This window comes from Elaeis guineensis, chromosome 8 (assembly GCF_000442705.2).
Source record: "Elaeis guineensis isolate ETL-2024a chromosome 8, EG11, whole genome shotgun sequence".
NCBI lineage: Eukaryota > Viridiplantae > Streptophyta > Magnoliopsida > Arecales > Arecaceae > Elaeis > Elaeis guineensis.
In genome coordinates this window covers 77,997,052-78,069,140 of record NC_026000.2, presented here as the reverse complement: position 1 = coordinate 78,069,140, position 72,089 = coordinate 77,997,052, and the positions used below count along the sequence as shown (strand labels likewise).

Genomic DNA, 72,089 nt, shown 5'->3' with positions numbered 1-72,089 from the left:
CGTCCGGACTCCTATGGGAACCGGACTTCATCCCTGACTTCTACTGCAAGTGAACTTCGTCCGGACTCCTACGGGAGCTGGACTTTATCCCCGATTTTGAATCGCAGATGGCCCTCGCCTATAGTACTAACGCTTAAGGCACCTCTATCCATCAGGTGCCTCAACCGAGCTTCGACCGACAGGCTTGAACTCTCTGACAGGCCACAGTAATGGCCACGACTCTGCTCCACCTCCTGTAACAGATTCTGCGCGGCTCTATCACTTTCTGGTTGGCCGCAATAATGGCCACGATTCTGCTCCACCTCCTGCAACGGATTCTGCGTGGCTCCACCACTCCCTGACGAGTCGCGACAACGGATGCCGCTCCATTCTCTGCAACTGACTCCACGTGACGAGCCATGGTGACAGCCACGACTCCACCCTATAACTCTTCATGATAAATTCCTCCTGGCCCTATGCGGCCCACTGCCAGACGGTTACAAACATCGCTATCAGTCTGTTGCTCCCTCCGCCTATAAAAGGGAGACCCCAGATACGTTATTCTCTAAGCTCTATTTTCTATCCCAAAACTTTGCTAAAATTTTTGTTTGAGCACTCCATTCTTGTTGAGGCAGAGAACTGACTTGAGCATCGGAGGATCTTGCCGGAGCAACCCCACCTCCGGTTTAGACTTCTTTTGTAGGTCCCGACGGCGACCGCGACTCCCTCGACTCCAGCTTCTCCGACGTAGGCGGATTTTTGCACCAACAGTTAGTATACTGGAGGGCTTGATGTAGTCCTAAGTAGACCAGAGGAATCGGTTGGAGATATGGCTCTTAAAAAATCAAGCAATGGTCGTTGAGACTCGAAAATGATCGTTGCAGCATGGATCACATTTGATATGAGGTTGAGGGAAGGTGGTCGTGCTCGGACCTTCAAGCCAATATGGGATCCGATTTGAAACAATATAGATGAAGAAGTCCTCTTGTCAAAGAGTATATAATGGGAGATCCTTTGATACCAAAGTCAAATAAACTCTCAGGAAATATTGGAGATACTGTGAGAGTGGTTGACTAGTGAGAGGTTGAGGGCACTTAAAAGACTTAGGAGTTAAGACTTAAGGCTTAAGACTTTAGACGTACCTAGAGAGTGTTGGGAAATGTGTCCCAAAAAGCCAATCGTCAAGCTATTGACGGTTGAGCAACCAAGTATTGTAATTGATTTGTTAATAAATAAAATATATTTGGCATTTTCATCATAAGCTTTCATCTTCTAATGAACTCCGTTGTTATGATGAAGTCTTTAGGACTATTTAAGTTCGATAAAGAGAGGATTTATCGATTAGTCCTTAAAACTGTTCACGACCAAATGATAGGCTGTTAATAAGGACGACAGCTTCTATCGAGCATAGGTCGTTGTAGGCCATATGGGTTGGTTGTCCTCTTAACCAAGGAGTGTGGAGACACTGGTATGGCATACAGGTGAGATGTAAGAGTACATCGTCATTGAACGTGACCAACTCCAGAGCATTCTGCTGTCGAGAATGTCTCTGATGGGATATAGGTATAAGTGTCCCTTAGACTTGAGATCGCCTCAGTGACTTGCAAGCAACTCACTGTGCTTTGATACTGGACTAACTGAATTTCTAATTCAGGGACGGAAGGCTTCTGGGCACAGTCAAGTACTTGCGAAGTCAGAGTGTGATCGAGATGGGATTGACCACTCCAAGAGTTAGAGAAGAATGAGTCGCTGTATTTCAATTTAGCAAAACCTTGGCCAGGGTAATCCATCAGATGGATTTGATATTTTGAAATACAATGTGGACAACCTGATCAGAGTTGAAAGTTAAACTCTGGGGTGTCCTATGATCATTTTGGTCAAGGAGATGAACTATATAAAAACTATATCCGCATGGGTTCTAAGGATGTTATTCTACACATTCGACCTATCCGATCGTCGGGTACCTTTGCTAGATGGTCACTTCGATTGGTATAAGAATTTATTCCTATGCTACCGGCTTAGGTTCGGACCTATGAGGTCACACACATTAGAGTTCATGATCCGATCAGATGGTTGATCAACGATTAAGAATCGTTCTAGGGTTAGATAATCAATACGATTGATATTTAACCCAGTGCAAGTGTTGCAGGAGGATCGATTAGCAATTCGATTGCTAATTGGCTTAATTTGATTAAGCTAATGGGCTGAGATTAAGTCTAATTAAATATGATTTAATTAGATTTAGTTTGGATTTGATTGGATCAAGTCCAATTGGTTTATTGGATAAGCCAAGTGCAAGGAAAAACTAGTCCTAATTCAACTAGGACTTGGGTCAATCTAATTTCTAATTTGATTAGAAAATTAAATCAGATTTAAATCTAATTTAATCTGATTAAATTAGGTTCTTAATTGGGTTAAGACCTATTTTAATTGGGTTGATCTAATTTTAATTTGATTTGGTTTGGGAAACCAAATTAAAACAAGTCATAAGACAGAATCCTAGTAGGACTAGGATTCCACCTTGCGCTACATAAACCTTCTCCACGCCCTCTCTCTTATTCAACGCCAATCTCCACTTATTTTGTGCGACAAAAGCCCTCTTCCAGATCTCTCCCACATTCACAAAAGGTCTCTTCTCTTCTTTCTTACATAGAAGGTGGTTTGGATCAAATCTAAAAGGAATAAGTTTGGATTTCGAATTCTATGAGATAGAGTTTTAGAAATCCAAAACTCTTTCAATTTTGCACCGAATTTATCCAAATTTTTTTTAGAATTTTTGTGGATTTTAGAGTATACATTATGCACCCTTTTCTTATGATCCATGCATGAAAATATGGAGGAGGTGCTCAAGAGTTGGGCATCCCTTAACTTGCCATGTTTGGATAAGCCTTGACAGGTGTTTGACCTAGACAAGGACTCTATCATATCTCTCTATATAGGATGAGTTTCTTCGTGAAATTCAAGAGGAAGATAGATATTTGAGAGACCTTTCTACCATCCAAAAATCAAAGAGAAATACTTTTGGGTCGTGGAGATATAAAAGACGCAAGTTTGGGCATTTAGAGAGAAAAACGTGAAGAAGAAGAGGGTCTTCTTCTAGAGTTTTTGTTTTCATATCTTTCCTCCCTCCATCTTGAGTTTCCTGAGAGTGTCTCAGATCTGAAACTCCTTCTTCTATTTTTCATCTTTGGAAGAGTCCAAATCAAGAAGAAGGAGGCACCTGATCAACCATCAAAGAAGGATCAGCGCAGTACTAGCATACTGTGCTGATTTCCTGAAGCAGGACTTCTGATCGAGATTCGTGGGCTCGTGTGGACGACTCCTAGAGGCCGGACGCGTGTGCGGCTTGCAACATCATCCTTAAGCCCGGATCAGCGAGGTTAGAGCGTCTAACTTGCAAGGTAATAGATCTGATCTATTATTTAATACATACATTAGATGTAGCTAGTATAGAAACATGTTGATATGATCAACATGTAGTTCATACTATATTCATATATATTTTAATTTTTGATTTAATGCTATGTAATAATCATGTAATAGGATCTTAGATCTAGGGATTTTCTGATCTTAAAAAATAAATTTTGATTTATTTTAGTCTTCCGCTGTATGATCTTGAAAAAGTTTCAAGATCTAACCCTGAAACCCTAGATCTGGTTCCTTCAGAGAGTCCTCCAAGAATGATTTTGTATAGACGAAGGTTAGTTCCCATCATTGTGGAATCTTGTGATGTGCTAATTGGTCATTTTGAATAATCGATCGTATCTCTTGAAAATATCGCACAGGTGATTCTTCTGTTCTGATCCATATCTTGTGTATCTTGCCTCCATGGTTTTGAAATCATTTGTCATTGTGGTCAAGCTATTGTTAAATGGTGGGGAAAAATTTGGATATCTCCGTGCTGTTGAGAAATGTGTCCCAAAAAGTCAATCGTCAAGCTGTTGACGGTTGAGCAACCAAGTATTGTAATTGATTTGTTAATAAATAAAATATATTTGGCATCTTCATCATAAGCTTTCATCTTCTAATGAACTCCGTTATTATGATGAAGTTCTTAGGACTATTTAAGTTCGATAAAGAGAGGATTTATCGATTAGTCCTTAAAACTGTTCACGATCAAATGATAAGCTGTTAATAAGGACGACAGCTTCTATCGAGCATAGGTCGCTGTAGGCCATATGGGTTGGTTGTCCTCTTAACCAAAGAGTGTGGAGACACTGGTATGGTATACAGGTGAGATGTAAGGGTACATCATCATTGAACGTGACCAACTCTAGAGTATTCTGCTGTCGAGAATGTCTCTGATGGGATATAGGTATAAGTGTCCCTTAGACCTGAGATCGCCTCAGTGACTTGCAAGCAACTCACTATGCTTTGGTACTGGACTAACTGAATTTCTAATTCAGGGACGGAAGGCTTCTGGGCACAGTCAAGTACTTGCGAAGTCAGAGTGTGATCGAGATGGGATTGACCACTCCAAGAGTTGGAGAAGAATGAGTCGCTGTATTTCAATTTAGCAAAACCTTGGCCAGGGTAATCCATCAGATGGATTTGATATTTTGAAATACAATGCGGACAACCTGATCAGAGTTGATAGTTGAACTCTGGGGTGTCCTATGATCATTTTGGTCAAGGGGATGAATTATATGAAAACTATATCTGCATGGGTTCTAAGGATGTTGTTCTACACATTCGACCTATCCGGTCGTCGGATACCATTGCTAGATGGTCACTTCGATTGGTACAAAAATTTATTTCTGTGCTACCGACTTAAGTTCAGACCTATGAGGTCACACACATTAGAGTTCATGATCCGATCGGATGGTTGATTAATGATTAAGAATCATTCTAGGGTTAAATGATCAATACGATTGACATTTAACCCAGTGCAAGTATTGCAGGAGGATCGATTAGCAATTCGATTGCTAATTGGCTTAATTTGATTAAGCCAATGGGCTGAGATTAAGTTTAATTAAATATGATTTAATTAGATTTAGTTTGAGCTTGATTGGATCAAGTCCAATTGATTTATTGGATAAGCCAAGTGCAAAGAAAAACTAGTCCTAGTTCAACTAGGACTTGGGTCAATCTAATTTCTAATTTGATTAGAAGATTAAATCAGATTTAAATATAATTTAATCTGATTAAATTAGGTTCTTAATTGGGTTAAGACCTATTTTAATTCGGTTGATCTAATTTTAGTTTGATTTGGTTTGGAAAACCAAATTAAAATAAGTCATAAGATAGAATCCTAGTAAGACTAGGATTCCACCTTGCGCCACATAAGCCTTCCCCACGCCCTCTCTCTTATTCAACGTCAATCTCCACTTATTTTGTGTGAAAAAAGCCCTCTCCCAGGTCTCTCCCACGTTCACAAAAGGTTTCCTCTCTTCTTTCTTACATGGAAGGTGGTTTGGATCAAATCAAAAAGGAATAACTTTGGATTTCGAATTCTATGAGATAGAGTTTTAGAAATCCAAAACTCTTTCAATTTTGCACCGAATTTATCCAAATTTTTCTTGAAATTTTCATGGATTTTAGGGTACACATTGTGCACCCTTTGCTGGTGATCCATGTATAAAAATATGGAGGAGGTGCTCAAGAGTTGGGCGCCCCTTAACTTGCCATGTTTGGATAAGCCTTGACTAGGTATTTGACCTAGACAAGGAATCTATCATATCTCTCTGTATAAAATGAGTTTCTTCATAAAATTTTTAAAAAAGATAGAGATTTGAGAGACCTTTGTGCCATCCAAAAATTAGAGAGAAAGTCCTTTGGGTCGTGGAGATATAAAAGATGCAAGTTAGGGTGTCTAGAGAGAAAAACGTGAAGAAGAAGAGGATCTTCTTCTAGGGTTTTTTGTTTTCATATCTTTCCTCCCTCTATCTTGAGTTTCCTGAGAGTGTCTCAGATCTAAAACTCCTCTTTTTACTTTCCATCTTTGGAAGAGTCCAAATCAAGAAGAAGAAGGCACCTGATCAACCATCAAAGAAGGATCAGCGCAGTACTAGCATACTGTGCTGATTTCCTGAAGCAAGACTTCTGATCGAGATTCGTGGGCTCGTGTGGATGACTCCTAGAGGCCGAACACGTGTGCGGCTTGCAACATCATCTTTAAGCTCGGATCAGCGAGGCTAGAGCATCTAACTTGCAAGGTAATAGATCTGATCTATTGTTTAATACATACATTAGATGTGGTATAGAAACATGTTGATATGATCAACATGTAGTTCATGCTATATTAATATATTTTAATTTCTGATTTAATACTATGTAATAATTATGTAATAGAATCTTAGATCTAGAAATTCTCTGATTTTAGAAAATAAATTTTGATTTATTTTAGTCTTTCGCTGTATGATCTTGAAAAAGTTTCAAGATCTAACCCTGAAACCCTAGATCTGGTTCCTACAATTGGTATCAGAGCCCAGATTCTTTATTACATGATTATTTATACATGCTTAGATTATTTTTTAGATTAGATCTAATTTATAATTTAATTATTAAATCTAAAATTAAAATTTTAGATCAATCACAAACTGCAAGGTTGTCCTGCTGTAAGGTTTACCCCTTACAGTGCAAAGGTTATCCTAGTTTGTGTAGATCTATCTTTAATCATAAATTTGTTAGATATGATTTAGATTAAATTTATGATTTATTAGATTTAAAAGAAGTTTAAATCTAAAATAAAATCTCTTTGTTAATAATTTTTGTGCAAAGAAATTGTTTAAAGTTGAAATTGTTTCAATTACATGAACCTGTTTAGATTAGATCTAAAGTAGTTTCATATTTATTTCACTTGTATCTTGATTATGAATCAAACATGCAATATGGTTGGTAGAATCATATTATAAAATTATTTTACAAATATGAAATTATTTTTTGAAAAGTCAAACCCAACCTTCAGCCCAAAACTTAATTAAGAATTAAGAAGTTATTTGATTAGGTTCTAGGATTATGAATTGAAGAACCTAAGACACAAATCATAACACATTGGGTTAATGGGTTAGTGAGAATTAGGTCCATTAATTGGGTTAGACCTATGGTTAGATTAAAGATGGACTTAATTAGAGAATTGACTAAATCTAATTAATTGTTGTCTTAGATTAGGTCAAGGATTCTCTAGATCAATTACAATAGTTGTAGTTGGTCAAGTCCATATCTTTAACGAGAACCAAATGGACTTGATTCTTGGCTAAGCGGTCTAGCACGAACTGTTAGGTTGATCTAATTGAAACTAATTAAACCAGTTGGTGTCTAAGATAAACCAGACCGGTGGTTTTTAATTGGGAGCCCGCTTACCTGGCTATTTCTGATGGTGTCTAAGGCAAGCTTTGGCAGACCCTCCCACTAATCGAACTTACCTGGCCTCTTGGTGAAATTATATTTTGATCGGATCACTTGACTATTCGAGCTGACCCATGTCAGCTAGGTAAATCAGTGTGACTGATTTAGGTGCTCCTAGACCAGCCCTTTTAATGGTCTCCCTTAAGCTGACTTGGTGAAGTCAGTGGGAGGATCATGATAAGCTGGTTCATCTGACCTCATCCTCTATATTATTTAAATCCTCTAAAATTATTAGGTCCTTAAAATGACAAAGTTATAGAGATAACTGAGTCATAGCCTCCCATTAAGGTGTTTGATAATGAGTCCATTAACTCAATAATCATTGCAGACCCAAAGGCCTGGTGCTTGTTGACTAATGGAATTATCACTCATCATATGACGACTTGGAAGTGTCTCTCTAATGGTGGTGAGGTGAGCCAACCAAAGTTGGGCTTAATCATTCGTTGGTTAGATACACCAAGTATGATCATGTTAATGGTTGGACCTAACCGGATCCTTACAGTAGAGGCCAAAGCCTACTGATTAGGTTTCTGGGGCAAAATTAAAATTACTAAAAATTATTTAGAGAAATAATTGGTTATGAACCTACCCTTAGATGTACATGGGTTGACCAACCAAAGTTGAGCTTGTGTGCAATCTAAGTGGATTCTAGTACCCGCTAAGGAATTAGGGTAATTCCTCGAGTTGGAGGTAGAGGCTACCAATTCGAATAAAATAGTGGGAGAAATCTTTTGATTAAAGTCCAAATTTTTAGATTTAATGAATCAATTACTAATTAGGTTATGGTTCTCTTTTGTACAAATATGGCCACTCCCTATCGCTCTGATCATTGTTGGACAATGATAAGTTGGTGGGACCCAACTTCGGTAGCTGGTACCGAAAGTTGAAGATAGTCCTGGAGCATGAATGGATCCTATATGTGATAATGGATCCTGCACCTGAGGAGCCAGCTGCCAATGCACGTGGAACAGTGAGAGACACTTACCAGAAGTGGCTCAGTGACCGGACCACGGTGCGCTGTATCATGCTGGCTACCATGAGCGATGAGTTCAGTCGTAGATTCGAGACGGCTCAGTCAAAGGACATGCTTCAAGTGTTGGAGGATGCCTTTGGCACACCCGATGACGTGGAGAGGTACAAGACTAGTTGTGCCATCTTCAACGCCAAAATGCAGGATGGTGCCTCTGTCACTGATCATGTATTATACATGATCGAGCTGATGGAACGATTGAGCAAGCTCGACTTTTTCTTGCATGAGCAGCTTGGGAAAGATGCAATACTGAACTCGCTGCCCAAGTCTAATCTCCCATTCCTCACTCATTATAGAATGATAAAGCCTGAAGTAAACTACCACGGGTTACTGGGGTTGCTTCAGAACTTTGAGAAGGATCACCAACTTCACAAGGAGTCGGTGAACTTAGTGGGAGGTTCGTCTTCTGATTCTCGACCTTTTGAGAAAGGGAAGAAGAACAAAAAGAAGAAAGTGAAGAAGGTTGCAAGTTCAGGCTGGGACATCAGTGCAGAGCCAGACCAAAAAGATCAAGCCCGATAAGAGTCTATTCAATTGGCAAGCACCCTAGATTAGATAGTATGTCAGATATCTACTTATGACATTGGAGGCTAGGTCATATAAACAAGAACAGAATAAACAGGTTGACTCAAGAGGGAATCCTCGAAGTTAGTGATTATGAATCACTTCCAACCTGTGAGTCCTGTCTTCTTGGTAAAATGACCAAGTCACCTTTTACTGGAAAAGGTGAGAGAGCTACTAAGCTCTTGGGCCTAGTACATACTGATGTATGCGGGCCCATGAGCACCAGTGCTAGAGGTTGATATTTCTACTTCATAACTTTCACGGATGACCTATCCCGATATGGATATGTTTATCTGATGAAACATAAGTCGGATTCATTTGAAATGTTCAAATGATTCCGAAGTGAAGTAGAAAAACAAACTGGGAAGAGTATTAAAACTCTTCGATCTGATCGAGGAGGAGAATACCTTTCTAGTGAATTTCTCACATATCTAGGAGAGAATGGGATTCTCTCCCAATGGACTCCTCCAGGAACACCACAGCATAATGGTGTGTCTGAAAGGAGGAATCGGACTCGGTTAGACATGGTCCGATCCATGATGGATTTTGCTAGCTTGCCGATATCCTTCTGGGGATATGCACTCGAATCGGTCTGTTATCTGTTAAATAGGGTTCCAAGTAAGTCTGTAATTAAGACTCCATATGAGATATGGACAGGGCGTAAGTCAGTACTTTCACACCTTAGGGTCTGGGGGTGCCCGACCTATGTCAAACGATTAATCACAGACAAACTTGGACCTAGGTCTGACAAATGCTCATTCATAGGATACCCCAAAGAGACAAAAGGATATTTTTTCTACCATGCTGATGAACAAAAGGTGTTCGTCAGTCTTAAGATAATCTTTTTAGAAAAGAAGTTCCTTGGTGAAGGAACCGTTGCCTCTAAGGTTGAACTTGATGAAGTTCAACAGGTAGAAGGACCGACACCAATAGCTGAACCTGAGTCGGATATGATTAGATCAGATCCGGAGCCCAATATACTTGCACCATTAAGGCGATCCGGTAGAGTACCGCGTCAGCCGGACAGATACTATGGTTTCTTGATCCGAGACGGTGATCCCATCGAACTTGATGAGAATAATGAGGATCCGATCACCTATATGGATGTAATGCAGAGACCTGATTCTGAAAAATGGCTTGAAGCCATGAAATCCGAAATGGAGTCCATGAAGGTCAACGATGTATGGACATTGGTTGATCCACCTGAAGGGGTTAAACCCATTGGGTGTAAATGGATCTTCAAAAGGAAGAGGGGCGCAGATGGAAAGGTGGAGACCTATAAAGCCCGTCTGGTCGTCAAGGGGTATCGTCAACGTTATGGTATTGACTATGACGAGACATTTTCTCCTGTGGCAATGCTCAAATCCATTCAGATAATGCTTGCAATAGCTGCCCATCTGGATTATGAGATCTGACAGATGGATGTAAAGACAGCTTTCCTGAATGGAGAGCTGACTGAAGAGGTGTATATGATACAACCTGAGGGGTTTACATCCACAGATGAGTCCAAGGTGTGCAAGCTTCAGAGATCTATTTATGGATTGAAGCAAGCTTCTCGGAGTTGGAACATGCATTTTGATAAGGTGATCAAAACGTATGGCTTCATTAAGAATGGAGAAGAGCCTTGCATCTATAAATGGGCAAATGGTCCAGTTGTGGTATTCCTTATCTTGTACGTGGATGATATTCTCTTAATCGGGAATGACATCCCTGCACTACAGGGAATAAAAGTTTTGTTGTCATCACAGTTCTCCATGAAGGACTTTGGTGAAGCATCCTACATCCTAGGGATGAAGATCTATAAGGATAGATCCAAAAGGATGCTTGGGTTATCCCAGTCCATGTACATAGACACTGTGCTGAAGAGGTTCAGCATGGAGAATTTCAAGAAGGGCTATCTACCGATAGGCCATGGAATTTCTTTCTCTAAGAAGGATTGTCCGACAACTCCTGAAGAGAGAGAGCGTATGAGTAGAGTCCCATATGTTTCAGCCGTGGGATCTATCATGTACGCCATTACATGTACAAGATCAGATGTGGCATACTCACTAGGAGTAGTGAGTAGATACCAATCTGATCCTGGAGAAAATCCCTGAAAAGTGGTTAAAGCCATCCTTAAGTATTTGAGAAATACTAGGACCAATGGTTGGTTTATGGCGAGTCAAATCTGAAACTTGTGGGGTTCACAGACTCCAGCTTCCAATCTGACCATGATGACAGCAGGAGCGTGTCGGGTTATATCTTTACTCTGAATGGTGGAGCCATCTGCTGGAAGAGTTCCAAACAGCATACTGTGGCAGACTCTGTTTGTGAAGCAGAGTACATCGCAGCATCGGATACCGCGAAGGAAGCTGTGTGGCTGAGAAAATTTATCAACGAGCTCAGAGTAGCACCCTCCCTCGATGGTCCAGTCTTGCTCTACTGCGACAGCACTGGTGCCATAGCTCAGATGAAGGAACCCAAAGCACATCAGCGGATGAAGCACATCTTGCACCGCTTCCACCTGGTCCGAGAGATCATGGATCGAGGTGACGTCAACCTTCAGAAGATCAATAGAAAGGAGAACCTAGCCAACCACAAGTCGAAGATGGGTATTAGATACTGTGCCGAGTGGCTTTAGGACAAGTGGAAGTTGTTGAGAAATGTGTCCCAAAAAGTCAATCGTCAAGCTGTTGACGGTTGAGCAACCAAGTATTGTAATTGATTTGTTAATAAATAAAATATATTTGGCATCTTCATCATAAGCTTTCATCTTCTAATGAACTCCGTTGTTATGATGAAGTCCTTAGGACTATTTAAGTTCGATAAAGAGAGGATTTATCGATTAGTCCTTAAAACTGTTCACGACCAAATGATAAGCTGTTAATAAGGACGACAGCTTCTATCGAGCATAGGTCGCTGTAGGCCATATGGGTAGGTTGTCCTCTTAACCAAAGAGTGTGGAGACACTGGTATGGCATACAGGTGAGATGTAAGGGTACATCATCATTGAACGTGACCAACTCTAGAGTATTCTGCTGTTGAGAATGTCTCTGATGGGATATAGGTATAAGTGTCCCTTAGACCTGAGATTGCCTCAGTGACTTGCAAGCAACTCACTGTGCTTTGGTACTGGACTAACTGAATTTCTAATTCAGGGACGAAAGGCTTCTGGGCACAGTCAAGTACTTGCAAAGTCAGAGTGTAATCGAGATGGGATTGACCACTCCAAGAGTTGGAGAAGAATGAGTCGCTGTATTTCAATTTAGCAAAACTTTGGCCAGGATAATCCATCAGATGGATTTGATATTTTGAAATACAATGCGAACAACCTGATCAGAGTTGACAGTTGAACTCTGAGGTGTCCTATGATCATTTTGGTCAAGGAGATGAATTATATGAAAACTATATCCGCATGGGTTCTAAGGATGTTGTTCTACACATTCGACCTATTTGGTCGTCGGGTACCATTGCTAGATGGTCACTTCGATTGGTACAAAAATTTATTTCTGTGCTACCGACTTAGGTTCGGACCTATGAGGTCACACACATTAGAGTTCATGATCCGATCGGATGGTTGATCAATGATTAAGAATCGTTCTAGGGTTAAATGATCAATACGATTGACATTTAACCCAGTGCAAGTATTGCAGGAGGATCGATTAGCAATTCGATTGTTAATTGGCTTAATTTGATTAAGCCAATGGGCTGAAATTAAGTCTAATTAAATATGATTTAATTAAATTTAGTTTGGATTTGATTGGATCAAGTCCAATTGGTTTATTGGATAAGCCAAGTGCAAGGAAAAACTAGTCCTAGTTCAACTAGGACTTGGGTCAATCTAATTTCTAATTTGATTAGAAGATTAAATCAGATTTAAATCTAATTTAATCTGATTAAATTAGGTTCTTAATTGGGTTAAGACCTATTTTAATTAGGTTGATCTAATTTTGGTTTGATTTGATTTGGGAAATCAAATTAAAACAAGTCATAAGATAGAATCCTAGTAAGACTAGGATTCCACCTTGCGCCACATAAGCCTTCCCCACGCCCTCTCTCTTATTCAACGTCAATCTCCACTTATTTTGTGTGACAAAAGCCCTCTCCCAGGTCTCTCCCACGTTCACAAAAGGTTTCCTCTCTTCTTTCTTACATGGAAGGTGGTTTGGATCAAATCAAAAAGGAATAAGTTTGGATTTCGAATTCTATGAGATAGAGTTTTAGAAATCCAAAACTCTTTCAATTTTGCGCCGAATTTATCCAAATTTTTTTTGGAATTTTCATGGCTTTTAGGGTACACATTGTGCATCCTTTGCTGGTGATCCATGCACGAAAATATGGAGGAGGTGCTCAAGAGTTGGACGCCCCTTAACTTGCCATGTTTGGATAAGCCTTGACTAGGTATTTGACCTAGACAAGGACTCTATCATATCTCTCTGTATAAAATGAGTTTCTTCATGAAATTTTTGGAGAAGACAGAGATTTGAGAGACCTTTGTGCCATCCAAAAATCAGAGAGAAAGACCTTTGGGTCGTGGAGATATAAAAGACGCAAGTTAGGGTATCTAGAGAGAAAAACGTGAAGAAGAAGAGGGTCTTCTTCTAGGATTTTTTGTTTTCATATCTTTCCTCCCTCCATCTTGAGTTTTCTGAGAGTGTCTCAGATCTGAAACTCCTCCTTTTACTTTTCATCTTTAGAAGAGTCCAAATCAAGAAGAAGGAGGCACCTGATCAACCATCAAAGAAGGATCAGCGCAGTACTAGCATACTGTGCTGATTTCCTGAAGCAGGACTTCTGATCGAGATTCGTGAGCTCGTGTGGACGACTCTTAGAGGTCGGACGCGTGTGCGACTTGCAACATCATCCTTAAGCCCGGATCAGCGAGGTTAGAGCGTCTAACTTGTAAGGTAATAGATCTGATCTATTGTTTAATACATACATTAGATGTGGTACAGAAACATGTTGATATGATCAACATGTAGTTCATGCTATATTTATATATTTTAATTTTTGATTTAATGCTATGTAATAATCATGTAATAGAATCTTAGATCTAGGAATTCTCTGGTTTTAAAAAATAAATTTTGATTTATTTTAGTCTTCCGCTGTATGATCTTGAAAAAGTTTCAAGATCTAACCCTGAAACCCTAGATCTGGTTCCTACATATGCATCTTTGAGTAAGCCACTTGGTAGGTGCTAATTTGATAAGACAAAGGCTTCATAAGCAGCTTTGATTGGTTGGTTTACCATATCGGCTGCATTCGGTTCCAATGCATGTCGGAACGGAAGTAATCAGAATGAGGATGCAGAAGGACTTGATCTTGTGATAATTTTTTCATCAATGGGTCTTTTACTTAAACATATATTTTTCATGGTTTCACTTGTTTTATGAGGCATACCAACTCGCGGATTGGCTGACTCTTAAATGGACATTGCCTGTCTTGGGCACTTCTTGGCAATTGTCACAGATTTGTTGTTCAGTTGATATGATTTATACTCAAACCTCTGCCAAGAAGTGCAAACAAGCGGAACACCAAGTTTCTCTGGCATTTACTACAATACTTCGATGAAAATTTAATTAATTCAAATCATAGCCGTCCATCCTTGTTGTATTCTTTTATGGTTTCCTTTTTTTTTTTTTCTTTTTTGCTTTTGCTTCCACGTGAAATGATAAACACTGATTTACTAAAAAAAACAAAAAGAGAGAGAGAGAGAGAGAGACTGATCCAAGTGCATGCATCTCTGTTCGGAGGAGACCACCCGAATGAGAGCGTATCTGGGAAAAAAATTAGAGCTCATCCACTGACCATTAAAACATTTCATTAAAAAATTAATTAGAAAGATGCTCCCAAGGTTCTTAGCTATGCGTCAGCTAACCAAATGCTTCGCCGCTCCATTCGCTCACAACCTCAATAGTAAAAGACCTCCATGTCAGCAAAGTCACGTCCAAAGTCCTTTCTCGAAGTCCATCAATCTCTTCCTCTTTCTTCAGAAAAGAATTAAGATGGTGAAAAAAAAAGAGAAAAAAAAAAAGGAGAAAAAAAAGCGTGTGATCCGGAATCAGAACAGGTGCCAGAGAAGCTGCTGTCTCTTGCACCTTCAAAAGTGAAGAAGGGGTAAAGTATAACAAACAGCATCATCCCTCACCCAAAAAGCCTCCCAACATTATTTACTCCTTCTTCTTATTGTTATTATTTTATGATTTATTATCTCATTTATTTATATTTATTTTAGTCACCCCAATCCCCTCTCTCTGTGATAGCTTTGTCTGGAAGTTTGTACGAGCCTTGTGGTTACAGGCAGGAGCTGGTTTGTGGTCCCTTCCGCCCCCTCTCGTGCCATTCTTGCTTGTTCTCCTCTCTCTTTCTCTCATCTCTGAATTCTTTCTGAATGGCTGCAACGGCTCTAAAGGAGCAGCTGAATGGATTGGTGAACTCCATGTTCGCAGAGGTACTCGAATCCCTAGGTGCATCCGGGTTTCTTTCATTTGGAATCATTTATTACTATTTAGGGTTTTAGTTCCTGATTTCTTGTACGAAAAACTATATTTTTATTCTGTTTCTGTTTTGATTCCGCATGATTTTGTAATCTGCTTTTGGGATCTCCAGGAAGTTTGTTTCTGCTGATTCATTATTGATCTTTTAGTGTTTTTGGCCTATTGGATGACCAAAATCTACATAGTTGACTTTAATTTGATTGAAAACTTCGTTTTTCCTTATATCGTTCCTTTATATTCACATGCCATTATTTCAAAAATCTCGTTTTTAATTCTATAAATCAAGATTTTGGTTGTGTTTTTATCTACTAGTACTTGATTTTAGTGGACTAGGGTGTGACGATTTGTATGAGATGAGAGGTTACGATGATTATCTGACCTTTAGCTATTGTTTTTTCTTGTTTCAGGGATTGTTGGATGAACAGTTCCAGCAGCTTCAGATGCTACAAGATGGGAGCAACCCTGGCTTCGTGGCAGAGGTGGTCACCTTGTTCTGTGAGGATTCAGAGAGGATACTTGCGGACCTGACGAAATTAATGTATTCTCCACATGTTTGTTGTGTCTGGTTCGGTGCAGATTTGACCTAATTTTGCTGATTTGCTGAAATGGTGCCGTGTGCTTGTTGTTCAGGGATCAAGCTGTTGTTGATTACTCAAAAGTGGATGCTTACGTTCACCAACTCAAAGGAAGCAGCTCTAGGTTATTGTCCTTTTGCTTTTTGTTACTTTCGTATTTTTTTTTTGGTAGTTTGACTTTCATATTTCAATATGTTCTTGTGGCTGCGTGCATGGCAGAACTGACATAATATCTACCTTGCTGTATGCTAATGATTCTTTTGAGACAATCATTTGTCCACTTTTGGTGTGCAATAACCCTTTTCCTTCTGTTGTTGCTCTGTGTAGAATTCTTGAAGAAGAATTGGCTGTCAGTTATGATGATTTTGCATTGATCATATATCACAAAATGAATTAAAGAAGGCATAAAATTGCTCTTCAGTTTGACGTTTCATATCCATTTCTGAGCATCTTTTAGTTTTATTGATTGCTGAAATCACCACATTGTTGTCACTTAGATGGATAACCTTGAAAATTTATTTAGCTCAGGACCCATTTGGTACTGCTTTTGTTTTTTTGTTTTATTTTCAAAGATCCGAGAAGAAAATTGGAATAGACTACCAAACATAAGCAACAACAGTACCAAGGCCATTAAATAGTATATTTTTATTGCTTTAAAGTTCTCAATTTTGTTTTGTAGTCTTTGTGGTGTTGTCTTGACTAGTGTTTCACATTTTGAGTTTTTCAATTTTTGGTGTGATTGGGCCAGGGAACACAATCTCTCTCTCTCTCTCTCTCTCAGGTGGAAGGAGGCAAAATGGTGCTGCCTTAGTAGTAGGCATCTTCTCTTCAAGTTGCTGCATCTACTTCAGAATCTCCACGAAAACTAATTCTGCACCACTTCACTATAAAAGAATTTTGAGATACTTACTTCCCTGCACCCATGCTTAAATTTGCTGTTGCACTGCACCAGCACCCGCTTCTGGTCGCTAAGGGTGCCAAGTGACAAAGGAAGTGCTGAACTCTTGTTGCTTCAAGCTTGTAGGAGGCCACATGAAGGTGGTCTCAAGGGCTTTCCCATTATATAGTAAGATGTAGAAGAAGTGTAAAAATTTTCATGTGAAAGTTACTAGAGTCCTGCATGTATGGTTCACATGATGTGAAAGGGAGTGGAGTTCCTGGTGTGGAACATAACATTGTAAGAGAAAAAGAATTGGTGGGTCATGATAGGCTGGATACCATGGCCGAGTCTTCCAAAGGAAGTCTGGCTTTGCATAGAAGAGTCCAGCATTGTGGGCCCATACCTGACAATTTGAGAAGATAACAAAAAGATTAAAAAAAAGCCAAGAGTGGAGAGCCTCATGCTCCAAGATAAGTGCTAGACTCTAGGGCTTTCCTTTTTTTATATAGACATCTATCACTTTGGCAATTTGGGTACGATTGTGGTTAAGTATGCATATACCCCAATCAGGACTTTCTGATCAGCATCCACTGAATTTTGTTTTGTAAGGTTGTGACAAGCACATGCAAATGTTGAAACAATATTTTGTTCATGTCCAAATAATGCTATAAAACATTTACTCAATTCAATTAGCCTAAAAACATGCTGGTTCAACACCTTCTAAAATACATTGTCAAATATCAGCACTTATATATCATGATAATCTTCCAAGTACTTAGTGCGTATAAATCATAGATACCTCCCTCTGAGTTCTGATTTTGTGTTCCTTCTGTATCAAGAACTTTGTCTGTATGTATCTAAGTGGGTTCCCTGTTTCTCAGTGTGGGCACTCAGAATGTGAAACTGGCCTGCATTCAGTTCCGACAATTCTGTGAAGAGAATAACCAAGAAGGGTCAGTATTAGCATTCATATTCTGAACTGTGTATGTAGCATTTATTTTAATTTTAAACTCAACTTAATGGATATTTTTGTTCCAAAATTGCAATTTCGATACTTTGCCGCTGTCTGCATCATCTTTTAAACTCCCACTACAGCGTAAAATCACTATGTACAAAATCTGCAAATTAGTCTTTTTCTTTGCTGATGCTTAGTTGGTAGATTCTGTGTTCAATTTCTCTGAAATTTTTTCAAATGATGTATTAGTTTAGAATGGCTCCATGCATCTTCTACATGAATATATTTTCTCAAAATTTTTCTAGCATTGCTTACTTTTTCAAAATTTCTTCAGCATGGTATGTATGAGAGCTTTATTAAAGTCAGGCATTAGAGAGCTTAGGTCTGTTGCTATTGACCTCCCTGGAGAGCAACAGTGTTGTACCCAAACTTTGCTATAAAAGAACAATATACGATATCACACAAGTAAAAATTCTGATCAGATCTTACCCACATCACTACTGGATGTGCAGAAGTACCAGTAAGAACCAGCCAGCCATTTTTCAAAATGTGGCCCAATGAAAAAGAAAAAAATCCTATCCACCCTTAGATGCACTGTCCACCTGAAGTCAACCTGAGCCAAAGTGATTGATTGCTATAGTCATGCATCATAAACTTCTTTTCTCAAAAAAATAAAAGTCATGTAGTGTAGATGGATATGTTGATGGGACCAAATTTGTGCTGAGGATATCTTTCTTTAAAGACTTCTTATGTCAAGCGTCATAGGAGAGGTAGCAGTGGGACTTGGACCTGGAACCTTCTGATACACAAGGTTGAGGAAACTTAACCTATAGGTTGCTGGAAAATTCAGTTCAAATGTGAATCCATAATGAACTCTCAAGTGTGCGACTCACCCCGAGTTTGATGATCTTTCCTTTTTCTTCCTCTTTCTCTTCCAATTTTACCTCGAGCATTCATGACTCTACCACAAGGCCCATAATGGAGAAGGTACCTGCAGCTCCATGCACTTTTTCTATTGTTTTGCATGAGGCCACTTTTTTATAGGATATTCTCCTTCCTCCCCTTTTTCCTAATCCATTCATTCCATTTCCATAGTCATATGCATTATATGTGTAGCATGCAAGTTTTTATATAAAGTGAATAAAGAAGGTGAGTTCTCTGAAGGAAAAGGAACTGTTCTGAAACAGCTGATTTGTGCAGCAGGGGTTAAACCTCAACAGAGGGCTAGTTGGGGGCCAGTAGAATAAAGTTCAAGGATCGGTCTTTGAAGGAAAACAATGAAACAGAACCAGATCTAAATGAAAAATAGATACAAAGTGAAAATATAGAAAGTAGAAAAGGAAGAGGGAACAACACATTGGCATAGCCAAAGTACAAAGAAAGAGGCCCACAAGGTGTTAACACATGCATCTGATGCTGATCTATATGAATAGAGGTAGTTGGGTAAGTTTACTATCCGGAGCTTCACAAAGAAAGGACGCAAGTGATAGCATATACTTGGTAGCTAGAGGATGCTCCTTCAGTGGAAGGATGCTTGATCTAAAATTCACTACTTTTCCTGTTGTTGGTTTCATGAATGCTTAAATAGTGGAGCATGCAGTGCTTAATGCCAACAAAATTGTCTTTATCATACAAACAAGGAATCATGTAGAAGTAAAGGAATAACGGGTCATCACATGATCGAAATGACTATTGTTGTCACATGCAGCTGTCTAGGTGCTTCAGCAATCTGACCTAGACCTTGGAAACCACAATGCCCAAATGCTTTCTTATAGGCCAGGCGAGGTAACCTTCTAAGCACCTAGGTTGGTGCCAGGTCGCTTTTTGACCAGTTGTATATGAGGGTGCATATTAAAGATATGTTTGTCACTTTAAATTCTAGCCATGTTTTTTTATATTTACTATAAGATTTATTTACTACCTTCTAATTTGGGGTATACTTATTGAATGTAATGTTTTTCCATTTGTTTTCTGCAAACCAAATTCATGCATCTATGATAATTTGATTATAAAAGGCTAAAATATAAACTTTATTAATTTTTGGAGTTTTTTAACTCCAAACATTAGCTTGATTGCCTAGGATCTCTGCCCAGGCATTTGAAGGGGCCATTGTTTAGGTGTTCTGGCAATCTTGCGAATTACCCCAAGCTTCCATTAACTAAATGTCTCTATCATGGTTCATCGAACTAGTATTAGAGCTCGTAAGGGTCGGTGATCGGTACCTATGGTACCTATATATACTATACCAAGTCGAGGTGTACCGAGGATAAAAGATCGGGAGAAGAGAAGGGAAGAGATGAAGAAACCCTTACCCTAACCCTAGTGTTGTTTTGATGCAGTAACCCAAGAGAGGGGGGAGGGTGAATTGGGTTTTTCAAAAATTTTTACAATATGAAAACAAGTATATGCTCAATTAAAGTAAATTAAATAATTGTACAGTGGATGCAATAAATATGCGTAGCAAAATAAGTGATAAATTGATGCACAAGACGAGAACGAGTATAAGCAACACATAATAATTTATAGTGGTTCGGTGCCAAATCTAGTATCTACATCCACTTTTCAAGACTTTCTACTTGGGAATTCTGCTATAATCCTCTTAATTACAGTATGATTGTTTTAACCAAGCTCACAATCAATCTAACCAATTGTTTTAGCGGGCTTTCAACCAATCCGATTGATTTTGCATAGAGAATCAATCAAAGCCTTCCTAACTAAGTCGTCCTTAGATTTAATCAATACAACATTCAATTATAGACTTGGACAAGTCTATCCCACAAGTTTTTATTCCAAGATACTTACAAAAAAAAAATATATACAATGAAAATTAGAAAGAACAAGTAAGAGCATAAGAAGAATAAAATTCGTTGAAGCTCGATTGAAGTTGATGATGAATGCTCATTGAATCTTGAAGTTCTTTTCTTCAATCAATGGGAGGCTTTTTTGAAGATTATTGTGGATGTACTTAAAATAGCTCACTCAATAAATGCTCTTGAATCCTTTCTTTCTTAAAGAATTGAATGCATTCTTGAAAGATAGCTTTTTGGGCTCTAAGCATTTATTCCTCTATTTTCTCTTCGTTTTCCACTCTTAGATCACTTTTCTAATTGATTTCATGTCTTCAATATACTTAAATTTGGTTGGAGGAAGTGTACCAGCCATTAAAAAGACCAAACTAGCCATTGAAAGTCAGATTTGTCCATTAAAAGCTTACAGAAAAACTAGCCATTAGGCTATTAGTCTCAGTTGAGTCAACTCGGATCAAGTAGGGATCAACTTGTATGGATTTGGAGTCAACTTAAGATAAATAGGAATCGACTCGAGATCCTATTTTGAAAAATTTGGCTTTCTATCTTTTCTGAGAGACTCGACTCGGCTAACTAGGGGTTAACTTGAAGTTCACGGGTCGATTCGTAGTTAATTTGGGGTCGACTCCATTTTAAAGGCTTTCAAAATACTTCAAATATTTCTCCCAACACTTCAAATATTTTGATTTGTTCTTTTAAGCTTCTCTATGCTTTTTTAAATGTTTAAGCTCATTACTCTTTATAAAATAAATTAACTACTTTAAGAACACATAATCATTAATATCATACTCAAACATTTTGTACTCATCAAAATCAATTTTTGGGTTAACAATCTTCTCTTTTTTTATGATGATAAAATTTTGAGTATATGCAAAATAAAGCATAGCGTATTTTTAAGATTTACATATAATTAATTTATTTAGAATACATGAAGTAAATAAATAGATGCTGTTGGTGCGAAAATCTGCTTGCGCCGGAGAAGCTGGAGTTGGAGAAGCCGCGGTCGCCGCCGGGACCTGCAAAGGAAGTCTAAACCGGAGGTAGGGTTGCTCCGGCAAGATCCTCCGACGCTCAAGTCAGTTCTCTGCCTCAACAAGAATGGAGTGCTCGAATAGAGAATTTAGCAGAGTTTTTGAGATAAGAAATGAGCTTATAGAATAACGTATCTGGGTCCCCCTTTTTATAGGCGGGGGAGATAATGGATCAATGGCGACGTTTGTAACCGTCTGGCAGTGGACTACCCGGGGTCAGGCGGAGTTTGCTGCGAAGCGTAGTGGAACGGACCCGTGGCTATCGCTGGGGCGTGCCACGTGGAGCCTGCCGCATGAAGTGGGGCGGCGTTTGTCGTCGTGACTTGCCAGTGGATGGGAGAATCGCGCAGTATCCGTTGCAGGAGGTGGAGCAGGATCGTGGCCGTTTATCGTGGCTGGTCAGGTAGTAATGGAGCCGCGCGGGATCCGCCATAGGGAGTGGAGCAGTGCTGCGATCGTTACTGCGGCCTGTCAGGGAGTGGTGGAGCTGCGCGGAATCCGCCGCAGGAAATGTAGCAGGATCGTGGCCGCGATTGCGGCCTGGGAGTGCTGATCTGTCGGCTGAAGTTCGGCAGTGATCAGAGTCCGGCCACCGTAGAGATCCGGACGAAGACTGTCTGCAGTCGTTGGAATCGAGGACGGGGCCCGGCTCTCACAGGAGTTCGGGCGAAGCCTTCCTGCAATCAAGGTTAAAGGCAAAGTCCGGCTCCCGTAGGAGTCCGGACGGGGCTTACCAGCAGTTGACGCTGAGGATGGAGCCCGGCTCCCGTAGGAGTCCGGGTGGAGCTGTCCTGTAGTCGATGTCGGCGGCGGAGCCCGGCTCCCGTAGGAGTCCGGGCGGAGTCTGCTTGCGGCTGAAGTTGTTGGCTTCGAGGATGAAGCTCGGCTCCCATAAGAGTCCGGGCGAAGTCTCCCTGCAATTAAAGTCAGAGGGGAGGTCCGGCTCCCGTAGGAGTCCGGACGAGGCCTACCAGCGGTTGATGCTGAGGACGGAGCCCGGCTCCCGTAGGAGTCCGGGCGGAGCTGTCCTGTAGTCGATGTCGGCGGCGGAGCCCGGCTCCCGTAGGAGTCCTGGCGGAGTCTGCTTTGCAGTCTTTGGAGTCGAGGACGAAGCTCGGCTCCTGTAGGAGTCCGGGCGAAATTTTCCTGCAGTCAAGGTTAGAGGCGAGGTCCGGCTCCCGTAGGAGTCCGGACGGGGCTTACCAGCAGTTGACGCTGAGGACGGAGCCCGGCTCCCGTAGGAGTCCGGGTGGAGCTGTCCTGCAGTCAAGGTTAGAGGCGAGGTCCGGCTCCCGTAGGAGTCCGGACGGGGCTTACCAGCAGTTGACGCTGAGGACGGAGCCCGGCTCCCGTAGGAGTCCGGGTGGAGCTGTCCTGTAGTCGATGTCGGCGGCGGAGCCCGGCTCCCGTAGGAGTCCGGGCGGAGTCTGCTTGCGGCTGAAGTTGTTGGAGTTCTTGGTGACGGAGCCCGGCTCCCGTAGGAGCCCGGGCGAAGTTGTCGTGTAGTCGATTCCACTGAGGACTTCGGCTGTGGGCATTTTATACCCAACACCAGTCCCCCTACTTCCGAGTTTGAATTTCAAATGAAGGAAGTACAGAGAGAGAGAGATGGGCACAGCCGAAACCGTCCCTTCGAATTCTGCGCACTGCCGCCTCCAGATATTTTGGCATTAAATGTGCGCGTGCCGGAGTCTTTTCGAATTGGGGCGGTACGAGGGGACGCTTCGAAATTCCCGCAGGTACACTGGCCTAGGTACGGCGCAATTATGATCCTGCCAACCGTCAGCCGCTTTTAGCCGTCTGTCAGGGGGAGTGGGACACGTGTCGGATGCGGACTGGCCTGGGGGATTCGCGATCATTATGGCGCCGGATCCCAGGGTCTATTTAAACCCGTCCTCCCTCCTTTAGGTGTCCTACTCCATTCCTGAGTTTTCGCTGGTGTCTGTCTTCTCTTTGAGAGCCCTGCTTTAGTGGGCGTCTTCTCGAGCCGTAGGCGCCTCCCGTTTTTCGTTCCTCAGGTCCCTCAGAGTAATATAGGTTAGTGCCAACCTTCCTCTCACCGCTAGGGGCTTCTTTTCTCATCATTACTTTTGTGCATCCCTCTGAGTTAGTCTTCGGCCTCTCGTTCCCCTTTCGGTCCGTCTTTTTGGGGTCTTTTAGATCCCCCCTTCGAAACTACTCAAAATATCCTCTGGCTCTTCTGCTCCCAGCAGTTCCGAGAGTTCTTCTGCTTCAAACCCCCAGGTCCCTGTCTCTGTGGACGAACCCGTGTCCGGGGCTGGGCCTCGCCCGGTTTTCGCACCGGGCGTTATTCCATGTTCCTCGACTTCGGAGGAACTCCTTCTGATAAGGGTTCAGTATGGGGTTCCTCCGGAGTACGACCTGGAGCTACCTGGCCCCTCTGACCGGGCCAGCACCCCTCCTCCCGGTCGCTTTTGTTTGTATCAGGAAGCGTTCCGTGCCGGACTCCGGCTTCCGCTTCCTTCCTTTGTCGCTGCCTTCTTCCGCTTCTTGGATATCTCTCTCGCTTCCGTGGCCCCGAATTCCTTTAGGTTTTTGATAGGGTTTCTCTCCCTCTGCCACGTAGTCGAGGTTCAGCCGTCTCTCTCCTTGTTTAGGCATTTTTATACCTTCAAACGCCATCCTTCGGCGAAGGACTGGTGGTACTTCTCCCCCCAGTTTGGTAAGAAGGGGTTGCTGAAAGGCGCCCCTTCTTCGATTCACAATTGGAAGGGGAAATACCTCTTCGTCCACTGCCCGACCCTGGAACTGGGCCTGCCCCCTTGGGGTTCTCTGAGGGATTCCGTCCGTCGGGCTCCCAGCCTGGGGGAGGACGACCTCTAGGCCGCCCAGAAGCTTCTAACTTATCCCGCTCCTTCCCTTCCTAATCTTCTGAGGGAGCAGCTTCTTTTCAACATCGGCCTGAGCCCCTAGGATCCAGCGAGTATTCATCTTATCTTTTCTTTTCTTGCCTTCCTCTTCTTCTTCTCTTTACTTCTTTTTCCTTCCCACTCTCTTCTTTTTCTTTCTTTTTTTTTTTTTTTAGCAATGGACGCCGAAGCAACGCGGATGCTCGCCAGGGGCATGAGAGCTCAGAAGAGAAAGGGCGCGGCGGCCTCCGGATCGGCGAAGAGGGCCAGGGCGGAGGAGACAAGCTTGGCTGCGCCCGTCCAGGCGGCCCCGGCCATCGACATTCCCTCAGATGCCGAGCCAGTGGCTCCCCGGGCCTCCTCGAGGAGCCCGCCGATTGGGGCCCCCGCTCCGGGGGTTCGCTCCACGGAGGCGCCCGCCGTAGGGAGGAGGAGGAAATCGGTGGCTCGCAGGGCGAGTAGCCACCGAGCCGCTGTAGACGAGTCCGTCTGCTCCGAGGAGGGATCGGAGAATCCCTTCAACGACAGGGACTTGATCAGGCGGTTGATCGACGGCTGCATCCTTTCCGACGTCGTGGGGAGGATCGACCGCGCCGATCCTGAGCAGCGGGCTTGGGACTCTTTGGGGTCCTTCCTCGAGGTAAACGGATCTTTATTTACACGGTCACTCGGCCTCTGTCGTAATTCTCTATCCGTTCTTGCAGATTGGGCACCAGCTCTTCGCCTACATCGAGGCGGTGAGCCGCATGAGGAGGGACATCCTCCAGGCGGAGGAACGCTGCCAAGCCGAGGTTGTCCGCCTCCAAGCGAAGTCGGCTGAAGTAGCCGCCCTCCAGGAGGTCCTGGAAAGAGAGAAGCAAGCCCGGGAGGAGGAGAGGCAGATCTTGGAGGAGTCGGCGAGGAAGGCGGAGGTCGAGGTCGCCCATTTGGTCGAGCAAACTCCGGTCCTGGTCTCGGAGGCCAGGGCCCTTGCGGTGGAGGAATTCAAGGCCTCCACGGAGATGAGGGACCTAAATGTCCAGTTCGGCCAGGAGGCGTTCACCAAGGGGTTCGAGCTCTGCCAAGAGAAGGTGGCCAGTAAATTCCCCGAGCTCGACCTCGGCTTCCTTGAGGAGTCCGAAGACGAGGTCGGCCCCTCGTCTGCCGCCACTGCGGTCGCACCCCCCGCGCCGGGTTCTCCACCTCCCGCTCCTGAGGTCTGAGACCTCTGATCTTGTGCCCTTATTTTGTCGCAATATTTTCTTTCTGTTTGTCTTCACAATTATTCAATCAATAAAGTCGAATTTCTAGTTGTGGATGGCTTCTCCTTCCCCCTCCTCCTTTCTGCTTTTCTCCTTGCAATGAGTCGTTCCCTGATGCTTTTGCCTTCCGATGGCAGTGCCCTGCGGAAGCACTCCCCTTGCCCCTGGGGGTCCCGCTGAAATCGACAATCCAGCGATTGAAAAAGGAGGTCCTTCACCTGACGAAGAAGTTGAAGAAGACGGAAGGCGACCTCCGCAAATCGAGAGAAGGCCATTCCGAAGCCGCCGCTGAGGCCGCCCACTTTCGGAGTCTCCATGTGAAGGCGATCATGGATTACAGCCGGAGGAAGGCGAACTTCGCAAATGAACTCGAGGAGTGCAAGAAGAGCACCAGCGACCGTATTTGGGCTCAAGAGGCCAGGATCAGCGCCCTTAAGGTGGAACTGTCAGCTGCGAAGAGGAAGATTGGCCAGCTGGAAGGAAATTCATCCCGGCTCTTGGCCCGGGTCGATGATGAACAGAAGTGGTCGCAGAAGGTCTCCGACCTTCAGAAGCAGCTCCAAGATGCCGAGATGAGTCACGACGTGTAGCGGGCCAGCTGGCGCCGGCAGGTGGAAGAGTATAAATGGAGATTCCGGACGGCGGCCGACGAAGTCGTTCGTCTCCAGAGGCAGCTGGCTAACAGGGCGCAGCTTACTTCCGCCCAAGATTCTGAAGAGCTCCAAGCCTTGAGAGGCACTGTTGAAGGGATTTCTGTCTCCCTCGGGGAGAAGACAGCTGAGCTGCAACAACTGAAGATCCAACTGGCGCTTGAGCGGCGGGCCGTCGCAGACGCGGAGGCGGAGTTCGAAGTTTTGAGGAAGAGGTGTCGAGAAGCGGAGGTTGAGAGCCAGCAACTTCGTCGGGCGCTCCAGGACGCGCTGCGGAAGAGGGAAGAGCTAGAAGGAGAAATAGAGAATCTGAGGTAGTCCTGGTTGAGGGACGGAATAGATAACTCTAGGTCGGAGGGAGCAAGGCCTCCTTAGGGCTCTTTTTGCCTTTCTGTCTTATCATGTAGTTACTTCCTTTTTGTCGTTTTGCCCTCCTTTCCTTGGCCTTCCTGGCTTTGTAGTGTGTATATCGAAAATGAAATAAAAAGAGCATTTTTGTGTTACCTCATCCGCGCGCTGCACTAATATCGCTGTCTGCCGAACCTTTCTTGCCATCTGTCTTGCCTGATGTTGACATCGTTGGGAGGGGGCTTTTTCCTTTCATCTGATCTTGTTAGCCGGCCAGGTTTCGCCACCATTAACCCTTGCTGCAGAAGTCGTGGATGGAGTCCGACTCTCGTAGGAGCCCGGCTGAAGTCTTCCTTGTAGGCGGGACCCGGCTGCCGTAGGAGCCCGGATGAAGTCTTCCTCGCGGGCGGAACCCGGCTCTCGTAGGAGTCCGGGTGAAGTCTTCCTCGCGGGCGGAACCCGGCTCCCGTGGGAGTCCGGGTGAAGTCTTCCTCGCGGGCGGAACCCGGCTCCCGTGGGAGTTCGGGTGAAGTCTTCCTTGTAGGCGGAACCCGGCTCCCGTAGGAGTCCGGGTGAAGTCTTCCTCGCGGGCGGAACCCGGCTCCCGTAGGAGTCCGGGTGAAGTCTTCCTCGCGGGCGGAACCCGGCTCCCGTAGGAGTCCGGGCCTTCCATTTTGCTCGAGCCGGTATGAGGTTCTCCCCTCGTTACCAGCCTGGTTATGGGGGCGCGTTAGGGCACTGTAAGGCCTCTCCCCCCATCCGGTCTAAAAGAACCGGGCCTTCGACTTTGCTCATGTCAGGACAAGGTTCTCCTCCTGTTCCTGACATGGCTGTGGGGGCACATTAGGGCGTTGTAAGGCCTCTCCCCCCATCCGGTCTAAAAGAATCGGGCCTTTGACTTTGCTCATGTCAGGACGAGGTTCTCCTCCTGTTTCCGACATGGCTGTGGGGGCACATTAGGGCGTTGTAAGGCCTCTCCCCCCATCCGGTCTAAAAGAACCGGGCCTTTGACTTTGCTCATGTCAGGACGAGGTTCTCCTCCTGTTCCTGACATGGCTGTGGGGGCACATTAGGGCGTTGTAAGGCCTCTCCCCCCATCCGGTCTAAAAGAACCGGGCCTTTGACTTTGCTCATATCAGGACGAGGTTCTCCTCCTGTTCCTGACATGGCTGTGGGGGCACATTAGGGCGTTGTAAGGCCTCTCCCCCCATCCGGTCTAAGAGAACCGGGCCTTTGACTTTGCTCATGTCAGGACGAGGTTCTCCTCCTGTTCCTGACATGGCTTCGCTTTTGGAGGGATCATATCCAGTCATAATAAATCCACGCCAGGTGGGAAGGGCACGTTAGGTAGAAAGGAAAGTAGATTCAAGGTGAAATCGTAAGTGATACATTTACAGTTTTCCCGCTCCTCCTTGAGGCCCTCCGGTGATGGAGTCAATGGTCCCGATGGGAGGTCGGTCCCCGGGTTGCTCCTCCCTTCTCTGCGGTTCAGGCTGTGGGAGGGCTCTTGGCCGGTCTCCTCTACCCTCAGGCCTGCGGCGGATGAATCTGTCGAGTCGACCTCGCCGAATGAGCTCCTCGATCTCGTCCTGGAGCTGGATGCATTCCTCCGTGTCGTGGCCGTGGTCGTGGTGGTAGAGGTAGAACTTGTTGGGGTTGCGCTTCCCGGGGTGTGTGCGCATCCTCTCTGGTCTAGGGAGCTGCTCCCTGACCTCCATTAATACCTGGGCCTTCGAGGCGTTGAGGGGGGCGTAGTTGCGAAATCTCCCTGGTGGGGAGCCCCGCCGAACCCCGCGGTCCGGGCTTCTCTGCCTGCGTGCCCGGGGTGGAGTATGGGCGCGCTTATGTCCAGGAGGGGATCGGGAGCGCGGCCGGGCTTTCTTTGGCCTTTTCTCAACTGCGGGCTTACTCGAATCTCCCGCTTGACGCTCCCTTGCTGTCTCTTCGTCCTTCATTTTGAAGGCTTCTTCCGCTTGGGCGTATCCTTCAGCCCGAGCTAGTAAATCGGCAAAATCCCTGGGGTACTTCTTCTCCAGGGAGAACAAAAGATCATTCTTCTGAAGGCCACCTTTCAGGGCGGCCATGGCAACTGATTGGTCCAAGTTCCGGACCTCCAACGCCGCGATGTTAAAGCGGTTGACGTAGGCCCGTATGGACTCCCCTTTCCTCTGCTTGATGTTGATGAGGGACTCCGAATCCTTCCGGGGGCGCCGGCTGCTGACAAAATGGGCCACAAATTGGTGGCTCATTTGATCGAAGGAAAAGATGGTACCCGGCTTCAAAGCCGAGTACCAGTTTTTCGCTGCTCCCTTCAAAGTAGACGGGAAAGCCCAGCATAAGATGGCGTCAGGAGCGCCGTGAAGCAGCATCATCGTCCGGAAGGCCTCCAGATGATCAATCGGATCCGAAGTCCCGTCGTAGCTTTCGAACTGGGGAAGCTTGAAGTTTGGCGGGATCGGTTCCTGCATGATCATTTGAGAGAAGGGAGGGTCAGTACAAATATCCTCACCATGAGCGGGGGGCGCGTGGCGGAGTTCTTCAATCTGCCGGTTCATCTCCTGGAGCCTCCGATCCAGGAAATCCTCTCGACTTCGAGTCTCGAGGGTCCTCTGGCAGAGCGGGGGCAGGGATCTTCCAGGGGTGGAGTCGTGGTCCGATTGAGGGCTCTCTACCCTCGGATTTGTTTTCTCGGGATGGACGGGGCGGCTGGCCCAGGTGGCCCGCCCCGCCGCCGGGTTCTGACATTCCGGAGATGCCCTTTCTGGGTGCGCCGACGCCTGCGGTTGCTGCTGCTGCATTGCTTGCACAGTTTCGATGAGGCCTCTGACCTGCTGTGCCAGCAAGTCAAATTGCTCCGCGCCGACCGCCGCCGCCGGAGGAGGAGGAGGCTGGGAAACAGGAGGGGAGGCCGGAGCCTGAGATCTGGCCGCGGAGGCCGTGGACCGTCGTGTGGACGCCTTGCGTGGAGGCATCGAGCGTGGATCTCGCGGGGGAAAATTAGGAGTGGGTGTCGGAGAGACGATCGGAGGCGGCTCCGTTGAACACTCCTTTAAGAACAAGGGTACTGCGAAGGTTCCTTGTCCTTTCTCTAGCGCCAATCCTGTTGGTACGAAAATCTGCTTGCGCCGGAGAAGCTGGAGTTGGAGAAGCCGCGGTCGCCGCCGGGACCTGCAAAGGAAGTCTAAACCGGAGGTGGGGTTGCTCCGGCAAGACCCTCCGACGCTCAAGTCAGTTCTTTGCCTCAACAAGAATGGAGGGCTCGAACGGAGAATTTAGCAGAGTTTTTGAGATAAGAAATGAGCTTATAGAATAACGTATCTGGATCCCCCTTTTTATAGGCGGGGGAGGTAATGGATCGATGGCGACGTTTGTAACCGTCTGGCAGTAGACTGCCCGGGGTCAGGCGGAGTTTGCTGCGAAGCGTAGTGGAACGGACCCGTGGCTATCGCTGGGGCGTGCCACGTGGAGCCTGCCGCATGAAGTGGGGCGGCGTTTGTCGTCGTGACTTGCCAGTGGATGGGAGAATCGCGCAGTATCCGTTGCAGGAGGTGGAGCAGGATCGTGGCCGTTTATCGTGGCTGGTCAGGTAGTAATGGAGCCGCGCGGGATCCGCCATAGGGAGTGGAGCAGTGCTGCGATCGTTACTGCGGCCTGTCAGGGAGTGGTGGAGCTGTGCGGAATCCGCCGCAGGAAATGTAGCAGGATCGTGGCCGCGATTGCGGCCTGGGAGTGCTGATCTGTCGGCTGAAGTTCGGCAGTGGTCAGAGTCCGGCCACCGTAGAGATCCGGACGAAGACTGTCTGCAGCTGTTGGAATCGAGGACGGGGCCCGGCTCTCACAGGAGTTCGGGCGAAGCCTTCCTGCAATCAAGGTTAAAGGCGAAGTCCGGCTCCCGTAGGAGTCCGGACGGGGCTTACCAGCAGTTGACGCTGAGGACGGAGCCCGGCTCCCGTAGGAGTCCGGGTGGAGCTGTCCTGTAGTCGATGTCGGCGGCGGAGCCTGGCTCCCGTAGGAGTCCGGGCGGAGTCTGCTTGCGGCTGAAGTTGTTGGCTTCGAGGATGAAGTCCGGCTCCCATAAGAGTCCGGGCGAAGTCTCCCTGCAATTAAAGTCAGAGGGGAGGTCCGGCTCCCGTAGGAGTCCGGACGAGGCCTACCAGCGGTTGATGCTGAGGACGGAGCCCGGCTCCCGTAGGAGTCCGGGCGGAGCTGTCCTGTAGTCGATGTCGGCGGCGGAGCCCGGCTCCCGTAGGAGTCCTAGCGGAGTCTGCTTTGCAGTCTTTGGAGTCGAGGACGAAGCTCGGCTCCCGTAGGAGTCCGGGCGAAGTTTTCCTGCAGTCAAGGTTAGAGGCGAGGTCCGGCTCCCGTAGGAGTCCGGACGGGGCTTACCAGCAGTTGACGCTGAGGACGGAGCACGGCTCCCGTAGGAGTCCGGATGGAGCTGTCCTGCAGTCAAGGTTAGAGGCGAGGTCCGGCTCCCGTAGGAGTCCGGACGGGGCTTACCAGCAGTTGACGCTGAGGACGGAGCCCGGCTCCCGTAGGAGTCCGGGTGGAGCTGTCCTGTAGTCGATGTCGGCGGCGGAGCCCGGCTCCCGTAGGAGTCCGGGCGGAGTCTGCTTGCGGCTGAAGTTGTTGGAGTTCTTGGTGACGGAGCCCGGCTCCCGTAGGAGCCCGGGCGAAGTTGTCGTGTAGTCGATTCCACTGAGGACTTCGGCTGTGGGCATTTTATACCCAACAGATGCATTGAGAGCATACTTTATGAGCAAATTATAAAATACTCAGATTAGCTCAAGCACATATTCAACTTATCCTCCCCTCTTTTTGATAATATCAAAAAGTTATATTTAAATATTCGGAGTACATCAAAAAAATTATAACAAATCATCTTTATGCCAATCAAATTTCATAGTAATTGAGGAGTTTAAGAATATAAGCATGAAAGATCAAATTTAGAATGTTTAATCATTTTAAAATTAATGTATCAAACCACTTTGGGTTCAAAGCTAATTTTCTTAAAAAAAATTTTTAGATTTAATCACTATAAATATACTTAGCTAACTCTCTTCTCCTTTTCTTTAAATTATAGTTATTCAAGATGAATTATATTGGAGCTGAAAACATCAACTATAAGAGTTTTAATTTAATTTATAATATGATCAAGAAAAAATCATAGCAATTGGTGGCAAGCATTAAAGCACATAATGTATCAATCAAATAGCAAGCTTCAAGTTTTACAGTATATCTGAGCAAATTTCAAATTTAAATTTTAGGTATGACTTGATATAAGAAAACACTAATTATGCATTATAAGTTCAAAAAGATATAGTTGTTAGCTGAATACCAATGAATTTTATAATCTTCACTCTTTTAGTTTGGTATTCTTGTAATACAATACTAAAATTATTTTGTTCTGGTACCCCCTTTATCTTTACAATTAATGCTCCCCTTTATAAATTTTTTATTTTTCTCTTTCTTACTATTTATCTCATTCTTTATTACAAATTAAGTCATGATATTTTAAAGTAGCAAAACATAGAAATACATATTTCAAAGTATAAGAGCATATTTGTTTCAAAAAAATATTAGAAATTTTATCCTTAGAAATCCGATATAAGGATAATATTGATAAATTTCAGCAAGCATCATAGTATTACATGTATCAAGCATTGAGTACAAAAAGCATATAAAGTATTACTAAGAGATTCATCAAAATCAATTCATTACAATATGTAAGAGTGTTAAGTACTTTCAATTTGAATTAATTTATTTATAAATTCATTCATTTTCAAGAATTCATTTTATTCTAATTTAGATTGAATTATATTTTAAACTATCTACAACTATAGTATTTTCAATAAATATAGAATGGGTGATCCTAATATTGCTAGTGCAGTTGATTTTTTCTTTACTATTATCACCAAATGTTACTACCTCTCCATTTTTAGTTTCAAGAGTGATAAATTGAGATTCATCTTCCATTATATACCTCAAGTATCCATTGTCCAAGTACCATCTCCTCTTTAATGTATGGGATGCTACGTACACTTGCAAAACAATCATCTTTTCAATTTTGATATTTAGTTTTCTTGGATCTTTTGAGGTTAGTAGGCATAGTTCCCCTTGAAATTCTTATGGTATGTCATATTTTCTTGATATTGCAATCATAAGCTTTATGATTTAATCTATTGTATTTGAAACAAGTTATTGAAGAATTTTCAAAAGTTTTGGCATATTTTTCAAAAGTTTCTGTTTTCTTAAAGGATTAAATCCAAGTCCAGTCTTATTGAAAATAACTCTTTGATTATTTAAAATCATTTATAATTTTTTAGAACTCAAAGTAAATTTATCAATTATAGGTGTTAGTTTATTAACTTTTTCTTTTAGCTTAATATTTTTTTTATTAAATCATTCTTTTCATTTCAATTTTTTTTTCTTCATTAAGAATCTGAATTTCTCTTTTAAATTCTTTGTTTTTATGTTTTAGTTTTTTCAAATCATTTATCAATTCATAAAATGCATCTTGTGATTCACGAAAGGTAAAATCAGTAGGATTTTTGGAGTATACCTCATCCTCTTATGCCATAAAACATAAGCTATTTATCTTTTATTTTCTTTATTGGAGCTAAAATCTTCGCTGTCGTTCCAAGTTGCCTTCTTTTTCTTGCTTGGCTCCCTCTTAGCCAAAGCTTTCTTTCTTCTTTCTTGCTTCTTCTTCATCTTAGGATGGTTTTGAATTTTTTGATGATTAATGATAATTCTTCGTCTTCATCATTGGATTCTTCAATTTTTGTGTTATCTTTCTGATTTGAGGACTTGATTGTTAATATTTTCTTTTTCTTATTATGGTCCTTTTTTTCTTGATCCATCATGGTCTGCATATAAGTTATGAGGGAACTCAAGAGCTTTTTCAAAGATGACTAATTTAGATTCTTTGCCTCTTGAATAGCTGTTAATTTTGCTTCCTAAGATTTGGATGAAGATATAAGAATCTTTCTCACAAGATCAGTATTAGAATAATTTTTTTTAATAAATTCAAATTGTTAATAATATTTGTAAATCTTGAAAATATACCAAAAATAGATTCAAAGGATTCTATTTTAAATATTTCATATTTATGTGCTAACATACTAATTTTTGTTTCTTTCATTTCATTAATATCTTCATAAATTATTCTAATGTATCTCAAATTTCCTTAGTAGAAGTATATGTATATATTCTATTGAATTGATTTTTATCAGGAGCACAATAAAGTATATTCATTGCATTTGTGTTCAATTGAGCTAATTTTTTTCTTTATTATTTCATTCATCTTTATGTTTAAAAATTTGAACTTCATTTATAATTTTAGCGGGTGTGTGTAGGTCATACACTATAATATTCCATAAATTAGTGTTGTGTTTAAATAAAAAATTTCATTCTAGCTTTTCAATAAATATAATTAAATCCACAAAAAAGAGGTTGTCTTACAAGAGAGTGTCCATCAAAAGATATTTCAAGAATTGCCATTGATCTAGAACTTTAGATAGCTAAGTCTATAAAAGATAAAAGGATATTTGTTCTGATACCAATTGTTGCTCAGATGTAATAACCTAAGAGGAGAGGTGAATTAAATTTTTTAAAAATTTTTATAATCTTAAAACAAGTATGTGCTCAATTAAAGTAGACTAAGTGTATAGTGGATGTAATAGATATGCACAGCAAAATAAGCGATAAATCGATGCATAAAGCAAGAACAAGTATAAGCAACACAAATATAATAATTTATAGTAATTCGGTACTAAATCCAGCACCTACATCCACTTTTCAAGTCTCTTTGCTTATAGATTTCACTATAATCTTCTTGATTACAGTATGATTGTTTTAATCGGACTCAATCAATCCAATCGATTGTTTATCAGGCTCACAACCAACCTGGTTCATTTTGCATCGGAAATCAATCAAAATTTTTTCAACTAAGTCATTACTGGATTTAGTCAATACAACATCCAATTATGAGCTTGGACAAGCTTATCCCACAAGTTTCTATCCCAAGAAACTTGTAAAGAAACAAAATATATAATGAAAATTAGAAAGAGCAAGTAAGAGCACAAGAAGAATAAAACTCGTTGAAGCTTGATTGAGTTAAGGATGTATGCTCGTTGAAGCTTGAAGGTTTTTTCTTCAATCAACGAGAGACTTCTTTGAACATTATTGTAGATGTACTTAAGGTAGCTCACCCAATAAATGCTCTTGAATCCTTTATTTTTGTTCAAAGAATTGAATGCACTCTTGGAAGATAGCTTTTTGGGCTCTAAGCATTCATTCCTTTATTTTTTCTTTATTTTTCACTCTTAGATCACTTTCTCAATTGATTTCAGATCTTAAATACACTTAAATTTGGTTAGAGAAAGTATTCTAGCCATTGGAGAAGTCAAATTGGCCATTGGAAGTTTGCAGAAAAACTAGTCATTAGGCTGTCAATCGCAGTCGAGTCAACTCAAATTAAGTAGGGATTGACTTGTATAGTGTTGGTGCAAAAATCTACCGACGTCAGAGAAGCTGGAGTCGAGGGAGTCGCGGTTGCCGTCGGGACCTGCAAAGAAAGTCTAAATCGGAGGTGGGGGTACTCTGACAAGACCCTCCGACGCTCAAATCAGTTCTCTACCTCAACAAGAATGGAGTGCTCGAACGGAAATTTTAGCAGAGTTTTTAGATAGAGATTAGAGCTTAGAGAATAACATATCTGGGATCCCTTTTTATAGGCGGAGGGCGTAATAGATTGACAGCGACGTCTGTAACCGTCCGGTAGTGGGCCGTTCGGGACCATGAGGAGTTTGTTACAAAGAGTAGTGGAGTGGAGTCATGGCCATCGCCGTGGCCTGCCACGTGGAGCCTGCTGTGAAGAGTGGAGCGATATCCATTGTCGTGACTTGCCAGAGCATGATGGAGCCGCGTGGGATCCGTTATAGGAAGTGGAGCAGAGTCACGGCCATTACTGTGGCCTGTCAGGGAGTCCAGGCCTGTCAGTCGAAGTTCGGTTGGGGTGTCCAGTGGAGAGGGGTAGCTCTCCGTCTGAGAGGAGCTCGGATGTTGCTGGCGAGCTTTCTACCGTTGGGTGCCTTGGGCGCTAGTACTGCAGGCGAAGGTCATATGCTGTAGAAGCTCGGCCAGGGGCTTTCTGGTTCCCGTAGAAGTCCGGATGGGGATCATTTGTTGAGGAAGTTCGGCCGAAGCCTGCCTGCAATAGAAGTTCGAAAGGAATTCATTCACAAGGGAAGCTCGGATGGAGGCTTACAGTAGAAATCCGGCGCGGACCGCTCGTAGTAGAAATTTGAAGTAGACCGTTTGTAGCAGAAGCTCGTCGTAGATCGCTTGTAGCAGAAGCTCGGCGTAGATCGCTTGTAGTGGGGGCTCGGAGTCCGGCCCTTGTAAGAATTCGGATAAGGTCTATCTGCAATGGGAGCTCAGGGCTGAAGTCCGACTCCCGTAGGAGCTCGGACGAAGTCTGCCTGCAGTAGGAGTTTGGGGAAGGAGTCCGGCTCCCGTAGAAGCCCGGATGAAACCCAGAAGGCGGTCGACCGTCGTAGAAACTTGGATGAAGCCCGTCCGTCGTGGAGATCTGCTGTTGGGAAAGTTCGGCCACTGGCGAACTGACGTGGTTCTGGAAGAAATTCGGATTGGAGTCGATCGAATCCTGTCGAAAAAGATCCGGAAGGGGTTCGGAGAATGGTTGACCCTTGTAGGAGATCGGCCGATGGTAGAATCCAGTGAGTACTTGGAGCAGCCCGATGGACAACCGAAGAAGCTTATCGCTGGGGAAGCCCGGGAGATGCGGTAGGAGTTCGTCCGTCGGGGGAACCTGGGAATATTGCGGAAGCTCGACCGTCGGAGAGGTTCGGAAAGATGTCGCCCAAGGTCGGACGCCGGCAGAGTCTCGGGAGGGTCACTCCTGGTACGAACTTCGGCTGGGGGATATTTTATACCCAACACCAGTCCCCCTACTTCCGAGTTCAAGTTTCGAATGAAGTATAGAGAAATTTTTACAGCCGAAGTTGCCCCCTTGAATTCTACGTGCGACCGCCCTCAGATATCCTGACATTTAATGCGCGCATGCCGGAGTCTTTTCAAATCGAGGCGATCCGAAGAGACTCTTCGAAATTCCCGCTGGAGCGCAGTCCCAAGTGCCACGCTATAATGGCCCCGCCAGCAGTCAACCGTATGCCACAGTGAGTGGGACACGTGGCGGGCATCGGTCGGCCTAGGGATATCCGCCGTCATGACTATGCCAGGCCCTGTTGCCTATTTAAACCCACTCCTTCCCTCCAGGGACTTCACTTCGCCTGAGAGTCCAGTCGGCGTCTTTCTTCCATCTGAGAGCTCTGCCGCCCATCGGCGCCTTTTCGACCCTAAGCGTTCTTTGCGTCAACTCCGTCGTCTCCCCGCCTACGTTGGGCCAATCTAGGTTGGTCCGAAGCTTCTCTTGTCATTGCTGTCGTTCCTTCCTCTTCTTGCTTTGTTTGTTCAGCTTCCGAGGGTTTATTCGCAATCTTTCCCGACCTTTCGGGATTTCCTTCTTTCTTTTCTCTTGTTACAGGCACAGACGTAGGAGTTGCCCGGGCGGCCCTCGCCGTAGACGTCCCTTAGAACGCCGAGCCTTCAGTCCTCTGAGCCCTTTCGAGGAGTTCTCCCGTTGGGGCTTCTGCCCTGGAGGTCCGTCTCAAGGGGATGCTACGGATTGAGAGGAGGAGGAGAAGGGAAACAGTGGCCCGCAAGTTTAGCGGCCGTCGAGCTGCCACTGAGGGCTCCCACAGCTTCGAAGGGGACTCGAGGGAAAATTTCTTTAACAACAGGGATTTAATAACGGAACTGGCCGATGAGTGCGTCCCGCTTGAGAATTTTGAAGTAGTTGAACGAAGCGACACCGGTCAAGGGGGTAGAGTTGCCGTCATAAACTGTGGCGGACTTCTTGACGTCGTCGGGGTCGAGGGACCAGAGGCGGTCGGTGCTGACGGCGGAACAGTAGAACTTGTTGCGGAGGCGGTGGAAGTTGCGCATGCCGACCTCGTCGAAGTATCTAGGATGGTAATTGTCGGAGAGAACATGGTGGTGGTGCATGCCTCTGGCGTTACTGCGGCCTCCGGGGTACTTTCAGTTCTTCTTGATGCAGGTCGTCGTTGCCGCTGCCATCGCCGCCGCCGCCCCTTGAGTTCTATCCCCCCTTTTCTCCTTAGGGTTAGGGTTTCGGCAATGGGGCGGAACGAGGCGGAGGGTGAGAGTCGACGGGTTCATCATGCGTACTGGAAAATACTGCTGAGAAAGATGGAACTGGAAGGAGAGCTGAAAGCTTGAAGCGGTCTCTAATGTATTCCTTTCAGGTCTTGTAGTATTGTTCTTTTCTTGGCCTTCAGGGCTTTGTAATGTATATCTTGTTAATTGAAAATGAAAAGGAGATTTTTTGTTACCTTGTCCGCACTTTGCATCAAATTGTCGTCCGTCGAACTTCTTTTATTTATTTATTTATATTTTTTTTTGTCTCGTTCGATGTCGATGTTGTCTGAAGATTCTTGGTCAGTCGCCGCATTGGCTTGCTTTTTTTGTCATCTTTCTTTTCCAGCCTTAAGGGCTTTGTAATGCATACTTAGTTAATAAAATGAAGAGAAAATTTTTCATTACCTCTTCTACTCATGTGTTGAGTTGTCGTTTGCCGAACTTCTTTCGGTTTTTGCCTTGCTCGATATCGATGTCATTCGAAGGTACCCAATCGTCGTCGCATTAACCTGTCCCTTTTGTTTATGGCCGCAGATTTGTCCGGGATCACTCGAGTTTGACGCTTCCTTTGGGAATTTGAGCTCGGGGGTCCGAACTTCTCGTCGCCTTGAGGAAGCCGTCTTATCCTTGGTCTGTGTTGAGAGCCCTCTTGGAGACTGGGGATTTTTGATAAGAATCTCCGTCCTCGCTGAGACGAGATCCCCTGTATCTTTGACGTAATTTGTTTTTCATTTGTCGCTGGTGTAGTTCGTCGCTTTCCTTTTTAACTTCTCCCTTTTTCTTTTTCTTTTCTCGAGTGAGGGTTTTTCCTCTGCTCTTAGCGGGGTCGCGGGAGTGCGGAGGGGCCATCGAGAAGGTTTTCTTTTTCTTATCTGGTCTTGAATGATCGGATCTTAGTTGGCGTCAGGACGAGGTTCTCCTCCTATTCCTGATGTGGTCGAGTTCAGCTCAGGTTAGGACGAGGTTCTCCTCCTGTTCCTAACAGGGCTATGGGGGCACATATGGGCGTTGCAGGGCCTCTCCCCCCATTCGGTCTAAAAGTAACCGGACCTTCGACTTTGCTCATGTTAGGGCGAGGTTCTTCTCCTGTCCCTAACATGGCCGTGGGGGCACATATGGGCGTTGCAGGGCCTCTCCTCTCATCCGGTCTAAGGAGAATCGGGCCTTCGACTTTGCTCATGTTAGGGTGAGGTTCTCCTCCTGTCCCTAACAGGGCTGTGGGGGCACATATAGGCGTTGCAGGACCTCTCCCCCCATTCGGTCTAAGGAGAACCGGGCCTTCGACTTTGCTCATGTTAGGGCGAGGTTCTCCTCCTGTCCCTAACAGGGCTGTGGGGGCGCATAAGGGCGTTGTAGGGCCTCTCCCCTCATCCGATCTAAGGAGAACCGGACCTTCGACTTTGCTCATGTTAGGGTGAGGTTCTCCTCCTGTCCCTAACAGGGCCATGGGGGCACATAAGGGCCGTTATATGGGCCTCTCCCCCCGTCCGGTCTTAAAATAACTGGACTTTCAACTTTGCTCATGTTAGGGTGAGGTTCTCCTCCTGTCCCTAACAGGGCTATGGGGGCACATAAAGGCCGTTATATGGGCCTCTCCCTCCGTCCGGTCTTAAAATAATCGGACTTTCAACTTTGCTCATGTTAGGGTGAGGTTCTCCTCCTGTCCCTAACAGGGCTATGGGGGCACATAAGGGCCGTTATATGGGCCTCTCCCCCCGTCCGGTCTTAAAATAACCGGACTTTCAACTTTGCTCATGTTAGGGCGATTTTCTCCTCCTGTCCCTAACAGGGCTATGGGGGCACATAAGGGCCGTTATATGGGCCTCTCCCCCCGTCCGGTCTTAAATTAACCGGACTTTCAACTTTGCCCATGTTAGGACAAGGTTCTCCTTTGTTCCTAACATGGCTTTGTTTTCATTGTCTGAAGGGGTTATTCCCTGTCGTTATGAGTCCATGCAGCAAAAGGGAAAGATATGCAAATCTGAAAGGAATCTTGATTTAAAGCAAAGTTGTTAGTAATACATTTACAGGTTTTTCAAATCCCATGATCGTCGAAGGTCTGCTCCCCGTCGAGGTCCCCCAGAGATGGAGTTGATGATCTCAATTGGAGGCCGATCTCCGGGCTGCTCTTCCCTCCTCGACGGCTCAGGTTGTGGCAGGGCCCTTGGCCGATCCTCTCTACCCTCAGGTCGGCATCGAATGAACCTGTCGAGCCGATCTCGTCTGATGAGCTCCTCGATCTCGTCTCGGAGTTGAATGCATCTCTGTGTCGTGACCGTGGTCACGATGGTAGAGGCAGAATTTGTTAGGATTGCGCTTCTCGGGGTGTGTGCGCATCCTTTCTGGCCTTGGGAGCTGCTCTCTGACCTCCATCAGCATCTGGATTTTCGATGCGTTGAGGGGGGCATAGCTGCGGAATCTTCCTGGGGGAGAGCCCCGCCGAACCCTACGGTCTGGGCTTCTCTGCCTGCGTGCTCGGGGAGGAGTCTGGGCGCGCTTGTGCCCGGGAGGAGTCCGAGAATGTGGTCGGGCTTCACTCGGCCCTCTTTCAACTGCGGGCTTGCCGGAGTCGCCCGCCTGCCGCTCCTTCGCGGCTTCCTCGTCCTTCAGTTTGAAGGCTTCCTCCGCTCGGGCATATCCTTCGGGCCGAGCCAGCAGATCGGCAAAGTCTCTGGGATATTTCTTTTCCAGGGAGAAGATGAGGTCATTCTTTTGAAGGCCGCTCTTTAAGGCGGCCATTGCAACCGATTGGTCCAGGTTTCGGACCTCCAGGGCGGCGGCGTTGAAGCGGTTGACGTAAGCTCGGATGGATTCTCCCTCCTTTTGCTTGATGTTGATGAGGGACTTCGAACCTCGCCGAGGATGCCGGCTGCTGACGAAGTGAGCCACGAACTGGTGACTCATTTGGTCAAAGGAGAAGATTGTATCCGATTTCAGTGCCGAGTACCAATTCCTGACTGCTCCCTTCAAGGTAGATGGGAAAGCTCGACACAAGATGGCGTCTGGTGCGTCATGGAGCAGCATCATGGTCCGGAAGGCCTCCAGATGGTCGACCGGGTCCGAGGTCCCGTCGTAGCTCTCGAATTGGGGGAGCTTGAAGTTCGACGGGATTGGTTCCTGCATGATCATTTGAGAGAAAGGAGGGTCAGTGCAGATGTCCTCACCGTAAGCAGTGGGAGCGCGGCGGAGCTCTTCGATCCGTCGGTTCATCTCTTGGAATCTCTGATCCAGGAAGTCCTCTTGATTGCGGGCCTCGAGGGTCTTCTGGTGGAGTGGAGGCAGGAACTCTCCGGGGGTTGAATCATGATCGGATGGAGGACTCTCCACTTTATGTTTTTCTTTTCTAGGAAAGACAGAGCGGTTGGCCCATGTGGCCCGCCCGGTCGTCGGATTCTGGAACTCCGGCGACGCTCTTTCCAGCCGCACCGATGCCTGCGGCTGCTGCGCATGGCCTGCACTACTTCGGTGAGGTCTCTGACCTGTTGAACCAGCAGGTCAAACTGTTCCATACCGACTGCCGTCGCCGGAGGAGTCGGAGAAACCGGAGATGAAGTTGGGGCTTGCGGAGCTCGCTGAGATCTGGCCGCAGAAGCCATTGACCACCTGGTGGATGTCTTTCGGGGAGGCATCAGGTGGAGATCAGGCAGGCAACCGAAGGAGGAGATGTCGGAGAAGATGACCGGAGATGGTCCCGTTGAGCGCTCCTTTAAGAACAAGGGTACTGCGAAGACACACACCCTTCCTCTAGCGCCAATCCTGTTGGTGCAAAAATCCACTGGCGTCGGAGAAGCTGGAGTCGAGGGAGTCGCGGTCGCCGTCGGGACCTACAAAGAAAGTCTAAACCGGAGGTGGGGGTGCTCCGGCAAGATCCTCCGACGCTCAAGTCAGTTCTCTGCCTCAACAAGAATGGAGTGCTCGAATGAAAATTTTAGCAGAGTTTTTAGATAGAGATTAGAGCTTAGAGAATAACATATCTGGGGGTCCCTTTGTATAGGCGGAGGGCGTAACAGATTGACAGCGATGTCTGTAACCGCCCAGTAGTGGGCCGTTCGGGGCTATGAGGAGTTTGTTACAGAGAGTAGTGGAGTGGAGTCGTGGCCATCGCCGTGGCCTGCCACGTGGAGCCTGCTGTGGAGAGTGGAGCGATATCCGTTGTCGTGACTTGCCAGAGCATGATGGAGCCGCGTGGGATCCGTTATAGGAAGTGGAGCAGAGTTGCGGCCATTACTGTGGCCTGCGAGGGAGTCCAGGCCTGTCAGCCGAAGTTCGGTTGGGGTGTCTGGTGGAGAGGGGTAGCTCTCCGTCTGAAAGGAGCTCGGATGTTGCTGGCGAGCTTTCTACCGTTAGGTGCCTTGGGCGCTAGTACTGCAGGTGAAGGTCATCTGCTGTAGAAGCTCGGCCAGGGGCTTTCTGGTTCCCGTAGAAGTCCGGATGGGGATCATTTGTTGAGGAAGCTCGGTCGAAGCCTACCTGCAATAGAAGTTCGGAAGGAATTCGTTCACAAGGGAAGCTCGGGTGGAGGTTTACAGTAGAAATCCGGCGCGGACCGCTCGTAGTAGAAATTTGAAGTAGACCACTTGTAGTAGTAGTTCGGTGTAGATCGCTTGTAGCAGAAGCTCGGTGTAGATCGCTTGTAGCAGGGGCTCGGAGTCCGGCCCTTGTAAGAATTCGGATGAGGTCTATTTGCAATGGGAGCTCAGGCCTGAAGTCCGACTCCCGTAGGAGCTCGGACGAAGTCTGCCTGCAGTAGGAGTTTGGGGAAGGAGTCCGGCTCCCGTAGGAGCCCAGATGAAACCCAGAAGGCGGTCGACCGTCGTAGAAACTTGAATGGAGCCTGTCCGTCGTGGAGATCTACTGTTGGGAAAGTTCGGCCACTGGCGAACTGACGTAGTTCTGGAAGAAATTCGGATTGGAGTCGATCGAATTCTGTCGGAAAAGATCCGGAAGGGGTCCGGAGAACGGTTGACCCTTGTAGGAGATCGGCCGATGGTAGAATCCTGTGAGTACTTGGAGCAGCCCGATGGACAACCGAAGAAGCTTATCGTTGGGGAAGCCCGGGAGATGCGGCAGGAGTTCGTCCGTCGGGGGAATCTGGGAATATTGCGGAAGCTCGACCGTCGGAGAGGTTCGGAAAGATGTCGTCCAAGGTCGGACGCCGGCAGAGTCCCGGGAGGGTCACTCCTGGTACGAACTTCGGCTGGGGTGTATTTTAAACCCAACATGTAGAATTGGAGTTGACTTGTGTAGACTTGGAGTCGACTCGAAATAAGGAGTCGACTCAAGAACTTGTTTGAAAAATCTAGTTTTCTGTCTTTCCTGAGAGAGTTGACTCGGTTGATTAAGGGTCGATTCGTATTTAACTTGAGGTCGATTCCACTTTAAAGGCTTTCAAAATACTTTAAATACATCTCAAATTTTAGGATTTGTTCTTCTAAGCTTCTCCATGCTTCTTTAAACGTTTAAGTTCATTGTGCTCAGTATAAAATAAATTAACTACTTTAAGAATACATAATTATTAGTATCATACTCAAACGTTTTGTACGTATCAAAATCGATCCTTGGATCAACACCTAAGAGCAGAAACAGGGTGAGGGAAGATGAAGGAGAGGAAGAGGGAGAGGGGAAGAGGGGGAAGACGAGGAAGGTAGAGAGAGAGGTGTGTCGAGGGAGAGGCATTGGCATCAGCGTCGTTTGAGGGAGATATCATCCAAACCATTGATCGATTGATAGGGCATTGTTGTCAGCGTCAATTAACATAGATTGTTGAGAGAGAGATTGCTGGGAGAGAATAATTGAGAGAGGGAGAGCTACAGAGAAGCTTTGAGACAGAGAGAGATCATTGGTTTCATATGTATGTGTGTATATATATATGTATATATAATGGATTGAATAGTATGACCCAATTGTAATGGTGACCAATCGATATGGTTCGTTATGCCTCGAACAGCTATATTTGGCATAATTCAGTGATCATTGGTCTCTATAAATCCCCTTGATCCTTGTGGGAGCAAAGAAGTCACAAAATAAAAGTGATTGGAGTATTTTACAGAGGTCTTTCTTCATTCTTGATGATGTTACAAAACCATGGCAATTAGGATCTTATGATGCAGCAACATCTATTATGTATGGAAGCATTGTCTGACATCATCTTTTTCTTCTTGATGCTGATATTTCTTTTCATATCACATTGTCGATCTATGCTTCATGGCATTCCAAAAGCAAACTAATCCAATCCTATGAAGGATTGCTATCAAGATTAATTGGAAGATACATGAAATATAGTCATCACATAGCCACAAATTTGTGGAAGATACATTCCTATGGTGAGCATTGTGGCTGTGATGGCTATATAGAGTTTAATGAGGGTGACTATGTGATGGCTCGTATTCGTCCAGAACGTTATTCCAAACATTCATTTAAGAAATTGCATGCTCGAGCTATTGGTTCCTTTCGTATCCTTCACAAACTTGGACCTAATGCTTTTTATTTAGAATTATCTTCTGATTTGAAATTTAGTCTAGTTTTCAATATTGCGGGCTTGTTTTCTTATCGGGGCACATTCGAGCCTCCTATTGTGCATGCAGGTGTTCCTACTGGTTGCACTACTTCATCTTCAATGTCAGTTCCAGTTCTTTCTCCACTTCCGTCATCGTCATCGGACCACATTGAGCACATTATCACTGATGAGATTGTTTCTTCTGCTCATGATGGATTTCAAAGGTTTTTGGTTAAGTGGTGGGACCGGCCAGATCAGATGCTACTTAGGTTCACGAGGATGAGTTACACCACATTGATCCAGATCTCCTAAAGGCCTACTGCAATTCCTTGCTAAAGATGAATTCTTTCCAGCCAGGAGAAAATGTGAGAATCAGGAATTCAGCACTTATTTTAGGCATAGACGTCGTAATTTAAGAATCGTGGGATTTTGAATAATTGAGAGATTTTTAAGAGATTTTATCTTGTTTCCATTTTAGAGAGATTTTATCTTGTTTTCATCTTATTTGACAGATTTTATCTCATTTCCACATTGAGAAAAAATCTTGTTTCCATCTTAAAAAGATTTTATCTTGTTTTCATTTTATTTGAAAGATTTTATCTTGTTTTCATATTGAGAAAATCTTGTTTCCATCTTAGAAAGATTTTATCTTATTTCCATCTTATTTGAGAGATTTTATCTTATTTCCATATTGAGAGATATGATTTTCACTATTGTATTAAAGGGGCAGCTTGGAATGAATGACAAATCGAAAATTCTAAAGTAGGTTGTTTTTCTTTCTCTTGATTTCTTTAGTTTCCTTTGGTTGTTTTTCTTTCTCTTGATTTCTTTGTTTTCCTTTCATTTTATTTTCCATTTCTATTTGCTATCTTGAGTTTCTTGGTGCTACATCATTCCCCCTCTCTCCCCTTCCTCTCTCTCCCATCCATCTTTCCTGTTCCTTTCCCTCCCTCTCTTTCTCCCCCTGCTGAAATAAGGGTTTGCCCTTGTTTTGTTTCAAAATGGGGGAAGCTTTATTTTTTTTTTTTTGTAAATTTCAAATTCAAATCGGCAAATGGTTTACCAAGTTCGCTTAGAAGAAAATTGGCAAATTGTTTATCAATTTCAATTGGAAATTTAAAAAAAAAATCAGGGCATCCCTTGTTTCGATACAAAAAAGGGGCAACTCCTTGTTGATAAGGACTTTTTCGAGTCCTCTCTCCCTCTCGACCTCTCTCCCTCTCTCCACCTCCCTCTCCCTCTCTCTCTTTCTCTCTCCCTTTGTCTCTCCCCCTCTCTCTCTTATCCTTTATTTCCTTCTCCTTATCCCCTCCTCTCCAGCATTCCCTATGTCGGTACGCTCCAGAATGGCATGGTATGAACCTATATTGTGTCAAACCAATCACTACCAGGTTCCTTCTCTGGTCTTGGTTTGGCGAACCCTGACTTACAAGACTTACTCTAGGACCTAAGAATCACTAGTAAGAGCTGTTTCATCAAAAGGTTTTGCTAAAATAAGTTTACAATAAAACTCAAAATGATTGAGTTCTACGGAAATAGTTGTGCTTGAATTTAATAGAACTTGTTTTGCCAAAAGTTGACAACTCATGAAACTTGAAAAACGAGTTTTATAGAAAACAATTTTCCTGATGTTTTTGTAAAGTGTGTTTTACAGAGAATCATGTTTTATGATTAATTATTATAGAAAAGCTCATAGGGGACCAAACATTAGGATTTGAAGGTCTCACACCACTATTGTGGAATTGCTCACAAGAGAACCATAAGGTATATGCAAATCATCATTCCTCATTGTTCAATCATCCAACTTCCAACCTCCAATGTTCCATCTTCTTCGTAAACTATTTCTTTTCTTGTCATTCTCCCTAAAATAGGACCTCCATGTATAAGTTTCTTTTCTTTTTTTAAATTTCTTTCAGTGTACAGAGATGTAGCCACAAAAGATTCTTCCCAAATTCATCCTCCTTTGATTGTAGAAGGGAAGGAAATCTATCTGCTGGCATGTGCTCCAAGTGAGGCCTATAGGAGTATGAGTGCATCCATGGAATGCCATATTGCCCCATACCACCCGATACCGAGCATACCATACTGTACCGATCTCATATTAGTATGCTGTCTCGGAGCGTACCGATACTACCATCCCGTACTGAATTGCTTACCAACATTACAGTAGGATTTTATCAGTATGGGGTCTGATTTTGAGACGGTGAACCTTGGGTGCATCTCTTCTTTCTTTTTTGTTTAGGAATCCTTCTTTTAGAAGGAAACCTTGAAGGGATTGCTTGCTCCAAGAAAGCCTTGTATGGCTGGATCTATTTAATAGAAGCTCTTCTAAGATGCTTGCATTAATCCTAGCCCTCCAATCAGTGGTCCTTGGGTAATAGATCCTCTGATCTTGAGTTAATGACGGAGCAAGTGGTCCTATCTTTGAACTCTTTGATTATAGATAAAATTGAATCTTAGGATATAATCTCTATGAGACAATCTGGAATTTCAACAAGCCAATACATCCACAACCCATATTGTGGAGTAAGATAATTCATCAAATCAAAGAGGATCTATCTTGTTCTGCTTTTATTTCAAATCCCAGCAAGCACCTGCCCATAGCAAAGGGAACACTGAATTCTGCTTTTATTTAGTCTCATGATATGCTTCTGAATCTCATCTAACTAGGCAGATTGAGTAGGATTTTCTTTAGTAAATACCCTCCATTTTTCCCTTTTGATCTAGTCCCATTTTCATCCCCCCTCTCTTACATTTGAATCTCCTTAGCCTTTTCTATGGCTTTGATAATCCCCTCTGCTCAATCATTGTGCAATTTCTTCTCTTTCTCATGGTAGTGGGAGCATTCCAATAAAAATAATTATGATGGACATTGAAATCTCTGTATTTTGCTTTCGTGTCTTTCTTTCTTAGTAATTTTTGTAATGCTTTTAATTTGTTATATTTATTTCTATTATCTGAAAACCTTTAATCTCTCATGCAATTATTTGACCCTCTTGCTTCCCAAATAAAGTTTCCCCATTCCCACCAACTTTGAACTGCTTTTGATCCTCTTCATTTCTTGTCTCATCTTTCTTCATTTGTGACCTTGACATGGTGGTGGATCCTGGTTTTCATGACTTATTTGTATCAAGGGATATGTTTTCTCGAACATGTGCACCAGGGTGGGTAGATATCTTTAGGATTGTGATGCACATCTTCCACCTAGGATACTTATCATATACATCATTTATTGAGACTAGTTTATACCCTAAATGCATTAATCAGTTGGCCTTGAATCTTGGTCAATCATGATGTGAAGATATTGTTATGTTGATTTCATCACCAAGGGCAGCATGAAGTCAAGTTTTAGCCAGGTTGCCTCTTGGATCTACCCCCATATATGATTATTGTAGGCTTGTTCTAAATATAAATGTTTATCCTTGAAGGATTGCATGATCCACACCTAATCCATGGCTTAATTTAAATTAAACTTAGGTTATATTTGGGACTCAGTTGTTGCATCATAAGTTCGTCCATTTCTTTTCCACACTATCAAAGTCAAACATTAAGGCCATAAATGCTTTGGGTTTGGACCAAGCCATACAGTTCATGCTCTATTGAGACCTCAATTTGAAGCCAAAGCCCATGATGGACCTTGGTTAGCTCAGACCAGGCACAATCTAGCCACCAAGAAAGGCCACTAATTCAAAAGCCCAATTAATTTTCTTAGTAATCTCACGTTCGTTTTTCCTTTATTGGGATGTTCTCCATTTATTTGGAAAGATGAAATGCTAGGCTTGGTGGGGCCGAACTTAGTGCTCGACTTGGCTTTGACATCACTAGCAGAGCTGATCTCAACGGAACTACCTCAATGACAATGGGGTCATCATCGATCTCCATGGGCTCCGCGCTTAATGTCTCGACTGTCGATGTGGAGCATGGTGGCTGGGTCGCTTTGGGCTCTAGTGTCGACTTTGGCTTCGAGGTCCTCATTCTCTTTGAGGAAGAGGCTCCTTGAGCGGAAGATTCTCTCGGGACGAACCCGACCTCTTCCTAAGTGTCCTATGGATAGAGTCCATGCTGGGTCTCATCGCTGCAACATCGAAGAGAAAAATTAATCTAATAATCAACGACACAACAAAAATTGAAAGGAGGAACTGAATTGTACCTTGGGGCTTGGTCAAACTTAGTGTGTCGTATAACATCTGCTTATTCATCAACTCCTGCTACGGTGGCACTTCGACATCGAGCAGTGTTTGGAAATGCTCCTCATTCTCTGAAAAAGGATGGAGGTCCTTATTTGGTGAAAGCCTGGGCTCGCCCCAAGTCCAATTGAAGCCCCAAGGAAGATCGAAAGAAGGGAAAAAGGACCTTTTCTAGCTGTGTATCGAGGAGGGCGATCTTCAGATGAACTAGCGTTTGCTTCTGGGAGCAAAATACCACTAGTCCCTCTTGTGGGGGTGCCTCTTCGAGGGAAACAAAGCCCAAAAGAGGGAACACCTTAGCTTGATGCTAAGGAGATAGCACATAATGATGAAAGAACAAATAATGCAGGAGTTTGGGGTGAGAAGAGTAGGAACTATTCTGTAAAAATTAAGAAGGCTGCAGATAAAGGGATGAAGAGGAAAAGGAAGACCAGCTTGAAGGGACTCCTCATATATCCCAAGTCATCCCTCAAAAGCTTGGGTTGTCTGGTCATCTCGACCAAGAACCTCCAAACAATACCAGGTGGGAACAAAGTATTGAACCCGAAGCCTTTCTAGGTCGAGCTCAGCAAGGGCAGACTCATTCCCTCACCTGTAAAACCTCTCGAATTCATGAGTCAGGCTTTTTGCATGTTGGGATTTGGGAGGCTCAAATTGAGATGAGGTGCCTACCTTTTAGGGGCCTGAGGCCTAACCTTGGGCATGGCTTGTGGTGTGGATGACTCACAACCTCAGTTGCCCGCTCAATTGTCACCCCTAGCTTCGTTACCACAACTCACCATGGAAGATGAAAAGGAAACAAAAACTAAGATCTAAGGAAGAATAAGAGGGAAAAAGCGATGGAGGAAGACAATCGACAAAACCAAAGAGGAAAAGAGGGAGGACCACTTGGGGGAGCTTCAGATTGGAGCTTGATTGTGACCACTGGCACCAGAGAAGGCGGCAAAGGGTGATGGTAGTGGCATTGAAGCGAATCCCAGCGGGAGCAAGAGCAACCAGGCGAATGCAGAAAGTGGAAAAGGTTGACAACCCTATTTATACCCTACACTAACGATTGAGATTGATGTGATGATTAGACGCACTGATCTTAGGATCTCGACACATGGCAGCCTCGCAACATTAGATCACACCACTCTTCATCGCACTGACCTTATGATTGCGCGACGTAGCTTAATTTGTGTAATGCAACTATGGATTGATCAGATCTCGCCTCGTGGTTGCTTGAGATGGGCTAGAAGATGATTTCCAAGATCATTATTTCAAATCATTTTGGTGCGCTGCTCTAATTTGCGTGTGCCTCATTTGCACTATGTACAAGATAGGATCTAGAGGGAACTCTTGTTAGAACACTAGGAAGAGAGGGGAGAGAGAGAAAGATAGGTAAAAGTAAAAATGATTGTATATCTTTGACGTTACAAGAGGCTCTCTATATATAGAGCAATAAAGATCTAGATACAATAAATCTATTGATCTCCTTATGATATATTTCTTAAATAGAATTTGATATATTTTCTGTTTAGGATTATACAGATTTGATATATATCCTAAATAGGATTATACAGAAAATATTTACAATGATTTATATGTTAACATAATATGCTATCTAATTTAACACTTCCCCTCAAGTTGGAGCGTAAATATTGTGAAGCCCCAGCTTGTTACAAATATAATTCATCCTCGGTCCCCTCAATGACTTAGTAAACATATCATCTAGTTGATCGCTCACAAAAATCGTAGAAATAATATCAGACTAGCTTTTCTTGAACAAAATGACAATTTATCTTAATGTGTTTTGTACGCTTATGAAACAGGATTTGGGGCAATATGAAGAGCAGCCTGGTTATCACAGAACAACTTCATAGGCTCAGATTGAATAACTCCAAGCTCCCCTAAGAGACTTTAACTATATCAGCTCACATGTGGTTAAAGTCAGCACAAAGTCATAGCACGATATTCTGCCTCAGCACTAGAACGAGTAACAACTTCCTGCTCTTCCGTGAGATTAGATTACCATCAAAGAAAATATCCAGAGGTAGATTATCTATTTGAGGGAGATCCTATCCAATCTGCATCTGTATAACCAACTATCTGGCTATGACCACGATCCTGATAAAATAACTCTTTGCCTGATGCACTTTTTAGATATCTAAGAATGCGAACAATAGCCTTCCAATGACAAACAGTAGGAGAGTCGAGAATTTGGCTAGCGACACTAACAGCAAAAGATATATATGGCCTGATGACTGTAAGATAATTCAATTTTTCGACTAATCTCCGATATCTTTCAGGATCTGACAAAGACTCCCCCGACCAGGAATAAGTTGTACATTAGGATCCATGGGAGTATCAACAGGATGAGACCCTAACATATCTGTCTCCTCCAATGTGTCAAGGATATCCTTTAATTCATACATACACTGATGAGATCGAGCAATCTCAATACCAAAAGAAAGTATCATAACTCTATCAGATTTTTGATATAAAATTGCTGATGTAAATAATCCTTCAGAGCAGTAATGCTATCACTATCATCACCAGTAATAACAATGTCATCTACATAGAAAATCAAAAGAATGTGCTTGTCTTACTCTGAATGTCTATAGAAAATCGAATGATCAGAAATACTTCTGAGAAGGTTGAACTGAAGAATAACAGAGCTGAACTTCCCAAATCAAGCTCGGGGAGACTACTTTAGGCCATATAATGACTTCTTCAATCGATATACATATTCTTTGTGAGCAACATATCCAGGAGGTTGCTCCATATAAATCTCCTCGTGAAGATCATCACCATACATAAACGTATTCTTAATATCCAGCTGATGAAGAGGTCAGTGAAAGATAGTAGCTAAACTCAGGAGAAGGCGAACAGATGTGAGTTTAGCCATAGGTGAGAATGTATCAAGATAGTCTTGGCCAAACACTTGAGTGAAATCCTTTGCAACCAGTCAAGCCTTCAATCTTTCAACCTGCCCATCAAGAGAACACTTAACAGTATAACCCAACGACAACCAATAATGGACTTATCTGGAGGAAGTGAAACAAAGTCCCAAGTATCCAAAGCACGTAGCACAGACATTTTATCATCCATCACTTGCTTTCAGTTGGAATGAGCAAGTGCCTCTATAACAGTACGAAGAATAGAGATCGAAGTAAGCGAAGAAATAAAGACAGAATATTTAGGAGACAAAAATAGATAACTAACAAAACGATCAATGGGATATTTTGTTCGAGTATCTTTGCACAGAGCAATCGGAACATCTAAGTCAGAAGGAGCTGGTGTAGTAGGACTGTCTGGTAAAAAAGTGATAGGTGCCCGTGTTGAATCCGTGGGCTCAGTAGAAAGGATCCCAGGTGGTGCACAATGCTAATATGTCTGAAAATTCGGCTGATCAAATATAGATGGAGATTGAGGAGGAATGTGCACAGGTGACGAGGATGTGTCACCGGTGGGAAGAGATACAGGCAGTCCAATAGATACAGACTCCTCATGAGGGACAATAGACTTAGATCCAAGAGAAAAATAAGGAATAGACTCAAAGAACGTGATATCAGACGATATAAAGACACGATGAAGAACAGGAGAGTAGCACCTATATCTCTTTTGAGATCGAGAATATCCAAAAAAGATATTTTATGGATCTCGGAGATAAGTTATCATGAATAGGATAAGACTGATGGACAAAACAAGTGCACCCAAAGACTCTAGGAGGTAAGACATAGGGAGTCCCTAGGAAATAAAATCGAAAAAAAAATTTGATCATGCAACACGGATGAGTGCATACGATTTATGAGATAACATGCAGTAAGAATAGCGATATCCTAAAAATGAACAAGTACATGCATATGTATGAGAAGTGTCTATGCTGTGTCAATAAGATGATGATTCTTGCGCTCTGCTACCCTATTTTGTTGAGGCGTATAAGCGTAGGATGTCTGATGAAGAATCCTATTAGTAATAAAATTTTGAAAATTAGTAGATAAGTATTCACGGGTATTATCACTTTGAAGAATTTTAATGGATGTATGAAATTGATTTTTAATTTCAGCATAAAAAGTAGTAAAAATTGAAAATAGTTCAGAATGATTACGTAATAAATACATCTAAGTCATGTGAGAATAATCATCAATAAAAGTGACAAAATAACTAAATTTCATGGGAGAAATAATTTTACTAGGTCTCTAGATATCAGAATGAACAAGACTAATAGGTGCTGAAGCATGTTTATTTGACCGACTAGGAAAAGGACTACGACTCTGCTTTTTTACCTGATACGACTTACAATTTAACTCACGGACATCAAATACTCTAGACATCATCTTTTGGAGATTTTGAAGATGAGGATGACCTAATCGGCTATGAATTTGAAGAGGCGTAGCAGCAACTGCATACATTGATGGTTCAAACAGTCGATACAAATCACGAGACTCAAAATCGGAACCAATCGTCCTCTCTGTCTTCAAGTCCTGCACCACCACATAATCAGAAGAAAAGGTAACTGAGCAATGTAATTGTTTAGCTAATTGGCTAATGGATATTAAATTAACAGAAAAATCAAAAATATATAGAACATAAGACAAGGGCAAATTAAGATGAAGGGAAACAGTTTTCCTATCCTGAACTGGAGTAGTGGATTTATTAGCCAAAGTAATATATGGTAAAATTTGTGACTCAATGATATGGCCAAAACTATGTTTGTGCTCCGACATGTGATCAAAGGCATCAGAATTAAAAATCCAAAAAACAAGGTTACTTGATGAGTAACTAAGATAGATAGTCGGATTACCATGTTGTGCTAGAGTAGTGATGGATGAGGAAGCTTGTTGTGATGTCTGGAACTGAAGAAACCGTGTATACTCTTCAGAGATCGTAATATTGTCAGAAGTCGAGACAGACATTGTTGAGTTGTTCTCTGCTGATTGAGTCTGCACATTATGTGCAGTTCGTTGTGAAAATCCATGAAGAGTGTAACAGGTATTCCCGATGTGTCTATAATGATTATAGTGGATGCATCAGGGACGACCACCACCACGACCACCTCTATCACCACGACCTTGACGGCTACCTCGTCCATCTCTAAAACCTGAATCTCTAAAACCTGAACCTCCTGAGGACAGAGTGGACAAGGTGGAGTGATCGGAAGATAAAGCTGCATCAGAATGGTTTACCCCTGTGGATGTCCGGAGTAAACGTGAGTAAACATCTGCAGGAGAGGGTATAGGATCTGAACTAAGGATCTAGGTGCGAACACCCTCTAACTTCGGATGAATTCCATGGAGACATAAGATAGTAATCAAACGATCCCACTGAACCTGCTGGATCCAAATATCAGGAGAAAAAGATAATAGCTCATGTAACTCAGTAGCAAGTGACTGATGGTGCCCCAGATAAGACTGCAAATCAGAATCTCTTTGTTGGAGATGAAAAAGAGAACTAATCACATCGCACAAATGTGTAAAATTACTCAAATATAATTCTCGAACGTGGATCAAGGTACCATAACATGTATGGATCGATCTGAAGATAGAGAGTAAGTTAGAGTCAATGGTCTACCAAACCAAACCAAGAATCTGAGCATCGATTTTTTTCCTTGGTCTCAACTAGCAACAGAGATCTGATCAATAGAAGATGTAAGATGGTCAGAAATGTCTTGACCTTTGCACCATAACTCCATAGATGCAGCCCACGATGAATAATTTTGATCATTTAACTTGTCAGCAATGATCATAGCGGATCCGGTGAGGATAGATGTATTCATCCTTAAGGTGGGTGTGGTAGATGTGGCGGTAACATCGGAAGTAGAAGCCATTAGACAAAAATTTTGGATTGAAGAGAAATCCAATTAAGGGCAGCAGAAAAATTTGGATAAGAAGAACAGCGATGAGGACTGCTATAGCGGATGGAGAAGACAGAGGGTGAACCGGATAGAGACTGGACGACGGTGAGGATTGTTGCAGTGAACAGAAAAGATAAAGGGGCCGACTAGACAGAGACTGGACGGTGGTGAGGACTGTTGCAGGACAAAAGATGGCGGCTAGGGTTTCTCCTCCTTTGGCTCTGATACCATGTAGAAGATAGGATCTAGAGAGAGAACCCTTGTTAAAAATATTAGGAAGAGAGGAGAGAGAGATAGGTAAAGATAAAAATGATTGTATATCTTTTATATTACAAGAGGCTCTATATATAGAGCAATAAAGGTTTAGGTACAAAGAACCTATTGATCTCCTAATGATATATTTTCTAAACAAGATTTGATATATTTTCTGTTTAGGATTATACAGATTTGCTATATATTCTAAATAGGATTATACAGGGAATATTCACAATGATTTATATGTTAACATAATATGCTATCTAATTTAACACACTGCAATCCACGAAGCGATACATTAATGCAAACTTCTCGACCACCAAGGCAACATTGAATATGAAGTCAGAGCCTCTGCCTCAGACTTGTACTGACAACTGAGGAATGCATGAGAAAATCAACTACTCCCTTCGCTTGAAACGGTGAAGCCACTTGAGCTCAGGAATGGGGGGCAAGTTGTGGTGTCTTCCCCTTCCCCGACCTCAATCACCTACCAAGGAGCCACCTCGTTAGAGTATTGAAGAAATCAGCTGGTCAATGGGCTTTTTTAAGAAGGGAGTGGATTAACAGGATCTTGTAGAATCCAGGCCTTAGGTCGACATATTTACTAGAAGGTGTGCAATAACTATCCATAATGGTTGCCACAATGTGGATGTGCACATTTTGCACCCATTATTGAATGCCTTGAGTGGGTCCTAAAAACTCAGGTAATGGTGACTATCTCCCCACTAGATAGAGGGGGGAGAAGGGGATCCGTATGTAAATTTTTTTGAGGAAACTCAAATCTCTTACTTTCAACTATTCCCAAAGCTCCAGCTAACTTAAGTATTGGAGGGCCCCCCCCCCATCTTAGGACAAACTTCGGCAAGTGGACCTTTGGTTGCAGGTGGTGGAGTTTCTCCCCAGCTAGTTTGCAGGCCGACCTCCAGCTTGATCCCTAGCTGACCTCGCCCTAGAGTTTTGTGGCAGCAGTTTCTATTCCACATTTTTTTCTCGAAGGAATGTTAAGTTATATATAGCAAAAAATATTTATTTCTATTCCACATTTTTTTCTCAAAGGAAAGTTAACTTGTGTATTACAAATACACATTGCAAAGTAACTAATAGTCATTATGTAATAGTCAATATGGCCAATCAAATGAGTGTGTATATATTATACACATTTATTTTCTTAGTTAGGACTCTTATGGCTCATTAAACTTGATTGCTGCACCTAATCTTTGCCAACTTGATAAATGAGCCAAATTTTCTAGATCAAAGCTAGCTTATGAATTGTTAAGCTTCACCTGATTTAGAGTGGCCTAGGTTTATAGGGCTTTTGGTCAGCACAGCACATTGACACCCCTATTGTATAAATATGACAATACAGAATTCACCATAAATGAAGTGAATAATCCAATTGGCATTTTAAACTTTGAAAATGAGAGAATATAGTTGACCTCTTCAATGATTGTCAACTGTGCATTCTTTTCAGTAAATCTGCTAATGCCAATGTCCACGGGGTAACATGTTGGGCTAGCATTGAAGAAGGTTAGGGGAAATAAATGATAGAGAACATTGTTTGGTATTTGGTAGGATGTTTTATATTCTTATATCTATCAGTGTTGATATAGGAAATGTGGAGAATCATTAGAGGAACTTGGACAAACAGGCAGTAATGAATGGGCAGGAGATAATCTCACTTCCTTTACATGAACGAATTATTAAAAATCACAAAATTGCAATGGTTGGCTCCATTATTAGGCCTTGGTGAAAAATATTCAATATGCAAACTTCGTTCTGTAATAATTATTTACATATAAGATATAAAGTATGGAGAAGAAATCTGAAGGAGTGGAATGCTTTCAAGAATGCTATTGTAAGTCGGGTTAATCCAATCTGAAGGAGTGGAATGCTTTCAAGAATGCTATTGTAAGTCAGGTTAATCCTAAACCCAAATATTAGAGAGGATAAGATTGGAGGAATAGGAAAAATGAAATGCAGAAGATGTACTATAATTCTTATTATGTAATTGCTTCAAGGTACGACCATGACCAATTATCCTGTCACACAAAATGTATTCATTAATTTTGAACCTCAATATGTTCCCTTTATCCTTTCATGCAAGTTCAATGAATAACATGCCTCTTATGATACACAATCTGTGTATGTTGAAATTGGACAATTTTCATACCTCATTCATTCCTTCCTCATTCCACTTAGGGCTTTGTAAAAAATACTTCATATGACCTGCTATGCATTTATACCTTTATTGTTTTTCCAACTTTTTTCTTCATTGGAAGAAGTACATATGCATATCACGTAAATTCCAACCACTGCCTCTTCCCCTTTCATTAAAAAAAAAGGTTTTTAAAGATATAAAATTCTAGTTATTTCTTATTTTTTATTCATACCATGTGTTGGTGCGAGATGTCGGCCGGTGCCGGAGAAGGTGGAGACAGCTGAGATCAAGGCGCTTCGGAGGAAAACTTGCAAGAAAAAGCCCCGACCGGAGGTGGCTCTGGTGGAGGCTCTCCGATGCTCAAGTTAGTATCTCGTTCAACAGAGGGAGGAGCGTGAGAGGTAGAGTAATGGCTTATCTTGGGGTCTCTTTTTTTCGCCTTCCCTTATAGTTGGAGCTTGGAGGTTGTTAGGTTCTAATCCATAGGCTGTCGGGCTAGGCCTCCTGCCGCCTGTCTGCCGCTCAGGTTGTTAGTCGTAGGTGTTTGCCATGACGCATGGCCACGTACTAGCGGCCCGTCAGGGTATCCTGTCCGTCACGTTTTGAAAGTTTGTTGGGATTCTGTCAAGGGGTCCTGCCCGCCACGTTCTGGAAGTTTGTTGGGATCCCGTCAGGTCGCATGTGGATGATCTGCATGCCTGGATCGTCGAGACGAATTTGAGGTTGTGTTGGTGGTGTCAGGTAAGCCATCGGGGGCGGTCTGTAGGTAGTCTTTCGGAAGGGAGGACACAAGGTGCGAGATCTGGTTGCCACTGAGGATTGCTCGGTAAGAAATTTCAGCTCAAGAAGGGATGCTTTATCGGCCTGCACTTTGGCAGGCATCTTTGAGAGTCATATTACGGTGGATCAGATGCCTGGGGGCCTGCCATGACTCCGGAGAGGATCCATCAAGTTCTTGTTGGGTTCCGATGGCACAACGGAAGGGTTAGGTGTTTAAAATTTTCATTCAAAACATTCAATGCACCGGAAGCCCTAATGTCCAGAAACTCTTGACTATAATAATCAAAGCATAATAAATATAAATTAGGATAAGAAGAATACTTGTAGCGTTAATCCCAATTTCTACAAGGCGTCCAAGTGTCCACCCTCCAATGGTGATCCACACGGAAATTGAACCAAAGACAGTGCTCCTTCACTTTACTTCAAGAGTTCGAGCCTCTAGAATTCGACTAGCTTCGTACCGATCAAGTTTCTTCAAGAATCTGACCTTATTCTTTTAGAACCTCCTCTGGACTTCTGATTCTCCTTCTTTAGAACCCTTACAACCCTTGTTAGGATCAGATAAGGCTTTGTCTTAAATCCCAAAGTCTTGTCCTAAAACTAAGATAGGTTGTAAGAAAGAAAGGAGAGCAACAGGAGAGAAATTGAAAACTCCTCTTAGATTCTTCGGATACCCAGCGCTCCGGCCTATTTATAGCCATCAGAAGGATGTCAAAAGAGAGGGACATGCCTTATCCAAAAGGCATATCTGATCTGATTATCAGAGATGAGAGTTTCTTCAAGCAGAAGGACTCTTATCCATGATACGTGGATCAGCACCCTGGTCTGCGCGCGTGCAACCAAAGAAGGGATGTTTTCACGTCCCTTCTCAAATCAGTAAAAATCTCAAAAATCCACATAGATTGGGAATTCAATCTAGATTCCAAAAAATCAAAAATAGTGATAAAATTCTCACGGAAGGATGCTATCCTCGCACCTCTTCACGCGAGTGCTGATCACCACGCGCGCAGACATCAGGATAAACTTATGGCGTCCGTTTGGTATCCAGATAAGTCTGGAAAAATTCCAGAAAAATTATCAAAAATAACTTATCAAATGTAGAACGTTATCACCAAAAATCATTCCAATCTGAAAGCATTTGATAGGGAGAAGGACTTTCCAAATCACGGAGAGACGCGATGCTTCTGCGCGTGCGAGACATCCTTCTTTTTTCAATTTTTTTTCTTCTCCAAAAATTTCAGAAAAATATATCTCATGCTTTGAGATGTGTACCAAAGGATGGAGGGTGAAGTGGGCTACCACACATGTTAATTCCATGAAAAAATAATATTTTTTCTTTTACCCACGCTAACACCTGTACGCAGAATTTGTTTTGCACCAAGAGTCTACCACAACTTGGACTCTTCATAATTGGTGTTAACATGGAATATGGTGCCCCAATTTGGGCTGCTTCCAGATGATATGATCTGATCCAAATGTCTATCAAATTGGGCTAGCTAATTAGCAAGGGATGGGATCAAATTGGTCTCCAAAGGAGCAAGGATTTCCACACGTGCTAGCATGCTTATCGGAACCCTGATTGAATCCAAAATTTCAATCAATATTTTTCGAAAGGATCCTTGGCCAATTTCTATGTGTGTGATCCATTGGGTTCCACATCTAGTCGGCAGTAGGTTCAGATATAAGTTGATCAAATTTAATTAGATTTCAATCTAATCGATTTAGGTTCAATCGAGCTAATCCAGGTTCAACAATTAGAATCCTTTCTACTTGGCGATCGAATTAAACTTTTTAATTCAATAAAAAATCTATAAGTCAAGATTGACATCTAGCAATGTATCATGACTATTTAGAAGATATGGAATTTGATGGAAATATCAAATCTACCCTTCAGTGGCAAATTATCATGCAATTCAATACTTCGATCATCCTTGCATCCTGAATATGTTCATGAGTATGGAATTATGTCAAACTCAAACACATATTCATATCGATTCTCAATTAACCAATAATGACTCCAATGAAGAAGCTTAGAAACTCTTTCTAATCTCCTTCCTGCTTTTGGCCAAAAGACTTTTCTCGAGTCATCTAGGATTGAGAATACACAGGATGCGATCTCCTCTTATTAGGAGTGATTGATTCTATGTTGACCTACTCACAATCTCTATACACACCATATCCAGAACACCCCGTATATGTCTTAATGCCATGTCTGGGTATGAATCAAAATATGGATTCATATGCATAAGATTCCATGGTGGTCTCAGGTGTAAGGATCACTTGCACAACTCCCACTTAGAGAACCATCTTTGACATGCAAATAAGGCTTTCATAAGATGTTCTCTTTCATCGAGTCAATTCAGTGGACTCATTTCTCAAATGAGCACCCACATCCTTGTATTAGTGTCTCACATAAGTGGCTAGTGAGATCTGTCACCCTTTCCATTGAGCATACATAGGATGTACCAGTCTATCCGAAACATTGATCCTCGACTTAATGCTTCTACGATCAGAAATATTTAATATTAGGATTTTAGGATTTTAGGTCTCACTAGCATGACCAATTCATGTCTCCTAAAATCATTATCCTAATCTTTGGGGTTCATCATAATCTTAGACATAATAAGATGCAGCTAATATGATGAATCAATGCCTCAAATAATAATAAATATCATTTCATGAGTTGGAAAATTATAAAGAAAGTCCCATCGCAACACACTTGCGATTGGCTTATAGGATATTTTTCTTTCAGTTCTGTCGATGGGTCCTCAGTGTCCGCCTCCTCCCAGACCTGGCCATTCGGGAGTCAGGCGTGGGCACTGGGATCGGCCTTGAGCCGGGCCTGGTTCTACACTATTCAAAATTGGGCCTGGCCATTTTGGACCTTGCGCTTCTTCACATCGTGGGCCGTGCAGATTTTCTGCCAGCACCATGCTTTAGTAGGCATGATAACTATGAACAGATGCCAGTGATTTCTACTACCATTTCTATCAATTTTCTCTTATTAATCATCTAAGCTTACCAAGGGTAAACTAAACTGCTAGTGGGTTCAAATGACATTTGCTCTTTTCATTAATGCTCTCAATGTTACCTAAATTGAGATGGAAAACCTTTCCTTTTCTATACATATTGTAGATTTCATGATCTTTTGGGTGGATTACTTGTTTGAAGGTCAATGGAATAGATCTTGTTCTTTCTCTTACAAGACTTCACTATTAAATGGGAAATGAAAATCATAAAAATATTAATCAAAAGTATGCTCCATAACTAAACCTGTGTTCATCCAGGGATGAGCCTTATTATTGACACCTCACCCCCAACCTCTTTTCTTGTTCTACTTCTTATATTGTTTCTTTTTGCAAGGAAGCTATGAATCATCTAGATGAAAATGGAAATGTTGTGTGGTTTTAATGGTGGATTACCAGTTTTTGCTGACCAGATGCCATTGTAATCTATATAATCATTTCTTTCTCCATCTTGAAATAGAAGTGACATGCCTGGCTAGTTCTTCTCATGAGGCACATGATGTTATTTTTATAAATGGGGAGAGATTGCAATATGGGTCATTGGAGCATTATTTTAGAGAAAAAAGATTCACATTATATAGGTATTATTAATGTCAAGACATAAAAATAAGACTAATCCATTTGAGGAGACTTCTTGATGCATGTAGAATGTGAAAGATATCAAATACATAGCAACGTAGGGATCCTTATTTTACCTGTATGGTTAAACAAAAGTTCTTTAACCTAGGCATTTTTTTTGCCCGCTTATCCTTCAATTTTGGTAGAGATGTTTTAAATCCTGAATCTTTGAAACCTTTGTGTTACTTGAATATTGCTCAACTCTCATGTTGTCTCTTTTTTCTTCAAAGAACTGTTATTGCTGTGTTTGGGTCTAATTTATTTGAGCAGCTCTACCTAAGTTGATGGAAATTTGTTTTCTCATCAGGTGTATGAGGGCTCTGAATGTGGTAAAGCATGAATATTATCATCTGCGAAGCAAATTTGAGACCATGTTGCAGGTAAGTTTGAGATACTAATGTCAATTTTACATTTGGAATTGGGATTACATTTGTGAAAACATTTGTTTTTCATCACCCATTATTATTCTTTTAACTGTTTTGAATTAGATGAAGTCTGGAAACTAATTTATGTAGAGATTTCAACTCCTTTTGCTTTGTTGGTTCTCTCTCCTCCCATGGAGAAATTTAAACCTCAACCTCAAGCTTCCTTTCAATATGGGGTTTTTGGATTTGCTGGCATCTCCATATCTAAGTTGGGCTTTGCTTCCTCCTTCAGCTACCCATGAGGCCAGAATTTCTGCTAGAACTTAGCCTTCACTGTTGATGCTTGGTCATATCCTTCTAGAAACAGCATGGAAGGAGAAAATCTGGTTATGCTTGATGGCATATTGAAGATGTGAACTCCACAACACTTTGGACTATCTTTATTGGTAATTTGCTCGAAAGGACAGTGAGGAGGTTACTTGGTTTTATTGTCCGCGTCTGCCCCTGACATGCAAATCTTGGAGGAGATAAATGGTAATCATGCACAAATAGCATAGTCTTAGTGTTCCTAGTGAGGTAGTTGGGGCCTAATGGTCTTCTGGAGAGTAGTTCTTTTGGATGCCTGTCTTGGTCCAAGTCCATATGTAGGTTTCCAACTCAGCACCCAGTTAACTTAGTTGAAATGGTGACCACAAGCCCTTTGTTTTGAGCCCTTCTGGGCATCTCTCGTATGTATGAAGGGTGCTGCTGCTCCTGAATTGGTTGAACTTGTGATCATTGAGCCGTCTTATGAGCCCTTACGTGTATTCCTCATTGTGTATATAGGATGGTGCTTTATTTTCTTCGATCTTTTTGTCTTGCAGCTTTACTAGATAACGGATGTGGAGTTGACAATTAATCAGTGCACTGTAAGAAAATTTTCTAGTGGTGGTTTAACTAGTTCTGAAAATTTCCATGATAACTTTTAGTAATGTGGACATCATGGTAGATTTTCTTGGATAAATTCTTCACCTGTTTTTGCAGCAGCTGCTGGCAATGAATGCAGGAAATCAGTAGCAAAATAGTTCAGTGAATTTTTCTTTATATATTTTCATCATTAGTTTTATGATTAGCAAACCAAAACTTTTTAAGATACTTGTAATTTGTTTAATTAGTGTGCCTGTTTATTCATCTAGGGCTTTTCTCATGGACTTTTTTGTTTGATGCAGCTGGAGAACAGAATTCAAGCCTACGAAACCAAACAGCAAAATTAGATGGCAGAGTTTCTGATCACATGATGCCAGTTAGCTTCTTGTCTCTTCTTTAGGTTATAGGACCTCTGCAGTAACCAGTAATAACTGTTCAACAGAATACACGGTGAGAGTGTTGGTGAAGTTCAGTTTCATAAATTCAAGTCAAAACTTCAATGGTGATCAATAAACTGCAATGTTCTCTATCATTTGAAAATCTCTGCTGTAAACTAATTGAATCTTTGCAAAATGAGTCATAATGCTTGATCTGTATTTGAAGCCCGTGATAGTGTTACTTTCAGAACAAGATTCAGAAGGAAGCTTGTTAGCTTTGGTCCTCCACTTGTGTAAATTGTTGTCATGTGGTGGTCTGGATGATGGTGCTAGTCATCTTTAAAGTATAGATTTCACAATTGTTGCTGCTTGATTTGGTCAAGATCAGAGAGAAGGCTGTTGAGCCTCGTATAGTGATGCTGGCGTTGGAGTTACCTGCAAAATAAGTCTAAATCGGAGATTTTTATTTCGGTGAGTATCCTCCGATATTCAAGTTAGATTCAGAAAATAATAAGGGTAGTGACGAATTTTTTGAGAGGGATTGATTGGTTTATCTTGATCATCGAAATTTTGATTATTTATATAGAAGACTGTCGAATAGTTGGTTACATAGCTGTATGAAAATTGAAAGATTTCGAGATTGTAGATTTGTTCAACATGCTATAAAGGGTGAGATATTTCAACTTTCAATCGTGTTGAGAATAGGAGAGTTGGTTACGTCTCAGTCTATCCACACGAGGTGGACAGTTGTTGCACACATCATGAAGTGAGTTGGTTGTGATAAAAGGGACAGTTCACGTGTTAAGGCATTGGTCTGTCGAGGCAACGGAGCGCATTGAGTGGATCATAGATAGATCAGACATAAGTTGTTTTGCACTATATGGTTCTGCTCTTAAGTCAGCAGTCTTGATGATAGCTAGAAGATTTAAGATGTCTAATGGTTAGCATGTTGATCCGAGGTACTCATGGTAAATACTGTAATATTATTCTATTACTCCTGAGTTTGAGAATCAGATGAAGTATTTCGGAAGTTGTACCTCGGATCTTGAGATGCGTGTTTTCATGTCTTCATAAATGTCTGACATTTAAAGTTGCTGACGTCATTTTGGTACGATCGTTGTAAATAATCGCAATTGATAGGATCCCATAGTTGACGGTTTTTTCAAAAATTTAATTTCGTAGATGACGATTTTTTATCTTCATTTTCAATCCCTTTTTAAATCAGGCTTTTGGGCATTTAGTTAGAGAAAAGTAATTGCAAGACTTTTCTACTCCAAACTTTTGTCGTGACTCTCAGAGGCAAGATGAGCTTAGAACTCGTGAGGAAGCTTGAATCGACGTTGGTCCGAAGAAACAGGTCAAGGCTCCAACCGTCGGTCTTTCAGCTTTAGTAGGTGGCTATGCTTAAGCTCCGGCCACTGGATTAACTCCTGCGGCAATGGGGGATGAAAATTGCCCCCCAATTGTTGAGTCGGTGGTTGCAAACGGAGGATATGGTGAAAACCCCATCGGAAGGAGTTTCGGCAAGAGAGGAGATGCCGACGGAGAGGGCGCAAATGGTGGGAATAACTAGTAACCCCACAGAAGTTTCGATTGTGGCGACACAGGCAGAGGATGTGGCTAGTCATCTTGAGGGGGTTCCGACAATGGTGATAGAAATCGAAGAGTCCCCAGAGCCAGCGCCTCCAGTTGAGTGCCCTCCCTCCATCGTTATGCAAGTGGGTCCCTTACAATCAGTGCCTCCTATCTCTTTCATGATAGAAGACCCCCAAGCCACGGCTAGACTTCTAAAGGACTTTTTTTCTCCATTCAAGGGGCAACTTTTGGACGGATAAAGAGCACAACCGTAGATATTGGGTGTCCTCAGATCTCTCATTCAGGTGGAAAGTCCTTGGGCATCTTCTTTTAACCCTCTACAACCTGTGATATTTTGATGTTATTTACAAAATTTTATATAGGTGGGCCATTACCTAGCTAGCTTTGTCGGTTCCATCTCTGGTGCTTCGGCATTGGAGCTTACAGCTGCGAGGGGGGGAATAGGCTTGCTGAGGTATCAATTGGAGCAGTGGAGAGCAAAAATGGTAAGCTGGCGAAGGAGCTCAGCTCTTCTGAAGAAGCCCTCCAAGAAGTCCAAGAGATGATCAACTGTTGGGATGATGAGTTAAGGAGGGCTGAAAGAAGGATTGAGGAGCTCGAGAGGCGAAGGTCTAGGGTTGAAAGAGATTGGCGCTGCGTCCGTGATGACCTGAGCACTTGAGGAGGACATTTGGAGGGAAGAGAAGACAGGATTATACTCCCTTCAAGGCCCATGATTCCCCTAGCAGTTCCAGCAGGAGTTCACCTGAGAGGGTTAGGACTTCAAGTGGAGCAAGCCACAGAGAGAGGACACCTTGGAGTGAGGGTTCTGCCTCCAAAGGAACCTAAGTGACTCTGCAAGCTAACCTTTAGGAGGTTTTATCAACAGTGAAGCACTTGAAGGAGAGGCTGAAAGAGGTAAAGAATAACCACCATCTCTGGCGCGAACTCAGATTAGGAGTGCCTAACCAAGAACATCGAGAGAGGGGAAAGGCGCTTGATGAGAAAAGGGGCTGAAATTATAAATTAGGCCTGCAAGACGGCATTTTTTGCAGGCTTTGAGAGATGTAAAGGAATGGCCCGAATGTATCTCCTTATAGACGTTATCGAGCTCGTTCAGGCCGATTGTATAGATGAGAGGTTGTTAGCCGTACTTAGCCATAGTGGCGGATAGCATGGAGAAATTTGCAAGGGCGGCACGCTACTCCGTCGAACCAAACAAGGTCCATGCTACCATCTAGATTGAAGAAACTGTCAGCGTTGAGGAAGACTGTTCCGGAGCAAACTGTCTTGGCGGTGCTTCAATGTAATGATTTTTTTTCTTTTTCTTTAATCCAAGTGATGTAATCAAATTTTGCGTAAAGATGAATAAAATTTATCCTTCACTATTAAAGTTCATTGTGTGCTGGACTTGATGTGAGTAGTGTTGATTGAATCACAAGCTAAGCCGAATATGATTCGAGCTACAATTCGAGTTACGACTCGAGGTAAATGGCATACCAAAAGTCTTTATCACCCATTGCGAGGGTTTTTGAAAAGACTAGAATTTTAATCTTCCACATGTAGCAAGTACCGCCATATGTCTCCCACATCTCTCCGATAGTGGTGTAGAGCATGATTTATCTGTCGCTGGCATTAACTACCAAATCGACAGTAGGAGTTGCAGTCGTCATGTGTCAGGTGTCCATTCAAATTTCGCCAATCCATACCTCAAGTGATTAATGCCCTAAAAGGAAATATCATTTGGAGATCACCTTGATCTCGGGTCTATTTAAGGTCCAGGCGGCACAGGCCTTTAGGATTTTTGACTATCCATTTTTTGTTGTTGCAAATTTTCTTCTCCTCCCCTCTTTGCTTCGAAGAATTTTCTTTCGTGAGGGGAATGACTTTTAGAGACCTTAACTTTGTGCCACTGGGGTTCTGATCAGAGCTAGTCGAGGGGACATAATATGGCTACACGAGCAGTTTTAGATTTCCTCGTCATTCTAGCTGGAGGTTTCGAGCCGAATGATCGGGTCTGCCAACCATCTCTAGGTCAGATGAGTCTTTACAAGGAGTGCTTTCAGGTCGGGTTATGGCTTCCTCTTCATCTCTTCTTCATATAGCTCTTCCAATACTTCAAGATGTCGCCGTGCTCAGTGGTCCCAAACTCGTGGCAATATATCTATGGCTTCACTGTAGTATGTGTGCTGGTGGGGATTGATCCTAGTATCGTGCTCTTCTGTTCTCTCTTCAGCCTCAAAAAGCATCTGGAGTCCCATGGCTGGTGGTACGTAATCGTGAAGGAAGAAGGACATCCACCCAGTATCTTTTTCGAGGATTCCCACCATCGTTTATGGTTGGAACCACGATTCCTCTTCATCTCTCAGACGTTCGATGAGGATTGGGGGTTTATCACTTAGGGTGAACCCCAAGAGGCCACACTAAAAGAGCCTTCAATAAATGAATGCCTAAGGTAGGAGTTGGCAACCTTGTGTGGCTTTAAGATCCCATAGCTAAAGGAGCTGCTATCGGCCCAAACGTTGTTCAAAGTCGGTATCAACCAAGTTGCCTCTCGAGGTGCGTGTCGTCCACCTCCAGGATCTTATATTCTTTGATTTTCACCATGCTCTTGCCGACAACTTACTTGCCTTGGTTGCAGAGGTGGTCGCAGAGGAGGATGCGGGCTCACCGGAGAAACCAAATAAGAAGGCCCATCGAAAAGGGATATTGAGCCTGTGGATGGTCAGAGCACCCGCATCAGGATTGGAAGTCCCTCAGCACCGCTGGCTTCTGGATCAGGAGGTGCTGAACCTCCCCATGCTAGCGACCTCAGAATGGTAAGGGTTGGCTCAATTTTTTCAGCCTTCGAAGGAGATCGAAGGAGCCAAATGAGTCTGCCCCTGAAGATATAGTTTCGAGCTTGCTGACCCCAGAGAAAATAATCCTGAGCTTGTCAGCTCCTCCTACCATTGCATTCTCCCTAGAAGATGAGCCAGCCAAGGAAGCTGGGACTTTTGGGGCCGTACTTAGGGTCTCTGAAACTGCATCGATCGGTTTGAGACTCGAAGCCTCGGCCTTGATGGACTACAAGCTGGTGAACGAGCTTTTCTCTGGGATGCTTCTTCCAGTTGATGCAAATGAACTACTGGATGTACCTCGAAAGGAGGTGAGGAAAGCAGCCGTGGAGTGCATTATTCGGGTAAGTTAGGGCTCCTGCAATTTTATTCATTTTGCATATATGCTTATGGCGCTTACTGATAGACCTACCTCTTACCAGCTTTCTCATGATTTAAATGGGTACATTGAGAGCTATCGCGACCTCTCGACTGAGATGAAAGGGTACCAACTCAAGATTGAGATGCTCAAAAACATCATGGACAAGGTGGTAAGGGAGGCTGGAGAGGCCTTTCTGAGAGCCGACGCCATCGAGAGAGGAGTCGAAGATGCTTAGGTGGCATTGAGAGGGGTTGTCGAGGAGAACCTCGATTGTTAGGAAGAAGAAAGGGTATTGAGACTCAGCTCAAGAGGAGTGCAACCACAATCGAAGAGAACTCTCAACTATAAGGACTAATAAAGGAGCTTGAAGCTCAGTTGGGGGCAGTCGAAAAGAAGACAATGAAAGCTGCCTTTAAGATTGTTGCAGATTTTCGAGCATCAATGGAGTATCAAGACAAGAAGGTTCAATTTGCTACTGATGCTTACGATCTTGGGAAGTAGTCAATCTGAGATAGGATTGCGGCTAAATATCTGAGACTAAATATGGACTTTTTTGATGAAGTTTGGAGCCTTACTGCAGTCGACGAACCTGTGATAGGTGCCTCAGCTTTGGATGCTGCATCTTAGACTTTTTATTTTCTCTTCTTCTTTCTGTACTTTGACTTCAAGGTCGTCGTAAAAACTCCCGTTGTAAATGTTTTACAGAGGATGAATGAACAAAATTCACTTTTCTTCTTACTTCCTACTTTTTACTTGTGATTATACACTATTATGCAGTACACGAGCTTAGGACATCAAGTTTTGTAGTGAACTAAGTTCCGATTGTAGGAAGTAGGAATGTTTCGAATAGAGAGACTTCAATAGCGATTTCAAGCTATGGCTGGTCAGAGGTGATTGCTCTCATTTGCCAATTAGAGGCAACCATTAGTATACACTAATCCAAGATAATAGCTAGCAAATGTCGATTTGAAGCAACGGTTAACTTACACCGATCCGTGACAGTCATCTAGGCGGTATTTTCTTTCTATCCTTTTCAATGCTAGTGGTCATGGGAATGACAGCTGTTGATTCTTCCACTATGATGATGCCTAAAGAAGGATGTGAGGCCTGTAAGCATAACCACTTAGCTATGTTCCAACTCTTGAAGCATCGTCGGGATTTATTTCTGACGGTGGGAAGATATGCTATTTATTAATTGGTGGACAGTTGTATCCTCTCAAGCCATCGATTAGCAGTTGGTGTAGGCTCTGGTGCTCATAAATAAAGGCCAATGAGTGAAGAAACCCAATCTCTTATCTTTTTCCTTTGTAGAAACTCCTCCCCTCTATTGTGATGGCATCACCCTTGCATCCCCCTTTGCATCCTCCTTTGCCAGCAGTGAAAGCCAGAGTGAAGGAGTGGTCGACCTTTATAAGAGAGGCTTGGAGAAGAGTGAGAGCTAGGGGTGTTGGTCCATCTTCCTCTCGTTGGGTGCCTTCTGCCTCATGATCTCTGCCAAGGCTCGGGGGTCATCATACCCCCCAATTCGAACAAATTCCTCCTGATGTTCGGGCCCACTGCATTAAGGAGTATCGAGACTCTGTAGAGTTTAAGAGGGAGGCCATCGACATTGCTGCTAGCAGATTTATCGATGGTTTTGAGAACTACAAGGCCCGCTTACTATGGATGATGCTGTTTTTGGAGCTCCAATCCTTCTAGCTAGGAAACAGTGACGAGGATGCTTCCTCGTCGGATGAGGACTGAGCTTCCTCATCCTTGAGCTGGAGATCGAGGAGAGCATCCACTATCTGATCGTTGCCATCATCCATGATGACAAGAGCTTCGAATTGGGTTCGTTGATCAGTGGGGATCTGCTTCTAGATCGGTGTGACCTTCATGGCTTTCTTCCATTTTGCTATACTTTCTCCCGCTTTTCCTTTCTCCCTTTCTCTTTTTTTTGTAAGGTGGCACTGAGGACGCCATCCTTCTTCTTGTAAATATCAAAATGACCCTAGGAATTTAAATGAACTCATTCTAATTCGAGATAAAATTATTCTGAACAAACTTTGTTGAAGGTGGTTCCAACCAGAGGGCCACTGGTTCTGCTTGATAAGTGACATCTTGGCTTTGCTATGCAAATAGCAACTTGGCTCTACCTCGTAGGTGGCAGCTTGGCTCAGCCCTGTGGGTGATAGCTTGGCTCTACCCTGTGGGTGGCAGCTTGGCTATGCCCTGCGGGAAAGAAGCAGCATGTGTTAGATGTCTGTCTTAGAAGCTAATATAACTGACACATTATAATAAATTTAGGATACAATTTTATACTTAATATATTGATTTGATCAATAAAAGGACAAGTTTATTTTTCATTCAAATATGATGTGTCTTTGAATCGTCCATGAAATTAACTTTCGATACATATTCTCAAGGTGTTAAGAATTAGAGACATATATTTGACTCTTAAATACTTTCGATCATAGGATCATCATGAGGATGATAATCGATCCGGATAGACCGACGCACAGATTGCTTCCTTCAGGATAGATGAATCTCTAATCTACAGTATAGAAACACTAGACGATGAATGCAGATAGTTGTTAGAGAACAAGTAGTACTGAGCGTGATCATACGAGAGATCATTTGAATTTTTATTCAATCGTTAGTGATTGTTTTGATGCTGTAGTTGTGTGAATGGTCTTTTGGCCTAAGATGGTACTACTGCTCACAATGAGGCTGCTGGAGTTTGACTGGCATATAAATATGGATCTCAATGAGCCCTTATAGTGGATGTTGACGACAGTTGGTCCACTGTAGGAGTAGGGTATGCATCAAGATGGGATCTATTGACCTTGATAGAGAGTAGTCCTATGAGATTTGAGAGGCTAAGTTCAAGAGTCTGTGGCCAAAGCAGTGTGATTGATGGAAAATTTTTTTAAAAAAATCACAATTAGACTTGAGCTGATCGAATTTATCATATGACTGATGTTGAGATTTGACTATTTATCCATGATCTACCATCTGGTCGGAACTCACGATAGAGAGACTGAATCACACGTTAACTACATCTTGAGATTCATTTCAATTTTACTGGGTTGCCACTACATACTGCTAGATATCACTGATAGATTGTGAGAGCTCACTAGGATTGTTCTGGATCGACAATCCTTAATGAGTTGGAATGGAATTGTTCTGATCTATTGAAAAGAGTTTCAATGATACTTTGGTAGAGATCATTGTATATCTCACTACCAGATAGAATTAACCTATGGGGTCACACAATAAAGAGATTAGATCTGAAATAAGCAATTGGACTTATGAAGTGTCAATTGGATTTAGAAAAATCTGATTGGGTTTAAGGTAACCTTGCTAGCACATGATTGGACCTAATTTTTTTTTTATGTTTGGATTTTTTATCTGATAAGATAATTCAAACTTAATTATCTGTTAATAATCTAAATGAATTAGATTCATTAGACTCTAATTGTTGGATGTCTAAGATTCTGGATCAAATAAATTAAGGGTGCAAGTTCCTAATTAATTTTCTTGATAGTTAAGATGGGATGCCACGTTGATTTGATCAAGTTGGGTATGTCCCATCTTTAGAGGGTATGTAGATCCTAATTGGGGTGTCCCTTGGGTGCACTTTGGGTTGTGATTTAGTGGGTGCAAGGGCTCTAAGAGTTAGCGCCTAATAGGTTTCCTAAAGAAAGTTGTATAACTTAAGTTATTAAAAAATCTAATGCAAGTAGGACTTGTATTATGAGATTGAATAGGATTCAATCCTTATGTCAATTTAAAGAGACCTCCCCTAAGGTCCCTAGGTATCCAAACCAGTAGCCCACATGCCACAAAGGAGGCCCCCACACCCTCTCTTCTTCTCCACTTCTCTGCTCCCCTTGGGCGTCCCACATGTCCTCCCCTTGGGCATCCCTTTTCTTCATGCCCATAAGGGCCTTGGGCATCCACCTCTTGTGCTGGTTCCTAGTGTTTGGTAGCAGCATAATCAAGGAAAGAAAGGCAAGAGAAGAAGAGAAGAAGAAGATCAAAAAAAGAGATTAAAGAGTTGATCGCGATCCAGACTTCATTCAGATTTGCAGGCTGAATTTTCTTAGAGAAGAAATTTAATTTGAAGAGAACTGTTCCAGACTGATCCCGAGTGGATACCCATAGAGGTCAGATACTTGCACAGCTAAAGAGAGCTTATTCTCTTCCAGATCCAGATTTGAAAAAAAAAATTGTGAAATAGGTATGTGATTCGATCACATGTTAAATTTCGTACAATTTCAGTATATGAACTAGATCTTATGGTTTATATTTTTATGCATGTATGATATAGATT

General features: G+C 43.1%; 1 protein-coding gene across 6 annotated transcripts; it reads left to right on the top strand.

The window, feature by feature from the left end:
- The first annotated feature begins 14,801 nt into the window (after positions 1-14,801).
- LOC105035711 (histidine-containing phosphotransfer protein 2) lies at positions 14,802-63,285 on the top strand. Of its 6 annotated transcripts, XM_010911378.4 has the most exons (8): positions 14,938-15,016; positions 15,163-15,209; positions 15,312-15,350; positions 15,804-15,934; positions 16,027-16,095; positions 17,733-17,804; positions 61,661-61,733; positions 62,927-63,285. In XM_010911378.4, exons 3-8 carry the CDS (start codon positions 15,339-15,341, stop codon positions 62,969-62,971), a joined length of 402 nt encoding a protein of 133 aa, XP_010909680.1. In that variant the 5' UTR covers positions 14,938-15,016; positions 15,163-15,209; positions 15,312-15,338; the 3' UTR covers positions 62,972-63,285. The 6 variants fall into 6 exon arrangements, with proteins under 6 accessions (XP_010909678.1, XP_010909680.1, XP_010909679.1 ...); XM_010911376.4 differs by having other exon boundaries at positions 14,802-15,016; positions 15,163-15,350; XM_010911377.4 differs by having other exon boundaries at positions 15,003-15,021; positions 15,163-15,350.
- Positions 63,286-72,089: the final 8,804 nt, after the last annotated feature.

Coding starts and splice junctions, on each gene's coding strand:
- LOC105035711 (XM_010911376.4), top strand. CDS start 15,291: ATGGCTGCAACGGCTCTAAAGGAGCAGCTGAATGGATTGGTGAACTCC. Junction 15,351..15,803: donor TGAACTCCATGTTCGCAGAG/GTACTCGAATCC, acceptor TTCTTGTTTCAG/GGATTGTTGGATGAACAGTT. Junction 17,805..61,660: donor GAAGAGAATAACCAAGAAGG/GTCAGTATTAGC, acceptor TTTTCTCATCAG/GTGTATGAGGGCTCTGAATG.